The sequence below is a fragment of the Toxorhynchites rutilus genome, chromosome 3 (genome assembly GCF_029784135.1).
Source record: "Toxorhynchites rutilus septentrionalis strain SRP chromosome 3, ASM2978413v1, whole genome shotgun sequence".
Lineage (NCBI taxonomy): Eukaryota > Metazoa > Arthropoda > Insecta > Diptera > Culicidae > Toxorhynchites > Toxorhynchites rutilus.
In genome coordinates this window covers 241,116,957-241,189,045 of record NC_073746.1, presented here as the reverse complement: position 1 = coordinate 241,189,045, position 72,089 = coordinate 241,116,957, and the positions used below count along the sequence as shown (strand labels likewise).

The window sequence follows — 72,089 nt, the reverse complement described above, 5'->3', positions numbered from 1 at the left end:
CAGAGAATATTTCGCAATACCAAACTATTTTAATGGGATGATGAATCTACAGATCTGCTAAATGAAATGCCGTCACCGGAGCCGAAATACAATAGATAGCATTTTTATTGTTCGCACTGGCATTCAAATATTATTTGTATTGTTGTTGCCTTGTTGTGTGCAGTGGTTTGTCGTTTTTTAGTGCTACGAAAAACCGTATTGGGGGTTTGGGGTATTTAAGTATAAACGCCACCGGAGCGCAATGTTTATTATGAATTGGTTTTACTTAGTTAAATTTATTCTGAGGCCAACGTAATGGGGACGTAGTCCCCATTAATCGAGGATAAGGAACAGAGGCGGCCCTAAGCCGCTGAGGTGACGCAGTGTGCCAGTGTGTACAATAAAATTGCTATCTATTGTATTTCGGCTCCGGTGACGCTAAGGCGGCGGTGACACTGGATACAGAAAAGTGATCGTACAAATTGTATGCAATAGTGAGAGAAAACAATCACATTAAGTTGTATTGGTGTAGTTACATTGTTTCCCCCTTGCTTCGCTCGAATTCGCCAGCTTGTATCGAACAAAATTGTTTGTTTCTCTTCGTACAATCAAATTTTCGTGCGTACTCCGAGCCAGTGTAACCTTAGGGTGACTGACTGACATTCACTTGTCGCGTGTTCATCGCGCGAAAAAGCTGTGCATGTAGAGGTTGATTTTGTGTCGCGCAGAAACTCGCTTGTCGCGTCGCATCGCATCGCGTTTACTCTAGCATATGAAATAGTTTTTTGCCAGAATTGAATGAACGGAGCTTGGTCGCGCGACAACGCGCGGTTTGTCAAAAATCACGTAGTGTCGCATCGTATCGCATGTCGCTTTCACTCTGGCATCACCCTTATGAAAAAGAACTTTCAGTCATCTTGGATTTTGTATGTAAACACTCAGCAATATTTTGCAATATGTTTTTTTGCTTCTTGTGTGTGAAATTGTTTTGGTGGCAATAAGCGCATTGAAAAGTTGAAAGGTAAGTCTTTTACGGTTAGCTTCAATTTGTAATATACTCTATCTTATTTTATGTTTCAGCTCAAAAGAACAAAACGACTCTCGGTGTCGGTTGGTGATGGAAATTTTTTTCCCGTGTTTTGCAGTTAGAGACGTCGGTTAATCGTTCGATTCATTTAAATAATCGAATATCTGTAATTTTACTCGAGTATAAAAATAAAATATAATAAAAATTAAAAAAATATATGAAAACATCGAATAATTATCAAAGTAATCGCGATTAATGAAAAAGAGAACCATTTTTACAAAAAATACAGTGCAAAATTTGTTTAACCCTCCTGTACTCGCGTGCAAAATCATAACACATATACTCGCGCACGGTGTCACAGACCGAAAGTTGAACTTCTCTGTAATATTGCTATTGTATATTTTTTTTAGATTTATTGGTATTTAAAAATGTCCAGAAATTTTTTTTTTCATCTTCATTCAGTTTTAATAGTCATGTAATTCAGCATCTTCAAAACAAAGAAATTTTTGATACTCCAACACAAATAACGAAATTCAACTTTCCTGTTATGAATTGAAAGTAAGCAACTGAATATAATTCATGAAAGTATAAAGAGCTATGAAATAACATAGAAACGTATTTTTCGATTCAGATTTCATTAGTAAAAGAATCAGAACACACCATGATTGCATGCTCGAAACAAACATATTTTTTACATTTCATACAGCTGTAGCGAGTTTTTTGGGTCTTTTGAAGAGAATAATGTGTAACCTTCTAGATAGTTACCAGATGATAAGGGTTCTGGAATTTCAAGTTTTCCTATATCTAATATTCTTTGTTTCTGTGTTCTTGGTTAACAAAAACATGGGGCATAAAAATATTATATAAAAGGATTTCTAGGATTCCCTGCGTCTTGTTTTATCGTCGATGTTGTTCAGCTCATATATTATAGAAACAAAACCCGAAGCTGTAACTGTACAAATATCCATGAGCCACCGATTAATTTATAGTTTATTTATTTATTTACTATGACTCTACATCCCATTGAGATTAGATCTGATTCACTACTCTTCTCCAATAAAACCGGTCCATGGCTGCAGTTCTCCAACTCCCGGCTGCACCGATTCTTGCCAAGTCCTGCTCCACCTGGTCCAACCACCTCGCTCGCTGAGCTCCTCTCCTTCTTGTTCCTACCGGATTAGATGCGAACGCCATCTTTGCAGGGCTGCTGTCCGGCAATCTTGCAACATGCCCTGCCCATCGCACTCGTCCAGCCTTGGCGACTTTCTGGATGCTGGGTTCGCTGTAGAGTTGCGCCAGTTCGTGGTTCATTCTCCTTCTCCATACTCCGTTTTCCTGTACACCACCGTATATTGTTCTGAGCACTCGGCGTTCGCAAACTCCGAGCGCTAGTGAGTCCTCTTCAAACATCGTCCATGGGTCGAATTAGGGATCTGTACATAGTACACTTCGTACGGGGTCGGAGCTTGTTGGACCTCAAGGTTTGCGAAGCCCATAGTAGGCACGACATCCATTTTTTTATCCCAACAGTTGATTTTATTGGGCTCATTTATCAATTCAGCTGTAACAGAGCCGAATTCATTCGTGTACATTTGTTATCTTAAGATAACTTTTGTTGTATATTACACTGTTACCATTTTGAGGCGTAAGGTATTTTTTATCTATAACACAGTAGCCGTTTAGGCGTAAGAGAACACATGTCGCATTTTTTCGGTGTAAGAATATTGCTATTGTTCGATGGTTCACAGATGGGCTGTTCACAGCGGGACTGTTGATATGAGGCTTCCTTTGTTGCGTTATTAATAGTGCCAATTACCGATGCAGCAGACCGAAAATGTGAGCGGTAAGGGACTGGGATTACCCTCACATGATGATTGTTGCGTGGACATAGTAGCTAGAATAACACACAAAGATGGTCAGTTGAGGGGCCATGAGTTATGAGCTCATGATCGTTCGCTTAGTAGCGGTCACGCAACCAATTAGGCTACGAATACCCCCAACGACTTTCATTGACAATGCGTCTTCGAATTTCACGGCTGTTGTTGTCAGTTGTTATCAACGAGCCAAGGTAGACAAATTCCTCCACCACCTCGAGCTCGTCGCCGTCGATCACAACACTACTACAAAGAAGAACTCTGTTGCGTTCAGTCCCTCCAGCTAGCATGTATTTAGTCTTAGACGCATTGATCCCAAGTCCAATCAGCCCTGCTTCGTGTTTCAGTCGGGTATACAAGTCGGCTATCGTCGCATGTGTTCTTCCGATTATGTCCACGTCGTCGGCGAAGCAAATAAACTGACTAGACTTATTGAAAATCGCGCCCGCATGTTGAAGCCCGCTCTCCACATAACACCTTCCAACGCCACGTTGAAGAGCAGACAGGAGAGTCCATCGCCTTGTCGAAGTCCCCTGTGAGTCTCAAATGATTCCGACAGCTTACCTGAGATCTGCACACTGCACCGCACACCGTTCATCGTTGCCTGAATCAGTCTTGTCAGCTTTCGGGGAAAGCCGTGTTCGTCCATGATCCTCCATAGCTGTCGTCGGTCGATTGTATCATATGCGGCCTTGAAGTCGACGAAGATGTGGTGTGTAGGGACCTGATACTCGCGACACTTTTGGAGGATCTGCCGCAGTGTAAAAATCCTGATAACTTCCCACAAATCTACTTACTATTGGCGATAGACGGCGGAAGAGGATCTGAGACAAAATTTTGTAGGCACCATTCAGGATTGTGATGGCACGATAGTTCCCATAATCAAACTTGTCGCCTTTTTTATAGATGGGGCAGATTACCCCGTCCTTCCACTCCTCCGGTAGCTGTTCTGTGTCCCAGATCCTGACTATCAGCCGGTGCATACACTCTACAAGTTTTCTCGGACCTTCCTTGAAGAGCTCCGCTACGAGGCCATCCCTACCAGCTGCTTTGTGGTTCTTGAGCTGATTAATGGCCTCCTTAACGTCGACCATCGTCGGGGGTGGTACGTCGTCGTTGTTCATTGCACGGGTGTAGTCCTCCTCAACGCCGTCTTGGTCTCCTGCCTGCGCGCTGTTCAGGTGTTCATCGTAGTGCTGCCTCCACCTTTCGATCACCTCGCGTTCGTTCGTCAAGATGCCTCCTTCCTTGTTTCTGCACATTTTGGCCCGCTGCACAAAGCCTTTGTGCGAGGCGTTTAGTTTCTTGAAGAACTTCCGCGATTCTCGAGAACGATAAAACACCTCCATCTGTATATGTGTGACCATTATATTTATTGAACAACTATACGAATGTCAAACATTTGTACTTTTGCACGTATGAATCTAACGACGAATATATCGACGAATAATATATGAATCCGTTCAATCCGGTGACAAGAAGGACTAAAATCAAATAACAATAGTCCGAAAATGATATTATGCATTATATTTAATAAATATTCCACGCCACTGACATTAATTTATACATTTAGTTGACCAATATTCTAAAATAGGAAAAAAGTCACTTGACCAAAAAAGTTACTCCTATACTCGCGTCCGTGTCTCAGACCGAAAGTGGTGAAAAAGTTATACACGTCCCTTCCATTCCAACTGATACGATACGCTAAACAATGACGAATAACGAATGACGAAACTAGAGAGAATCGCAATGTCGTAGTGTTGATGTTTTTCTGAGAAATGAACGAATCATTGATTTTACGGTCTCTCAGGCATTATGGCATATTAACTAAGTGAAACAAACGATAGCCCCATGGAATAACAAAAATAAGATGTCGGTATAGTCGTTTTCATAATAAAACGCAATATCTAAGAATAAGATGGTTCTTAAATTGGATTGTTCGATTATTTATCAAATTATTATTTATTCAAATAAATTTATCAAATAAACTTTTAATTTCATATTTTTGAGTTGAGGGTAAATATTTCAGTAAGATATGCAAATCTACCTCACAGTTGGTAGCGAAACGTGTTGGAAAGCGAAACGATTCAAACAGTATTTTTCAGTAGTGAATGAATATTTGTGTCGCTGATATGAAATGTTTTGATATTATACGAGGGTCACTATTTATATTTCGGGAATAGGAACAAAAACAAATAGTTAAGCTGCGAATATATTTTTATTGTTTTTCAAAGTACTCGCCACGATGATCGATACACTTTTGCATGCGCTTGAACCAATTTTCAAAGCATTTATTCCAATCGACACGAGCCTTTTTTTGAGCGATTGTCAAATTATGTGGGATCCAACGTGAACATAATTTTCGCACAACTAAAGGTGGCCGTACACTGTTTGCCCGGAGGTCAAATATTTGATATTTTTTTGACAGATAAGGTTTGATTTGATATTTGTACAAACACTATTTTGTTTGCCACTCTTCAATTTTAAACAGTAGTAAACAATATCAAACACCGAACATGGAAAAAAAATCAACTGAAATATCCAAGGTAACCTAACCATGTACCGACAGGTTCGAAAAACAGACTGAAAAAATATTTTAGGCATCCAATAATTGAATATTTGCTTGTCGTGTTTTGTGTAGAATATATTTGATCAGTACACGTTGACCAAATTTTATCTGTCAAAAAGAGTCAAATATTTGGCTTCGGTCAAACAGTGTATGAGCACCCTAAGTGTTCATGTAAAATCGCATATATGCTGGTGGAACTAATGCTTAGGGATGCCTCAATCTCACAATAGGTTACATGACGATCTTGCTTAATCATTTCGTGCACAGCATCGATGTTTTCTGGCACTACAGTCGATTTTGGACGATCTTCACGAAACTCGTCCGACAGCGAACTACGACCACGATTGAATTCACTATACCAGCGATACACAGTGGTTTTTGATGGAGCTTCATCGCCAAAAGTCAAATTAAGTTGATTGACGCACTCTTGTTGTGAAAATCCACGTCGAAAGTCGTAAAAAATCATCGCACGAAAATGTTTACGATTCAGTTCCATTTTTTTTGCCGAGACCAAACTTTCAACTAAATATAAAATAAACAAATAGCGTCCGTATGACAAAATGTTCTGAGTACGTATATCGTCAAAAATGTCAAACTTTACGATGGAACCGTCAGATGGACTCACATGACATCAGTGTTGCCAATTCCCGAAATATAAATAGTGACCCTCGTACCATATCCTGCTCGATAATTTCGAGAAAGTCTTTCACGTTTTTGGTACAGTTTTGCTATAGCAGTTATTGCAAAATATTGAAAAAAGCAGCGCAACGCTAGTTTGTGCTGAAAAGAATGAATCACGGCTCAAACTAGATCAAAAATTTTAAAATAATAGTTTGATTTTCTTATGTGGAGGCAATCTGGCGTAGTGGTAACACCCATACCTCTCACGCAGAGATCACGAGTTCAATTCTCACTCCCGATATTCTTCCAAAAATGGAAGTAAAAGTGACGAACCAGCCGAAATGTGTTGAAAATCACTATAATAGAGAAAAAATAAGTTTGATTTTCTATTCTGCTAGGATATTTTTAACAAAATTTGGACTTCTAATTATTGCTAACAAACAGCATTTTATGAATGAAAAGAACAGTCCTACATAACATCTCACATTTTTTTATACTTGCTCTGGCATATCCCTCTAATGTACGAAAGAGTGAGTGAACTGATCAAAAGAACTAGTTCACTTAAGTGAACGGTTGGTCACTGAACGGTTCATATAAGTGAACCGTTTTGCCCATCTCTAGAAAATATACCATACTAATGGTCAATGATTCTATAAATATACCTCTTTTGAACTAGTAGCTATAGGGACCAAGCAGAAATATCCAGACAAATCAGCTATTTCAACACCATTCAAAGAACAGGTGATTTTGAACAGAAAAAAAAATATGTTGGTACAATAATAATATTGTGCATCATTTTCATGGTGTGCTTTTTTCAATCGTCCTCAAAAAATCATGAAATGGTAGATTTATCAATATACTGAACATTTCATTCAAAAACAATTATTCTGCACCATGTTTATTTCAAAATTATATTTAATGTAACTTTTAAAATTATGACATCATACTTTTTTATTATAAATATGTCTGTTCTATTTGATTACAAGAAATAAATATTCGCTCGATTAATCGAATACTGAAAGACAATTATTCAAATGAATCGAATATTTAAAAATGACCCCACGATTAATCGACAATTGAATAAACGAAAAATTTATGCATCTCTATTTGTAGTCAAATCCCTTTCCACAGTCCTCTGTATCACGGGTCTATGGTACTAGGTGAGGCCGTTTCGTCATTAAGTTGGTTAGGGGAGCGGTATATGAAAACAGTACAGAAGAAAGCAGAAGGGGAATTATTTGCTTGAAGCGTGAAAGAGACAGACTGATCACGAGCGAGCTTTGGCACAAGCGTATTATGTTTTGTTTACAAACAAAACACAGTAGATTTCCAAGATGGCTGAAGAGTGGTTTTAGCAAGTTGGCCCACCTTAGGATATACTTCTACGCGCCTTGCTCTGTATATTTATACCGTTTCCCCTCGCGCACTTGTTGACGACACGGTCACACCTTTAGTCCACACATATTGGTAGCTAGCGAGATGAAGAATAGAAGGTGCGAGGATTCACGGGGTTTGGTTATGTTGAACTTTGATTGTGAGCCAGAAAGATAGGAAGTTCACATACCAGGCATACCAGTCAGTTATTCAAATGATACAAAATTGAATGTGTCAACGAATAACGTTTTTTCACAATTAGGGTGCAGAAAACTTCAGTCGTCTAAAACTAAGACTCAAGCGGAAAACTTTTCGTTTCAATCTAAGTCATACGGAGTCAATAAAATTTATTTTCAAGTTTATTTTACATGAAAAAAACTTGCAACCTTTTTTCCCATGCACTGTCAAATGTTTATCCGTCAAAGGAACAAAAGATTGTGTGACTCTGTCTTTGTTCGTTTACGTTTTTTGGTCAACGTAACGAGAAGTAAAATTGAATTGAAACTAAGTTTAGAACACTTCAAAAATACTGAAATTTCAGTTTCTGTTAAAATGTCGGGTCCTTATGATTTTGAACGCTAGCATTGATTTAGGAAAACAAACTAGTTCGTTCATTTCATTTGCTTATTTTCACGTTTAATAACAACACTTTTCCTATGTAGTCGATTATTATAAGAAAAGTAACAAACATAAACAAAATCTGTGACGTCACAGATTTAAAAAATCTTCCCACCTTCCATTTTCCATCTCGGGTAGCTGATTTAGACGATGCCAGTTAGCGCTCTAGTTGAGGTATCCAGTGAACGTAGAACAGACACTCTGTTCAAATTACTTGTACCAGTATCGAACAAGTAATTGGCCTCTAACTTGAACAGAGTGTCTATTCTCTATTCACTGGATACTTCAACTGGAGCGCTGACTGGCATCGTCTAAATCAGCCTTAACACACAAAGATGGTCAGTTGAGAGTCCTGAGTTATGAGCTCATGATTGTTCGTTTAGTAGTGGACATGCAATTGATTAGGCTACGAAGACCCACCATTGCCCATTTTCATCGATGACATTTGAAAACAAAACATGTGGCGATGATATTTCTTCGTGCCATATAAAGATATTCGTAAAACTCGCCTGGCATCCCTGCCCTTTGAAAACATCGCCTAAACAGCGCGGTTTGAGGTTGCACATTCGGTCCGTCATTCATTATTCCAGAAACAAAATCAACAACACGCGATTCAACCAACATAGCACCCTCTTTGTCACTTTTCTGGATGTCATCATTCGCTTCGTGTTCGATCGTAACGGGAACTAGAGTCACAGAAGGCTTGTTTTTCCGTCCAGCTTTAACCCACCGTCTCTGCTCTTCCTGAAACAGCGTCTCATTTCCACCATCAAAAGCATTCACTCACTCTTCGCAAGCACACGGGGAAACAAAGAAACGCAATTTTCTTGCTCGCTGCAATCCTGCTGCACCAAAATTATTGAAAATATCATTTTTCGTTCCAAACAAGCAATTATCCTGAAGTACAAAATTCTAGTTAAATTATACTAAGTTAAGGTGTTTTTAAAATTGGCACACTAGACATAAACTGGTACCGAAAGGGTAAAAATAACATTTACGATCGGGACGCGTGTTAGTTAAAAATCGAAAACAAGCGAAACTATGGAGGTTATCAACGAAGACCAGAAGAATGGTGAAAACACTTCGGCTAAGAAACTCGAGGACGGCAAAGTCACCACGGAAATAACAGAGCTGTTGTGCTTCGACGTGCCGAAGAAAGATGAGAGTAAGTACAACTAATCCAGTATCGTCGATTCCGTCGTTTCTTATTGCGTGGTAGAGTAAATTGACTGACCTAGAAAATCTGCTCGTACACAGGTGGTTCTGATTGTATGGTTGAATTGAGGCATTTTTGCGTATCGTCTCGTAGAATACTGTGTTGAAACGGGATGATTAGTAAACTATAGACTTACAGAAGTTATTTATAAAATTAAAAAAATACATCAATTGACTGTAAAAATTTTGTTACGCAATTTGAGCTGTTATTTATTCTCATATTATTTCATTGCAGAATTGGTGGCGAATCTGCGTCAGCAGATCCCGGATATCGATAACATCTTTACCATTCATCGGAAGATCGGCCATGGCACGTTCAGTTCGGTATTTCTGGGCTCGCTGAAACTGCACGAGCGAGTTCCTGCGGAACGGAAGAAGCTGTTTGCCATCAAACATGTTGTTCCCACTAGTCATCCGAGCCGCATCGAACGGGAACTGCGATGCATGATGCAGATTGGGGGTACCAGCAATGTGGTTGGCGTCGACTTGTGTCTTCGGCGTCAGGAATCGGTGGCATTCGTGATGCCTTACATTGCGCACGATCCATTCCATCAATATTACGACAAAATGAGCCCAGCGGAGACGCAGATGTACATGCGTAATCTATTGATAGCCTTGAAGCGTGTGCATGAATTCCACGTAATCCATCGAGATGTGAAGCCAAGCAATTTCCTATACAACCGTAAGCAACAGAAATTCCTGCTGGTGGACTTTGGCTTGGCGCAGGATATCAGCAACAGAAAGGCAATCGAGGAAGTAGGAACGATCTCCGCTCAAACGGTTTCTAAGGAGGACAAGACTGCTAAAAGAAGGCTTTCGAGTGCTACTGGAGGCGAGGGAGTTGATGGAAGTGATGATCTGGTACAGACGCAGAAGAAATTTAAACCTGCTGATGACAACCTGGAAAATAGTACAACGCCAGCCTCTGCTGATCAAGAGGAACAGAGCACACAACATCCTCATCCGATTTTCAAAACACCTTTAAAGCAATCTAATCAAATTATCTCGCCATTGAAACTCTCGAATATCACTAAGGATCTGTACGGCTCACCGCTCGTACGACAAATCAAATCGACTGTGCTCGATATGAGCACTAACATGAAAGCTGCCCAACGTCAACAGCAGCAATCACGTGGAATGGTAAATAGTCCATCCACTGTTACGCCAATCCCTCCGAAAACGGCAACTGGTAGTACAAAAACGCGCCAATATAATAATACATCATCAACGGCTGGTTCCGTAACTAGATCAGAAACCATTTGTGAGTGTTTTGCCAAAAGTCAAGTATGTAATATTTGTCTGGTGAAGAAAGAGATGCAAGCGTCCCGTGCTGGCACCCCGGGCTATCGGCCACCAGAGGTACTGCTTAAGTATGCTGACCAAACCACTGTCGTCGACATCTGGGCCAGTGGAGTGATGTTTTTAAGCATTCTTTCACGATGTTACCCATTTTTCAAAAATTCGGATGATTTCCACTCGCTGGCCGAGATTATCACCGTTTTCGGCGATCAGCGCATAAAAAAGACTGCGATTCAACTCGGACGGCATGTCAAGACTGCCCAGCGGAAGCAACCGCTGGATTTGCGTAAGTTGTGCTTGCGTTTGCGGTTCCGCTTCCGACGCCTCCGAGCACGCCAGCAGCAGGAAGAGGAATCAGCGAATACGTTCGCTAACAGCTGCGACAATTGTCAACAACGCCTAGAAGAATGTCTCTGCGAGCACTCTGAAGCCAACAGAGATTTTTCCGAGGATGAATACTCGGACAGCGCGTATGATTTACTCTACAAGCTGCTGGAGATAAACCCACACAACCGCATCTCGGCAGAGGAAGCTCTCAATCATCCCTACTTCCAAGAATGTTTCTAAGATACTCTATTCACACAAAATAAGTATTAGAACCAGCGATCTCCAGAGTAAATGGAAAATGCCAACATTCTTAACGAGAGCGAAAGTATAATATAGTTCAAGTAACAAATGGAATGCGTTTTTTTTCGATGCTAGAAAAACGAGTATATCTTGTAGATTAAATTAGTCGAAATCATAATTCTCCTAGAGATTATTTGAACAAATCAGACAAACTCTTCCTTGCAAAGAGGTAAATTCAGTTGTGGGTGTGTAATTTGATTAATTTATTGAAATCGAACCGAAATTATTTATTTGAGATAAAATATGTCTAACCTGAATATGTACTATGTGCAAAAGAATGTCAGTGAGTAGTGTGAATTAGAATACTACTCAATAAAACAAACCGTTAGCCTCTAAGAGATCTAGGCTTTAAACCAAACGAGAAAATAAACGTGGCAAACGTGAAATTGCTGTCTGCAAGATTTGACGAATAATCATTGAACCATGATGACCACCACAAAAGTCTCAGAAAATAAGCATCACTGTAGATTCCATGAGATTTAATCGATCATTAAAACATTGGCCACCGATCGCGGTTTCATCTTTTCGGATGGTCTCAGCTCAATAGAGACAATCCACCCAATGAAGCTTGAGAAGCAATCATCCTCTTTTCTAACAGGAAAAACTGGAAGTGGGTTATATCTGTGATAGAACCGCAGGGTGGACGTAGGACTATCGTGGGCTCAGAAATCAATAAGTAATAAGCATATAACTCTTAGACATTTCATCTTTCGAATAAGGCGATTGTCGTACCACTTCTTTTAGCCGGTATATAATTATTAACGCTCAAAGGAGGAATCGGAAAGCATTCGATAATAAAACTGTTGTTTTCATCAAACAATGCAGCTCCGTTCGATACGACTGCAGAAAAGACATGGAATTGGGAGAGAAGAGCATAATGCATAGGAGTGTGAGCCTGACCATCCCCATCTCAAATAGCAATAACAACTACAGCGCGGACTCGATTATATACAGTTTCTGATTTCTTTTCACTATATATAATATAATCAAAAAAAAATTTATTTGTTTTTTTTGCATGTATTTTTCTTTTTTTTAATATAAAAGAGGAATTTGATTTTTGATTCATCCCCTTAAAGTCAGAAAATACCTTTCTCACATGAAAAAAAAATTATCCAGATTCTCTCAGAGGGTGATAGACGATCATATTTGATGGAAAAAATCCTTCTACGCATATGTTCGAATTTCAACAATGACAGAGTTATAGAACTTTTTTTTTTTGTTTCGGACTCTGTTGCCTCGAACTGGCTCTACATTACAAAGTACGCTACGGAAGACGATTCTGTTGCTTTCATTTGAAAGATGAGAAAATTTGATACAGGATATAGTAGTGTAACATCTAAATTAATGGATGTTAATAACATTTTGGAAGTGAAAAACTTAAAAGTTAGTAATTGTTAATGTATTATTATTAAGGTCGTCCTGATTTCTTTAATAAACTGGATTGTTTCTATCAATCAAATTGAAGCTTCCTAACCGCTCTACAATTTGTTCTTTGACACCCAACTTCTATCTATCTTAATTTGGCAGCAATATCGATATAATTAATTCTTGGTGAAAATTCAAGCAAAATCTTCAAAAATCACGATTTTTACCCTACTGTATATGAATTAGTCACTTTAATTACACCTTAACGTTGAAAGGTTACATTTCTTTTGAAATAAGTCATATTTGAAACATGAAAAAATATTTTTTTTAAACTGTATATAATCCAGTCCAAAATTGTATATAATCGAGTCCGACCTGTATATGGATTTCATATATACGGATATGTGTGATTGCAATAGCCTGTTTTCAAAGCTTTTTTTAAGATATAGAACATTTTTTCGAGTCAATAAGTAGCAATCATATAACTTTTGGAAATTTTGTCGTTTGTATAAAATGATTATCATATCATTTCATTGATCCGGAGCAGAATTATTAACACATGAAGAAGGAATGGATTCCCCTCGGATTACATAGTAAACATAATATTCCTTTCCCGACAATTGGAAACGACGATCGATTGCGACATTCGTATACAAATATTTTTTAACGCTGCCTTCATCAATGTGATTTCTTCGATATGGTGAAATATTCACTCCACCATATCAAACATTTCGTATTCTTCACTATCAAATCCATAGTCAATGGCACCCATCGGTATCGAATTATTATCGATGCCACGCTTCTCGCTGAATGCTCCGTTTAGTTTGGCTGCAGAAACGAAACGGAATTGGGAGAGAAAATAATGCATAGGCGTGCTTGTATACGGAATAGTCTGTTTTCGAAGCTATTTTTAAGCTATTGAAACAAGTTTCCGGATCTATAGTTAACAACCACATAACTCTTGAACATTTTGTCGTTCGAAAGGAGTGATTATCATACATACACTCCGTTACAATCGGCAAAGAGGTATTAATGTTCAAAACCTTGCACTCCACGCGTAACTCTCGTTTCCGAAACATTGAACTTACACCCCGGTACAGAAATGAAATACGTAGTCCTACATCAAAAGATAACCACCTATTGTGTGTTCGGTCGGAAAATAAGGTAAGCCCTTCGAAGGACGCATTTTTTGAAAGGCATATTGCAAGTAGGGGTTTATACGTCCCTCGTTTACACGCTTTCGTTAGTGTCGGGTTACATAACCGTTTTACACGGATGAAAATTCGACCCTGACGATTTACCCCATTTCTACAGCTCATTTCCATTATCCTACGATAGTTATTGGACAGCGAATGTTGAGCGAACATGTCGGAGAAGGGAACCAAAACTGCTGAGAAACCCTCCAGCAAGAAGTGATCCCTGTCTTGAAAGTACTAGAACTAAACCGATCTGCACGATCTACGAAAGGTGTCTCGTCCCATCGATTCGGCGAAGTCATCAACGTAACGAAGCACGTAAACGAAGAACCCCAAAACTACTCCGAAGCGATCAACAGTCCGGAAGCAGCTGCCTGGAAAGCCCCAATGAAAGAGGAGATCGATTCGGCCAAGAATACGACGAATACAACGTCGAACGACTCTTTGAACAAACATGGAGTCGCTTTTTATGCGGGGAATAAAAAAGCGTAAATCTCAAAATCCGCGTAAAAATAAACTGCGCAAATTTCTTAATACATGTAAAAGTCTAACAAACAGTGAATTATTAGTTTTAAATGCAACCCATATTCTAATGGCTGGTTTACATTAGGAAGATCTATAGCTATAGATGGATTTATTCACCCGAAAATAGATAAACGTGTGAATAAATCGGGTAAACGGGTGAGAATATATATGATACATTTCTTCGAGGTATATATGTATAGAGTGTTAGAAGTTAGTAATCACTAAAGTTGGATGCAGTTCTACTTCAGGTGAATAAATTCACCGAAAATATGAATAAATTCATTATTTAAGTTCGCGCTAGTGTAAACGGTTGATGCGATTTCTATAAATCTCATCATATTTCTTCACACGAATGAATCAATAGTTTAAACCCACCCTCACAATTGATCAACTCCATTTTTTTTCATTGTTAAATCATGATTTCTATTTCTCCTTTTATTTCTCAGCTACTAATCTGTGATACATGTTATACAAACTTATTTCGTGAAAATTCACATCAATTAGCACATTAAATTTTTACGCGGTTGCTACGTAGAAAAAAATTGCGTAAATTTCGAAATCCGCGTAAATTCCAAAATCCGCATTAATTCCGAAATCCGCGTAAAATTCAATAACAGCGTAAAAAAGCCGCGTAAAAAATAACTGCGTAAAAAGCGACATCAGTGTACAGCCATTCCATGCCAAACCGATATAACGGTTCTCAGATTTTCGTCAAAATTTGTGGTTTTGATCTTTATTGCAAAATATTAGATCCATATTTGTTTATTTTTTCGCGGTAACCATTTCGATTTTAGGGTGGTCCGAAAAATCTTTTTTTCCATCTTTTCCAAATTCATAACTTTTAAACTACTCGACCGATTTAGATGATCGATATATCAAATCAAATCAAAGCTGGCCTTTTTTTTAAAAAAAATACCAAAGTTGAGAAAAATTGGACTTTGCTTTCGTAATTATTGATTGTATTTGTTTTTTATAGTTTACATGGTCTCGGGACCAAGAGCACCATATTTTTTATATTTTTTCTTGGGAGCTGAGGTTTTTTATCACATATCCAAAGATCAGAGAGATGTTTTCTTTCGTTTTTAAGTTATGATTTTTCAAAGTTGATCGATGGACCTCAGCTTTCAAAAAAATATATGGCGCCATTGGTCCCGAAACTAACTTATGTATGTAAACTATAAAAAACAAATACAACCAATAATTATGAAATTAAAATCGATTTTTTTTCAGTACTTCTTCAAAGAAGACTAGACATTGCCTTCGATTTGATATGTCGATCTTAAAAATCGCTTCAATATTTCAAAAGTTATGAATTTTTAATTTCTGGGAAAAGTCATTTCTCGCGTAACTTTTGAAAAGGACCTATCTGCATTGATCGATTCTCTTCATCGACATTCTCTTTCCTTAATAACTCAGCGGTAAAAGCATTTCCTGATGTGTTCGATTGTCCGGGACCGTGTCGCAAAAATGGCGTAAAATCTGTCTGCAAAGCTGTGGTAATCGAAAAAAAAAGTCAATGAAGAGAATCGATCAATACAGTGCCACATTTTGGCGTATCAAATGCACAAGGGGGTCTTCGTATCCTAATTGGTTGCGTGTCCGCTACTAAGCGAACAATCACGAGCTAATAACTCAGGGCCCTCAACTAACTATCTTTGTGTGTTATTCTAGCTGCTACGTCCGCGCAACAATCATCATGTGATGGTAACGCCAGTCCCTTACCGCTCACATTACGGTCTGCTGCATCGGTAATGCTATTTATAACACAACAATGGAAGCCTCATATCAACAGTCTCGCTGTGTATATAGCCCAACTGTGAACATTCGAACAATAGGAATATTCTTACGACTAAAATGGCTACTGTGTCATATACAACATGAGAAAAAATGTACACGATAAATTCGGCTCTGTTGTGGCGGGTTTACATTAGGGAGATCTATAGTATAGATGGATTTATTCACGTGAAAATAGGTGTAAACGGGTGAGAATAAATATGATACACTTATTCGAGGTATATATAACTTGAATAAATTCAGCATATGTAAACGCTTGTGAATTTCTCACTGGTGAGAAATCACTAAAGTTGGATGCAGTTCTACTTCAGGTGAATAAATTCACCGAAGATATGAATACATTCATTATAGAAGTTTACGCTAGTGTAAACGGTTGATGCGATTTCTATAAATCTCATCATATTTCTTCACATGAATATATCCCTAGTCTAAACCCACCCTTACAGCTGGTTTGCTAAATGATCTAAATAAAATAAATAAACAGATGGGATAAAAATAACGCAGATAAGTCCTTTTCTAAAGTTATTAGATTTGTGGAAAAAAGGGGAAAACATGATATTTCGCCCCACCCTAAAATGGAAATAATCGTCCCAATGAAAAACTAAAAAATACGGGTCTAATGTTTTGTAATAAAGAAAAAAATTACCTATTTTCACTAAAATCTGAGATCCACTATATCGGTTCGGCATGGAATGACTGTAGAAAGACATAAAGAACGCCTATCTATACGCGGAACTGCAACAAGACATGTACTCCAGCAACTCCGAGGATGATTTTGAGGAGATTCGTCAACAGTTCCAGCAACACTTCAAGGTTTCTTGTTTAGGTGAACTCAAACACTTCTTGCGATTCACGTGACGAGGGACGGTGACTACTACACTCTCGATCAAGCAAGATATATAAAGCTGATTCGAAAACGATCAAGCCAAACCATCGAAAAGGCCGATTGGCCCGGATACCTCAAGCAAAAGCAGGAGCTTGCATCGACTGGACATCCTGGGTATCCGTTTCAATGCTAGGCAGAAAAGTCACAAACCCAACAAACCGCGCCTGGACCGAAATCAAGAGAGTCCTTCGATACCTAAAGACCACAAAGAACCATCATCTGCACCTGGGATCGGGATGCGGCGAGACGGTGTGTTTCGTGAACGCCGATTGGACCGGCGACGAAGAAAAAAAACGCATTTCGGATTTCTGCTGAAGTTCGGCGACGATCTCGTGGACTGAGGATCAAGGAAGCAAACATGTGTCGACTTTCCTCGATGGGGCCGAAATCGTAGCGTTGGTGAATGGATGTTTCTTCTTTCTTTGTTTGTATTAGAGGCTTTCAATTTTTCAGTTCATTCGCCTCCAAGATGGATGTTAGGAGTTGATGTGGTTCCGGAAACTATTCAACGACTTACAGCAAGCTCGAGGAAAACCCACTATCGTATGTCAAATCCTTGTAAATCTTTCACGAAAGTGGAAAGACACTTTCGTGAAAGATTTACACCAGCAACAAATGATTGATCTACATTACATGCCACCCGATGCATGGAGGCCAACGTACAGAAAATTGGGAAATTGTCCATTGCAAATGAATTGTAAAATTGTGAACAATCAATTAATTCATGGTTAACCAAGCCGAAAGTAATCGTTTAGGTACTACATATATAGATTCTTATTTTATCTATTGAATCATTGAACTTTCGGCCTCGCGAAGGTAACACAAAAAGAGCATAAATGAAAATATATTTAAAAAAAAAATCTGTAATGGAAATTTCGAAGATTTTACCTGAATAATTTTATCGAAATTATGAAATATTTTTATTAATCAATTCAATAAAAAAAAAGTTTGTAAAATTACCTTTTTCGAAATACTATGATGGAATCACATCACTGTCCGGGTCCTGACAATGACTTATCCATAAACTTCTTCTTTGCAAAGCAAAGCCACCACTTGCTTGGTTTTCCGTCCTCTCCGGAGAAAACCTTTTCACACACACGGATGCCAATCTCCTGGCGAAGCTGCTGCAAATACTGCTTCATCAAATCGGACTCCGCTGTTGTAGCCGGTTTTGCGTACACGGCATTCAACGGGAACCCTGGTTCGCCCGGAATGTCGAACTTAGAAATAGCTAATGTGTACATTTCCTGCAATCCTTGGTTCTTGTTGGAACAACGTTGCAATCGCTTCAGGCATTCGGTTATGTACAACGTGATGTAGATCAGCACTCGGTCCACCTCCGACTTGATCTCATAGGTGCGGAAGAACACATTCGCCTTAAAGTAGTACAATGACTCATCAATGATATCCTGCTCGATTCCAGTGTTCGATGGAGCAGGTCCTCTGGATTGGGTCCGTAATGGGAGGATGGCCATATTACCCACCGACTGGGAGTAGTCTTTAATCTGGGAATGGTAAGCCTTGTGCAAAAAAAAAAAGATTATAAAACAAGGACACTCCCAATAATGCATAATGACTAATTATTGATAAAGAACATATGGTTTATGACTAATACATAGTATACGATTCGAATTTACCGGCATTGTATGCGATGCGGATGTGTCGCAAAATTAAATTATTTGCAACAATATTTATCTTACTAAAAACACGGCTCAAATATATATTTTGTTATATTCGATATTTGGGATAAACCTTTTGACAGCTCAAGTTGAAAAATAAATAGTTGACATAGGTAAATCCAAGACGGGTCTATGGTACTAGGTGAGGCCGTTTCGTCACTAAGTTGGTAGAGGAGCGGTATATGAAAACAGTACGGAAGAAAGCAGAAGGGGAATTATTTGCTTGAAGCGTGAAAGAGACAGACTGATCAGGAACGAGCTTCGGCACTAGCGTATTGTATTGTGTTTTGTTTACAAACAAAACACAGTTAACTTCCAAGATGGCTGAAGAGTGGTTTTAGCAAGTTGGCCCACCTTATCAGTCTGTCTCTTTCATGCTTCAAGCAAATAATTCCCCTTCTGCTTTCTTCCGTACTGTTTTCATATACCACTCCCCTAACCAATTTAGTGACGAAACGGCCTCACCTAGTACCATAGACACGTCTTGGGTAAATCTTGAGTTCGTTTGCGCTAGTGTTTGTTTATTCATAAAAATATGTTCACAGTTTTTATTTCAGATCAGAGAATTGCGAAACATTCTTCACTTCACTGAGAGAAATAATTAGAAAATATGCTCAGTTACTTTTTAGTAAATAATATTAAGCAGAGTGTTGACAGTGGACCGTTATTTCCCAAGCGACTCGTGGGATGCGAATGATGGACTGAATAATAATCAAACGAAAAACTGAAGAAGCCAGCGAAAACAGAACGTTCATCGTTCTAGTCGAAAAATTGAAGGCAAGTCAGATGCCTCTTTAGTTACTGACAACAGCTCAAGTAACTTTAAGCACGATGGATAGGACGTAGTGGAGGCAAATTGTCTTAATCACTGAGCCACGCGTTCTGTTTGAACTGCCAGAAGCAAGTCAGCTACTGTTAACACCTCAGGTATCTTTAAGCCCACTGGATATGACATATTATTTCAATCACTGAGCCACGAGTTCTTACTGAACCACTAGAACCAATGCAGCTACTACCAACACATCAGGTAGCTTTAAACACACTAGTTATGATTTAGTGGAGGCATATCATCTCCATCACTGAACCACGCGTTCTGATTGAATCACAGAAGGTCATTTAGGTTCTCTCGTTGTCTGAACCAAGGGTTATACTGAAACCGTTGGTAATGTGGGTGATAATCAAGGGTGATATCGATGCCACGCTTTTCGCTAAATGCTCCGTTTAGTTTGGCTGCAGAAACGAAACGGAATTGGGAGAGAAAATAATGCATAGGCGTGCTTGTATACGGAATAGTCTGTTTTCGAAGCTATTTTTAAGCTATTGAAACAAGTTTCCGGATCTATAGTTAACAACCACATAACTCTTGAACATTTTGTCGTTCGAAAGGAGTGATTATCATACATACACTCCGTTACAATCGGCAAAGAGGTATTAATGTTCAAAACCTTGCACTCCAAGCGTAATACTTATGACAGACATACAGCTGTACTTGCGTTGTACTTCGAAAATTGTATGTCTGTCACCATGTACAGCGCTAGAACCATGCAAGCAACTCGGTACAATCGCTGTACCTGTACCGACCTATTTTACCGCTGTACATGGCTACAGTTGTACTGTGCGCAGCGCCATAGACGGTTAGTGGTGGGTAGTATGAACAAAACGAATCAAAACATTTGGTATACATTCTTTTCAATGACTTTCTCTTGAGTTAATAACTCAGATTGGATACATATTTGTTGTGTTCGATAGTTTAGACGCTAAATAAAAACCTTTTTCATTGAAATATTGATGAAAATACAATGCAATAAATTCAAACTTCTGTTAGCACTCAGTTAGCGCTCAACTTCTAAGAGGAGCAGTCGTGTCGTCTCCCTAGAAGCCACACGCAAGCTATATTCTTTTGTTTCGGATCGATTTTTAAAAAACATTCTTCTGTTTCGCGTATTTTTTTCGTCGCGAGTTTCTCCGCGATGAGTATTCGACGCGAAAACACGTTTCGCATTGATTATGCGATCGTGCCGAAGAAGCCTTCCTTTGAAGAGCTTCACGATTTTGTTGCTACCAAGTTGGGACTGTCATACGAACAGGTTCTCCGTCTCCAACCAAGTAGAGTACTTGGATGTGCTTTTGTGAAAGTCATTGACCTAGCGCTGTCACAGAGAATTGTAGCAGAACACGACAACAAGCACGAGATCCAAGTGGACGGTAAAATCTACAAACTTCGGATCACATTGGAGGATGGAGCGGTGGAGGTGAAGCTGACGGACCTTTCCGAAGATATCAAAAACGAACAAATCGCTGATTTTCTCGGTGCCTACGGTGAAGTACTCTCGGTCGCCGATCAACTATGGGACAGTAAATATCGCTTCGCTGGGCGTCCGACTGGTGCTCGCATTGCGCGTATGATAGTAAAGCGCAACATCGAAAGCTACATCACCATCGACGGTCAATCAACAAATGTAACGTATCCCGGTCAGCTGCAAACATGCCGTCACTGTAGCGAATTTGTACACAATGGCATCTCTTGTGTACAAAATAAGAAACTGCTTGTGCAGAAATCCTATGCCAATGTGGCAAAGCTGAAGGAACCAAAACCAGCCGCTCCGAAACCTTCCACATCAAAGCAGAAAACACAGTTTGTCGCACCGTCGGCAACGAAGCTCGCAGAGAGAGGAAAAGAACAGACACAGCCATCTACACAACAACAAAATAAGATCCAACCTGCGCTCGCGACTTCGAAAATGTCCACAAAAACAAACCTTCCCGAACAAAGTGCCTCTCTTATAGAACCGCCGATACTGCTAAATACGGTTAGTCGAATGATTACACGCCAAACAAGCGATGGAAACGAAACCGATGCCTCATCAGCTTCGGTAGGCGCTCGGAAAAAAATTGTTCGTCCTCCATGCAAGAAGCAGCGAGAAAACCACGGTGACGATACGGGTGAGGAGTTAGATAACGAAATATAATGTCACTCACCAGCTATAACATCACAACGATAAACATAAACACCATCACCAACTCGACAAAACTTAATGCATTACGAACTTTTTTGCGGACTTTGAACATTGACATCGCACTCTTGCAAGAGGTAGAGAACGAGCAACTTATCTTGCCTGGTTACAATGTGGTATGCAATGTGGATCACTCTCGTAGGGGAACGGCAATAGCGCTGAAAGAGCACTTGCGATTCTCACAAGTGGAGAAAAGCTTAGACGGGCGACTAATAGCACTCAGAGTGCAAAACACAACAATCTGTTGTGTCTACGCTCAATCTGGTACAAACCTCCGATCGGAAAGAGAGAATTTCTTCAACAACACTCTCGCTTACTATCTTCGTCTCAACGCAGAACACACATTGATAGCAGGTGACTTCAACTGTGTTGTACGGCAGTGCGATGCGACAGGAAACAACCACAGCCCCGCTCTTCTCGCATCCATACATCAACTGCAGCTTCTCGATGTTTGGGAACAACTAAATCCGCATGTACCCGGTCACACGTACATTACATACAACTCATCATCTCGCCTGGACCGTATGTACGTCAGCCGTGGCTTACGTAGTATGCTGAGAACGTCCGATACACACGTGTGCTCTTTTTCTGACCATAAAGCGGTCACGGCGCGAATTTGCCTTCCCCAATCAGGCCGCAAGCCTGGTCGTGGCTTTTGGTCTCTTCATACCCACTTACTGACATCGAACAACATACACGAGTTCCAGGTGCAATGGCAATACTGGACCCGTCGGCGCCGAGAGTATACATCATGGATGCAGTGGTGGCTGTCGTATGCTAAACCCAAAATAAAATCTTTTTTCCGTGGAAAATCGAAGGCCGCCTTCGATGATTTCCATCAACAACATCAACGGATGTACGCTGAATTAAGGCGCGCGTACGATGGCTATTACCGTAATCCTGTAATGTTAGCGACTATAAACAGGATGAAAGCGAAAATGTTAACCCTCCAGCGCAACTTTACGCAAGCATTCGTTCGCATAAATGAACCGTTTATCTGTGGAGAGCCTATCTCAATGTTCCAGCTAGGCGAAAGGCATAGGAAAAAAACAATCATCACACAACTACGTGACGAAGACGACCAGCTGATCGAAGATGCTGATGCGATAGAGCGGTACATGTTCGATTTCTACAAATCACTATATGTTACGGGTCAGACGGAAAGAGATGAAGAAAACACATTCGAGTGCCCGAGAGTGATTCCAGAGAACGATCCCGTAAGTGAATCTTGTATGGATGAAATAACTCCGTCCGATATTATCACTGCCATCAAGACAAGCAGCCCGAACAAGTCTCCCGGCAAAGACTCTCTGCCACGAGAGTTTTACCTCAAAACGTTTGATGTCATCTGGAGAGAACTTACTCTCGTTATAAATGAAGCACTGTCAGGGAACTTTCCGGCAGAATTTGTTGACGGTGTGATCGTCCTCGTGAAAAAGAAGGGGAATGATCAAACGGTACATGCATACAGACCGATCTCGTTACTCAACTTTGATTATAAAATACTCTCCCGCATTCTTAAGAAGCGTCTGGATAGGACGATGAGTGCCCATCATGTGCTTACCGACAGCCAAAAATGCTCGAATTCCGGCCGAAACATTTTTCAGGCCACTCTCGCTCTCAAGGATCGCATCGCTCGTCTGATTAAATGTAAACAACGTGGTTTACTGGCAGCTTTCGATCTCCGTCACGCTTTCGATCTTGTTGATCGGGATTTTCTTTTTCGGAACATGTGCTCGCTCGGGTTCAATCCGAATCTCGTACATTTACTCGTCAAAATCGGAGATTTGTCTTTCTCACGCATATTGATAAACGGGCGTCTTTCGGTAGCATTCCCCATCGAAAGGTCGGTTCGTCAGGGAGATCCACTCTCCATGCACCTCTTCGTAATTTATTTGCACCCATTGCTCAAACGACTCGTGGAGATATGTGGTTCTGACCTCGTTGTTGCGTACGCCGATGATGTTTCGGTAATAAGCACGTGTAGTACAAAAATGGGTAGTATACGAGATGCATTCCAACGCTTCGAGAGAGTCTCTAGAGCAATTTTAAGTTTAGAGAAATCTGTTTCGATCTCGGTGGGCTACACTGACGACATGCCACTCACCATGCCGTGGCTGCCAAACGCCAATACTGTTCGCATTTTGGGAGTAACCTTCGCTAACTCCATACGGATGATGAATAAGCTAAATTGGGATGCGCTTGTATGTACATTCTCTCGGCAAGTTTATCTCCAATCGTATCGTACGCTAACTTTGCATCAAAAAGTGACACTACTCAATACATTCATAACGTCGAAGTTATGGTATCTCGCATCCATTCTTACACCGACTGCCGCGCATACGGCAAAGCTGACATCGACTATGAGAACGTTTCTGTGGCGAGGAATCGTGGCACGAGTGCCAATGCAACAGCTGGCGCGTAGCAGCGAAGCAGGCGGTTTGAAATTGCAGTTGCCTGCTTTTAAATGCAAGGCGTTACTGTTGAATAGACACTTGAATGATATAGCGTCACTTCCCTTTTATATGTCCTTCCTTTCCCAGCGAAATCCTACCCCTCCTGCAGATTGTCCTTGCTTAAAAGTTATCCTTTCATTTTTCCCAAATCTCCCTCCACATATCCAACAAAATCCTTCCGCCGATACTATACAAAACCATTACATCGAACAAACTGAAATACCGAAAGTTACTCGTGAGTATCCAGCAGTGAACTGGAGACACATTTGGAAGAACATTACTCTTCGAAAGCTGACCTCGAGTGAACGGAGTACTCTTTTCTTGTTGACCCATAGAAAGCTTGAGCATAGAAAATTGATGTACCGAATGAATAGAACCGATGGTGAGAGCTGTTTGTTCTGTAACATTGGATGCGAAACATTAGAACACAAACTGAGTGAGTGCGTACGGGTGGAGCCAGCTTGGAGACTATTGCAGCGAAAATTAATTACTCTGCTCAATGGATGGCGCAGACTCTCAATAGGGGAGCTTTTGAGACCTCAATTGAGGAGCATACAAAAATCAAAAAAAATTGTAATTCTCAAAATGTTTGTAAAATATGTAACTATTATTATGCAATGTAGTAACGTAATTGATATAGCTAGTTTAGAATTTGAACTCGAAACGACATTCGAGTAATTATTTTGTAATTATTCTTTAGAACTTTTTGAAATAAACTGTTTGAACATTGACAAAAAAAAAAAAAAAAAAAAAAGAAAATTGTCAGTCTGACATGCGGTACAATGTACAAGTATGTGTGTCATGCTATCGTGGTACCTGTACAACGCTGTACACGTACAGCGCTAGTGCAGTTGTATGTCTGTCCATGGTATAACTCTCGTTTCCGAAACATTGAACTTACACCCCGGTACAGAAATGAAATACGTAGTCCTACATCAAAAGATAACCACCTATTGTGTGTTCGGTCGGAATATAAGGTAAGCCCTTCGAAGGACGCATTTTTTGAAAGGCATATTGCAAGTATGGGGTTTCTACGTCCCTCGTTTACACGCTTTCGTTAGTGTTGGGTTACATAACCGTTTTACACGGATGAAAATTCGACCCTGACGATTTACCCCATTTCTACAGCTCATTTCCATTATCCTACGATAGTTATTGGACAGCGCATGTTGAGCGAACATGTCGGAGAAGGGAACCAAAACTGCTGAGAAACCCTCCAGCAAGAAGTGATCCCTGTCTTGAAAGCACTAGAACTAAACCGATCTGCACGGTCTACGAAAGGTGTCTCGTCCCATCGATTCGGCGAAGTCATCAACGTAACGAAGCACGTAAACGAAGAACCCCAAAACTACTCCGAAGCGATCAACAGTCCGGAAGCAGCTGCCTGGAAAGTCACAATGAAAGAGGAGATCGATTCGGCCAAGAATACGACGAATACAACGTCGAACGACTTTTTGAACAAATATGGAGTCGCTTTTTATGCGGGGAATAAAAAGCGTAAATCTCAAAATCCGCGTAAAAATAAACTGCGCAAATTTCTTAATACATGTAAAAGTCTAACAAACAGTGAATTATTAGTTTTAAATGCAACCCATATTCTAATGGCTGGTTTACATTAGGAAGATCTATAGCTATAGATGGATTTATTCACCCGAAAATAGATAAACGTGTGAATAAATCGGGTAAACGGGTGAGAATATATATGATACATTTCTTCGAGGTATATATGTATAGAGTGTTAGAAGTTAGTAATCACTAAAGTTGGATGCAGTTCTACTTCAGGTGAATAAATTCACCGAAAATATGAATAAATTCATTATTTAAGTTCGCGCTAGTGTAAACGGTTGATGCGATTTCTATAAATCTCATCATATTTCTTCACACGAATGAATCACTAGTTTAAACCCACCCTCACAATTGATCAACTCCATTTTTTTTCATGATTAAATCATGATTTCTATTTCTCCTTTTATTTCTCAGCTACTAATCTGTGATACACGCGGTTGCTACGTAGAAAAAAATTGCGTAAATTCCAAAATCCGCATTAATTCCGAAATCCGCGTAAACTCCAATAACAGCGTAAAAAAGCCGCGTAAAAACAGGAAGTGGGTTATATCTATGGTATAACCGCAAGGGTGACGTAGGACTATCGTTGATTTAGAGATCATTTGTTTGAAGTTGAATCTAAATCCATTCTGAATGAATGAATAAATGAATATTTGGGGGAATTCGAAAACGAGAGCGTTACGTTGGAGGCACAAGGTTTTATGCATCCAATATAGGATACGAAAAACCTTGTTCTGAACAATAATCTTCAGAAGCTAACCTGCTAACTGTACTTGATTGACAAATCACAAACCCAAATGTATTATATGGATATTTTATGGATAGAAAACATTAAAATAAACTCTTTCACATGAATGTATTTTTAAATTCCCAGAGGAACTGGCAGATTATTTTCAGTAACGATTAGATATTTCCACATTTTCCTCGATACTGGAAGCCCACCAGTGGTTAATACTAACTCGATAACCACCTGTTAATAGTACTTGATTGAAAAATATTTGGTCACAGTGTTACATGGATAGAAAACATTCAAATAAACTCTTTCACATGAATGTATTTTTAAATTCCCAAAGGAACTGGCAGATTATTTTCTAGCAATGATTAGATCTTTCCGGAACTTTCTCGATGCTGAATGGCATCCAAACGGAAAGAATTCTGCGCGTGTATGTGTCGATCCTTCGCCGTCCACCTCCTCCAGCACGTTAGGCAACGATGTTGTCTTGTCGATGTCCTCACGAAAAATGAATGTGTCTCACCACCAGAATATCGCTTAAGTATGCTTTTTGTGTGTGATTGAATCGAGAGAAGGTGTGGTTTACGATGGCAATTTGGAAGGCAAACTAGAGGGGAATGAACTCCCTGAGCTGAGAAATTTCGGCGACTGAGCACTAATCGATTGCGGGCGCATACAATATTGGATACGGAAATATCCTACTGATGGGGAAGAATAATCTTCTGAATCTATTAACAAATTGCGATTGACTGAAAAACCACAAAACCAAATGTATTTGGTCACAGTGTTACATGGATAGAAAACATTAAAATAAACTCTTTCACATGGATGTATTTTTAAATTCCCAGAGGAACTGGCAGATTATTTTCAGTAACGATTAGATATTTCCACATTTTCCTCGATACTGGAAGCCCACCAGTGGTTAATACTAACTCGATAACCACCTGTTAATAGTACTTGATTGAAAAATATTTGGTCACAGTGTTACATGGATAGAAAACATTCAAATAAACTCTTTCACATGAATGTATTTTTAAATTCCCAAAGGAACTGGCAGATTATTTTCTAGCAATGATTAGATCTTTCCGGAACTTTCTCGATGCTGAATGGCATCCAAACGGAAAGAATTCTGCGCGTGTATGTGTCGATCCTTCGCCGTCCACCTCCTCCAGCACGTTAGGCAACGATGTTGTCTTGTCGATGTCCTCACGAAAAATGAATGTGTCTCACCACCAGAATATCGCTTAAGTATGCTTTTTGTGTGTGATTGAATCGAGAGAAGGTGTGGTTTACGATGGCAATTTGGAAGGCAAACTAGAGGGGAATGAACTCCCTGAGCTGAGAAATTTCGGCGACTGAGCACTAATCGATTGCGGGCGCATACAATATTGGATACGGAAATATCCTACTGATGGGGAAGAATAATCTTCTGAATCTATTAACAAATTGCGATTGACTGAAAAACCACAAAACCAAATGTATTTGGTCACAGTGTTACATGGATAGAAAACATTAAAATAAACTCTTTCACATGGATGTATTTTTAAATTCCCAGAGGAACTGGCAGATTATTTTCAGTAACGATTAGATATTTCCACATTTTCCTCGATACTGGAAGCCCACCAGTGGTTAATACTAACTCGATAACCACCTGTTAATAGTACTTGATTGAAAAATATTTGGTCACAGTGTTACATGGATAGAAAACATTCAAATAAACTCTTTCACATGAATGTATTTTTAAATTCCCAAAGGAACTGGCAGTTTATTTTCTAGCAATGATTAGATCTTTCCGGAACATTCTCGATGCTGAATGGCATCCAAACGGAAAGAATTCTGCGCGTGTATGTGTCGATCCTTCGCCGTCCACCTCCTCCAGCACGTTAGGCAACGATGTTGTCTTGTCGATGTCCTCACGAAAAATGAATGTGTCTCACCACCAGAATATCGCTTAAGTATGCTTTTTGTGTGTGCTTTAATCGAGAGAAGGTGTGGTTTACGATGGCAATTTGGAAGGCAAACTAGAGGGGAATGAACTCCCTGAGCTCGGAAATTTCGGCGACTGAGCAATAATCGATTGCGGGCGCATACAATATTGGATACGGAAATATCCTACTGATGGGGAAGAATAATCTTCTGAATCTATTAACAAATTGCGATTGATTGAAAAACCACAAAACCAAATGTATTTGGTCACAGTGTTACATGGATAGAAAACATTAAAATAAACTCTTTCACATGGATGTATTTTTAAATTCCCAGAGGAACTGGCAGATTATTTTCAGTAACGATTAGATATTTTCACATTTTCCTCGATACTGGAAGCCCACCAGTGGTTAATACTAATTCGATAACCACCTGTTAATAGTACTTGATTGAAAAATATTTGGTCACAGTGTTACATGGATAGAAAACATTCAAATAAACTCTTTCACATGAATGTATTTTTAAATTCCCAGATTATTTTCCAGAAATGATTAGATCTTTCCGAAACTTTCTCGATGCTGAATGGCATCCAAACGGAAAGAATTCCGCGCGTGTATGTGTGTGTAGCGATGTCTTCCCGGGGAACCGTTTGTGGCATCACTCTCCTCTTGATGGATTCCCTTCTGGCCTAGGGTGCACAAACAGGCTCTTGGTGACACCGTTCATCCACGGTTTCATGATAAACGAAGAGATTCACCACAACAGCGACAACATGCTCCAATCGCTGTTCAATTAGAATTGAGTGGATTTCCGAGCGGCGCTCGCTTATATACCGATTGGTGATTTCAATAGCCTGTTTTGAAAACAATTTTAAGACTATTGAAACAAGTTTTTGGATCAAAAAGTAACAAGTATAGAACGCGTAGATATTTTATCTTTCGAATGAAGTATTTATCATACCATTTCGTTCAGTTATTTAGGAGCTATTAACGCTCAAAATCTCGGTCTCCGGCGTAACGCTTTCGTTTTCGAAACTTTGATTTTACACCCCGGTATAGAAATGAAAGACGTAGTCCTACGTCAAAAATAACTGCGTAAAAAGCGACATCAGTGTACAGCCATTCCATGGCAAACCGATATAAGGGTTCTCAGATTTTCGTCAAAATTTGTGGTTTTGATTGCAAAATATTAAATCCATATTTGTTTATTTTTTCGCGGTGACCATTTCGATTTTAGGGTGGTCCGAAAAATCTTTTTTTCCATCTTTTCCAAATTTCATAACTTTTAAACTACTCGACCGATTTAGATGATCGATATATCAAATCAAATCAAAGCTGGCCTTTTTTGAAAAAAATACCAAAGCTGAGAAAAATTGGACTTTGCTTTCGTAATTATTGATTGTATTTGTTTTTTATAGTTTACATGGTCTCGGGACCAAGAGCACCATATTTTTTATATTTTTTCTTGGGAGCTGAGGTTTTTTATCACATATCCAAAGATCAGAGGGATGTTTTCTTTCGTTTTTAAGTTATGATTTTTCAAAGTTGATCGATGGACATCAGCTTTCAAAAAAATATATGGCGCCATTGGTCCCGAAACTAACTTATATATGTAAACTATAAAAAACAAATACAACCAATAATTATGAAATTAAAATCGATTTTTTTTCCAGTACTTCTTCAAAAAAGACTAGACATTGCCTTCGATTTGATATGTCGATCATCAAAATCGCTTCAATATTTCAAAAGTTATGAATTTTTAATTTCTGGGAAGTCATTTCGTAACTTTTGAAAAGGACCTATCTGCATTGATCGATTCTCTTCATCGACATTCTCTTTCCTTAATAACTCAGCGGTAAAAGCATTTCCTGATGTGTTCGATTGTCAGGAGAGTAGAAGGGGACCGTGTCGCAAAAATGGCGTAAAATCTGTCTGCAAAGCTGTGGTAATCGAAAAAAAAAGTCAATGAAGAGAATCGATCAATACAGTGCCACATTTTGGCGTATCAAATGCACAAGGGGGTCTTCGTATCCTAATTGGTTGCGTGTCCGCTACTAAGCGAACAATCACGAGCTAATAACTCAGGGCCCTCAACTAACTATCTTTGTGTGTTATTCTAGCTGCTACGTCCGCGCAACAATCATCATGTGATGGTAACGCCAGTCCCTTACCGCTCACATTACGGTCTGCTGCATCGGTAATGGGTGCTATTTATAACACAACAATGGAAGCCTCATATCAACAGTCTCGCTGTGTATATAGCCCAACTGTGAACATTCGAACAATAGGAATATTCTTACGACTAAAATGGCTACTGTGTCATATACAACATGAGAAAAAATGTACACGATAAATTCGGCTCTGTTATGGCGGTTTTACATTAGGGAGATCTATAGCTATAGATGGATTTATTCACGTGAAAATAGGTGTAAACGGGTGAGAATAAATATGATACACTTATTCGAGGTATATATAACTTGAGGGTAGCTTTAAACACACTAGTTATGATTTAGTGGAGGCATATCATCTCCATCACTGAACCACGCGTTCTGATTGAATCACAGAAAGTCATTTAGGTTCTCTCGTTGTCTGAACCAAGGGTTATACTGAAACCGTTGGTAATGTGGGTGATAATCAAGCCCATATAGTAAGGTTGTTGTCTACGCAGCCACTAACAGAACATCAGTGTACGGCATATTTTTACAATGATGATGGTTATTTTGATGGTAAAATTATCGTTAAACAACTAGATATGAGAATTTTTCAACCGCAAGCCCAGATTGGACGACACCCTGCGACCTAGGGGACTATCCACATACCCGTGGATAGAAAAAATTACGATTACGAAATGTTTGATTTATGCATAGAAGTGGTTTGTTCTTAATTCGTTCATTTTACCAATTGTACCCGAAAAATTATTTATGCCATGCTTTAGTTTCTATCTAGTTTTTAGATTTAAAAGAGGAAAAACTAAATCTCGAAACAAGACAGCAGTAGTATAAAATACTCAAAATAAATATCATCATCGTTTTATTTCATTAAAAGGGATTGTCCCGGACTGTGTTCGAAAAAAGTGGTTAATAAAATAGGCACATGAAGACAGATCAGTCACATTTACCACCAAATTACCGGTTGGGTTAAAATGAGTCAGTCGAAAACGACCCTGGCTGAAATGAATGCAGGAAACGAAAAATAATCACCCTCCGTGTGAAGAGTGAAACGAATGAAAAAAACTACTTCCAAAATTTTGCGGATAAAAATGTAAAACTAGACCGTTCAGGTTGGGTGTTAGAAGACTAATGAAAATTTTATTCAAATCAACAAACTACGTTGCTACGTTATATATAACAGAAGTACATTTCGTTGGTTACAGTTTAGGCAATGTCTACTGCGATCACAACACTCCTCCTTAAGCAACGAATCCAATTAACCTTTTATTTTCTTCCAGCTTCCGGATTGCCAGGGCCTTTGTGAACCCATCAGCGGGCTGCTGCTTCGTGTTCACATATCCCAGCTCCACTACTCCTTGATCCAGGACATCTCGGACGAAATGATACCTGATGTCTAGATGCTTTGTTCGTGGATTGTACCCTTGGTTCTGAGCGATACAGATGGCTGATTGGTTGTCACATCGGATGGGAATTTGATGCATGCCGAAAATCTGCAACTGGAACTGGTGCCACCAAAGTGCTTCCTGGACTGTGCGGGAAAGCGCGATATATTCCGCTTCGCACGAGGACAATGCGACTGTTGGTTGACGTTTGACGTTCCACGACACAGCTCCTCCCATGAACGTGAAGACGTATCCGGTGGTGGATTTTCTGGAGTCCGGTTCTCCTCCCCAATCGGCATCTGTGAAGCCAACCAAGCCTGTGCTATTCTGCTTCGAATACGTTAGACGGTTCGAACGCGTGCCTCGCAAGTACCTCATGATACGCTTAACAGCGTTCCAGTGGCTACGTCTGGGATTCGCATTGAATTGGCCGACTTGGTTTACTGCCAAACTGATGTCCGGCCGCGTTGCCTGCGCCAGATAGGTGAGACACCCCACTGCCTCCTGGTAAGGAATCTCTTTCATTTCGCGCATCTTCTCCTGTGTCGCCGGAGACATGGACTTGTCCAGTTTGACGCTCGCCTCTGCTGGTGTCGAAACTGGGTTACAATTCACCATGTTGAACCGTTGCAAAATACTGTCGATGTAGTGCTCCTGATCTATCCACAGTTTGCCGTTCTTTCTGTCACGCGTGATCCTCAGTCCCAGGCAGAAAGAAGCTTCACCAAGATCCTTCATTCTGAAGCGGTTGTGAAGGAACGATTTCAACATTTGCTTCAGCTTGGCATCATTGGTAAAGATCATGAAATCGTCCACGTAAATAGTGACGAAAATCATTTTCTCACCGCTGATCCGGAAATACAGGCACGGATCAACCTTTGATTGGTTCAGTCCGAACTCCTTCAGCGCGTGATCCAGCTGGTTGTTCCACAGACGGCTTGACTGTTTCAGCCCATAGAGTGCCTTCCGTAACCGACAGACTTGCTTCGAGGTGCCAGCAAATCCCTTCGGCGCCTCCATGTAGATGACCTCGTCCGATAGCTTGCCTTGAAGGAACGCAGTGACCGCATCCATCTGCTCCACATCGAGGTCATGCTTCACCGCCAGCGCCAGCAGATAACGAATGGTGGAATACCGTACTACGGGGGAATACACCTCGTCGTAATCGATGCCTGGCCGCTGTGAGCACCCTTTAACAACCAGCCGTGCCTTGTATCGTTCGATGTCACCAGTTGGTCCCCGCTTCGTCTTGAAGACCCATTTGTTTCGGATTGCCTTCCTATCGCTTGGAAGGCTGGTTAGCTCCCACGTTTCGTTCTTCTCCAGAGCGGCGATTTCCTCACGCATGGCCGCGATCCACTTCTCGCGATCCGGTCCATTCAGCGCCTCTTCGTAGGTTTGAGGGTCATCGATCGATGTCTTGGAGCACACCGGTGTGGGCTGGGGGGAAATAACTTCGCCAGAAAACGAACTATAGGTAACGTAATCGGAATACTTGCCTGGAATTCGGCGCTCCCGGTCGCTGCGCCTAAACCCTTGCTGCTCAACAGCTGGTCTACCAAGTTGCGACGGGAGCGCAGGTTCATTATCGGCGTCAAGGAACTCGGGATCACTTGAATCGCTGTCGGATGTTGCAGTTTCTTCAACTTCATCATCGAAATCATCATCGTCGACATCCGGTTCCACACGGACGTTGAACTCGTCGATTGAATACAGCTCCGTGAACTGTATCTGCTGCTGATTCTCGCTTATCTCGACCAATTGTTGCGGTTCTCCCTCTTGAACAATGACGACGTCGCGGCTGATCCGGATGTCACGCTTGACCGGATCGTACAATCGATACCCCTTGGTACCGTCAGCATATCCCACGAAAACTGCTTTTTGGGATTTCACGTCGAACTTCTTCCTTCTTTCCTTCGGAACGTGGACAAGCGCAAGCGATCCGAAAACCCTCAAGTGTCGCAAATCGGGTTTCTTACCGGTCCAAGCTTCTTCTGGTGTTGTTTCGATGGACCTCGTCGGGCTTCTATTAACGAGGTACGCTGCTGTCGAAACCGCCTCGGCCCAAAATTCCTTCGGCAGGCGCGAATCACTCAGCTTGCTTCTGGCCTTCTCGATGAGTGTCCGGTTCATTCTTTCCGCTACACCGTTTTGCTCAGGGGTGTACGGACAAGTTTTCTCGTGGCGCACTCCATCTTTCACCATGCTGCTTCTGAAGGATGCATTTACGTATTCGGTCCCGTTATCCGTTCTCAGAACCTTGAGTTTCCTTCCGGTTTGGCGCTCACTCATGACCTTGAAACTTTCATAAGCTCCAAATGCTTCTTTCTTCTGTTCCAGGAAATAGAGGAAAACCTTCCGGCTCGCATCGTCGATAAACGTCATCACGTAACGACTGCCACCGAGAGAAGGAACTTCGATGGGTCCAACCAGGTCCGAGTGGACTAAATCCAGTAGCCTTTCGGCTCGCGACTCACTGGAAGGAAATGGATTACGTGCATGCTTACCCTCGATACAAGCGATGCACTCTGGCATGACGTCATTTGCCAAGTCGATGCCGTCTGCCATCGTCGTAGACTTCGACGATTGAGGTGTCCCAGACGTCTGTGCCAAATTCCGTTACTCGGTACCAGCAAGGCTTCCTCGTGCTTCTGGTTCAGCATATACAAGCCGCCTACCTGTGTACCAGATGCGATCACGTTGCCATTGCTCTCGCGAACTTCACACCTTTCGGCATCGAAGACCACCGTCATTCCCTTCTGGCAAATCTTGCTAATCGAAAGGAGATTCGTGGCCAATTCCGGAATCTGCAGCACTTCCTTCACTTCGATGGGTCCTTCATTGAGCTCCAGCTTGACCAGACCCTTCGCGACAGACATCATGCTACCGTTGTTCGCCGTTCCCACTGGATGCGCCATTGGCTGTTGCTTCACAAATCCAGTTTCATTCCGAGACATGTGACACGTGGCCCCGGAATCAAAGTACCACTCCTTCTGGCTTACATCGCCCATCGCAAAAACGCTGCACAAAGCTTTGCCAGACGTTTTCGATGTATTTTGCTTCTGTGGACACTTCGCTGCAAAATGCCCACGCTTCTTGCAATTGTGGCACGTGTCGTCCTTCTTGGCCGCACCATTTTTGCTTCCACGCCGTCTTGAACTTGAATACAACGCTCCGTCCCCACCGGCGATTTTGGGTCCGTTCTGCAGCTTCACATCTTGCAAAATTTTTGCTTTCACCGCGTCCGACGTCAACGCAGTGCCGGATGCCTCGAGCCCCATAATAATGGGTTCGTAATGGTCCGGAAGCCCCATCAGCAACAACGCAGCCAGCCATGAGTCGTCGACCTTGAATCCGATTCCCGCAAGTTTGTGTGCCGTGGACATCAATTCATCGACGTACGAATCCACGCTGCCGCATTCGTCCAACCGAATCGACGTTAGCTTTCTCAGCAACCCGATTTTCCGTGTCAGACCATTGTCCTGGAAAGCATTCCGCAGCTTCTCCCAAGCTTCCTTGGCGTCCTTCGCGTCCTGGATCTGGACTGTAGTTGGTCGTCTCCAGACTCAAACAGATCGTGTCAGACTCAAACAGATCGCTCGTAAACTCGTTTCCGCGTCGACTTGCTGTCCTTCCGGCGGCGACACAGCGTTCCATGATCCCTCGCGGATGAGCGTCATCTTCATAGCGAACGCCCACGTGGTGTAATTTTCTCGTCCCTTGAGCCTCTCGATAAACGGTAACGAAACTCCGCTGATTCGTCCGCTCCCAGCAGCTTGTACTCCAGCAGCAGGAACTCCAGCACCGTTTCCATTGCCGTCTCCTCCGTGGCTCATCTTGGGTTGACTAATTACTTTAAAAAAATCTTCTTTCTTCCGGCTATGACCTGTCCTGGGCCCATAACCTTTTGCGGATAAAAATGTAAAACTAGACCGTTCAGGTTGGGTGTTAGAAGACTAATGAAAATTTTATTCAAATCAACAAACTACGTTGCTACGTTATATATAACAGAAGTACATTTCATTGGTTACAGTTTAGGCAATGTCTACTGCGATCACAACACAAAAACTACCACATTTCAAAGAAGAGAATCACTGCTAGGAACACTTCTCCAGAGATACGTCTTTCATTTTCGCAAAACTTTGGAACCTCTCGGAAGATATAACGAAGAGTTCCACATCAAGAGCGGAATTTATTTTAATATTTCACGCGTAACTTTAAAGGTCCAATGAAACATTTTCGTAAACTCGAGAAAATCGGAGCTGAAGACTGGAACTTTATTCCGCGAATTGTCTTAAAAGGTATCGATCTTTATCTCTACTCTCACCACTAGTAGTCAATAATAACTCTGAAAAACCAATCGTAACTGTTGTTCCGTGATTTTAGGTTAAAATTGAAGCCTCGGAGCGAAAAATTTTACATTAGACGTTTTAGCTGCCCGCGTTTGTACATTGAACATATTAGGTTGCACGATAAGAACTTGAAACTAACTACTAAACAACAATCCAAATATCAGCATTTCATTCTAAAGACTATTATTAGTGTTATCACTCGTAGCCGAAGTACGGCTTGGTGTTGTTTTGACTGCTTTGTTACATCGGACTTTTAGAGCGTCGGTGGAGAGTGTGATTAGTGATTATTTTTGTAATGCATTCAAAGATTTGAAACTAATAGCGTGCATCCGTTAACTCGATTTGTTTACATTTGGTACATTGGACCTTTTCATAAGTTATGCGAGATTTCAACATTCTAATATTCTCTGGCGATGTTTTCAGTCTGGTGGAACGCATGATGTTCTGCTTCCAATAAAATAAATCGACCCCTCTCAGTTCATGTGCGTTACTTTTAGAACACAAATTTCAGCCGCTCAAGAATATGAAAAAGTATAAATAATCTACTGGGCAACTCATTTTTTTAGTAATAAATGCGAAGTTCTTAAAAATTAAAAGCAGATTTCATCCATATTTGCGAAAAAATGTTAATGTATTTGTTGAAACTCGTTAACTAAAGTCCACGTGGACATTATTTACACTCCCTCCCCCCTCATCATGGACAAGCATGGACATTTTTGTACCCCCTATCATCTTAAAGTTGTTCAAATGGTATGTGTACAGTCAAATATTGCATCAAATACCTTTTTGGGGGTCTTCGTAGCCTAATTGTTTGCGTGCCCGCTACTAAACGAACCATCATGAGCTCATAATTCAGGGCCCTCAATTGCCATCTTTGAGTGTTATTCTAGCTACTACGTCCACACAACAATCATCATGTGATGGTGATCCTAGCCTCTCACTTCACATTCGGTCTGCAGTATCGGTAATTGGTACTATTAATAACACAACAATCATATCACCCATATCACTCATATCACCCAGTCCCGCTGTGTCCACTGTGAACATTCGAATAATAGAAATATTCTTACGCCGAAAAAAGCGACATTGTGTAATTTACAACATGTATATGGATAAGATATGAATACTCTTCGATATAAATGGCTACTGTGTAACATACAACAAAATTATAGTAAAATAAAAATTGTGTATCGATAAGATAGGAATACTCTTATGCCGAGGACATAGTGAATGCGACGCAATGCGGGCGCGGGCTCGTTTGCGGGAAAGCACTTTCGTTCACGAATGCGGAAATCAAATGCAAACCGCCCGGACCTGACATAGTAAACGCGATGCGAACACAATTTCAATGCGGTGAAACTGTGTGTGGAGTATTTTGCCACGAGTGAACGCAACTGGTGGTTGTAGACGATTTTCATAAATATGTTCACAATCGAACTCATCGAACGAAAATAAAGATTGAGTTGTTAAATTATTAGTTTCGTTTTGGTTGATGAATTATATAACTTTATTCTAATTCACATAATGCATACAATGTAAACATTACGTTAAGGGCTTTCCAATTACCATGTTCACAGATAAAAACCATCTCACAATTCAACTGTTTACAAAATGAAGATATGTTATCATATCTGGCATCCTTGTGCTGAGTTGTTCACATGTAGAATGGAGTGGAATGAAACATCAAAAAACGTGCGATCTAAAGCGATCAGTATGTCATAGCACGCGATGAGCTCCAATTAAGGAGGGACCCCGGTCTGGAAAATCGAAAAAAATGAATTTTTGTTTTTTGCATTTTTGGGAAGCTTTTGCCCTCAAAAATGTTGTCCTAAAAGGTTTTTTCGATATTTGATTTCGTTGGAAAGTTACATAGTATTGCTGCACGAATTTTAAAACGCGTTTTTCTCGAAATCATTTTATTTCAACTGGTGGTATCGATATCTCAGGATACTTGGCTGAAATTTTTTATCAGCATGTAAAAATGAATTATCTAAGGCGTTACCCAGCAAACAATAAATCGTATAATTTTGCACGTGCCAAGTCTTACAAGAAATCCGAATAAATCATAATCGCATATAATATCAATCAAAGTGTGTATCGTGTATATATAATACTCATATAAAAAAATGGCGATTCGTGAGGCTATAATAAACATTTCACGAAAATATTTTGTGCTCCCGTGGCCGAGTGGTTAGCGTCATAACTAACATGCCGGGTGTTCGGGTTCGATTCCCGTTCTGGTCGGGGGAATTTTTCGTCAAAGAAATTTCCTCCGACTTGCACTGTGATCACGCGTATTCTAGAGCTTGCCACTCAGAATGCATTCAAGGCGTGTTATTTGGCATAGAAATCTCAACTAAGTACTAATAAAAATGACGCAAGTAATACTACGTTGAGACGGCGAAGTTCCTCTAGGAACGTTAGTGCCATTGAAGAAGAAGAAGACGAAAATATTTTGCGCCATTTGTTCTTGTCCTATGTCTGTAATAAATCGTATATGAGTATGGCAAAAGTCGCTATTATAGCCGGTCAAAGTTGCATATTCATCCAAACAAATTCGGTAAGCATTTGCCATGTACGTTTATGGCCTCCACATTTGCATGCATATGCCAGTTAGGCGCATTATATGCCAACCAAATTTTAGGGCATATGATGTTATATATACGCTTGTTATGCGATTTAATGTTTGCTGGGTACATAGCCGTTTTTTGATATCTCATTTTTTAATTTTTTTAAAAATCGCTATTTAGAGTTTTTTCATGAAAAACATATAATTTTAAACAAAAATGGCTGCCGTTTTAGTAATTTTTCGAATTTTTTAAAACCCCTATGTAACGCTTTAGGTATTGTTCTAAAGTTGCAAAATATTCATTGGAATTCATTCTGTGACACCCCGTTGCTTCAGAACCCATACCACCAGCAATGTACCGATTTTCAGACAGCAACTACGCATCCAGCTGTCAACAGCGTCATAATCATTATTCGTGCACTCAAAAAATGGAAAATACATCTTCAAATATACCTTAAACAATAACCAAAATACACGAACACTTCACTTTATTCGTAACATCTATAATCCACGAAAATTCATTATTTTCCGACCAGACAGGGGTCCCCCCTTTATCGCTCCGCATCGCATCGCACCGCACCGCGTTTACTATGCCCTCGACCTTAGGGTGATGCCAGAGTGAATGCGACATGTGATGCGACACTACGTGATTTTTGACCAGCCACGCGTTGTCGCGCGACCAAGCTCCGTTCATTCAATTCTGGCAAAAAACTATTTCATATGCCAGAGTAAACGCGATGCGATGCGACGCGACAAGCGAATTTCTGCGCGACACAAAATCAACCTCGACATGCACAGCTTTTTCGCGCGATGTACACGCGACAAGTGAATGTCAGTTTTATATTTTGTTTACATCATGATGGAAGAAGATGTGTCTGTGGATGTGGAAGCACTATTCGGAGCTATATTTCAAAGAAGTGCACTTTGGAATCAGCAAACTCGATACTACAGGAACCGGGTTCTTGTTAGTAAGTGCTGGAAAGAAGTGAATGAATTAGGAATCACTAGTAAGTGAGACAAATGAAATTGTTTGAATATATATTGAAAGGATTTTTCGAATTTCAGAGTATGCTGCTAAAAAAATGGAAAAATTTACGGGATACTTTTGGCCGTGAACTGCGAAAGCTGCCGCAGTCGAGATCTAGGGATCCCGGTGATGACAGCATTTCCACTAACTGGCCATACTTCAGTAGTCTGCTATTTCCGCAGCAAAAAATGAAGCCCAGACTCCCGTTGCAAGAAGCCTAGAAAGCACAAAAAAAGGATTGTGAAATAATGCCGAAAAACTACGTGAAGGGGAAAGAGATTCAAAATCGATCATAAAGATTATTTATGAATATTTTCTTACCTCAGAGTGATCAAAAGTTTTTCGCCAGGCTCAATTGGAGTTTTAATAAAGTTGGTCCACTTTTTCATGAGAACAACTTCAATATGTCCTAAAATATATTCGAAAGTTTCGATGCTCATACGGGTATAGTTGCGAAATTTGTTCGGATCTTTAACCAGGTCTTGATGTAGATGGTGGTATTCTCCGTATTCTCCTCTTTTCCTATTGATTGAATGGATTCCGAAGTCTTTATTGTTTCCGAAAAAAAAATTACGTACGCTTTCGGACATTAAATATTCTTTGTCAGAATCCATTTCGAAACTTGAACACAAAATGAAAATAAAACCTCTTGTTTACATCTGTCGCGTATGTCTGTCGTATTCAATCGCGTCCACTCTGGCCACTTTTCGCTTTAAAAATAATAAAAATCGCGTTCTTTTCGCGTCGCATCGCACCGCATCGCGTGTTGCGTTCACTCTGGCCTCACCCTTACGCTTAAATGGCTACTGTGTAATATACAACAAAATTATCTTGAGATAAAAATTTACAAGAATAAATTCGGGTCTGTTACAGCTGAATTGCTAAATGAGCCTACTAAAATCAACAGATGGGATAAAAATAATCAAATTTATTTTAAAAATCCTATTCAGTTTGAACGAGAAAAATGTCACCCAAATTTGGGTGACGAACGTGCTGAATAGAACACTTATTAATTTCTTGTTTGTATCACAGCGACTTTAGAGAATAGTTACTTTAGTGGTAACATCCATACTTCTCACGCAGAGATCACGAGTTCAATTCTCACTCCCGACATTCTTCCAAAAATGCAAGTAAAAGTGACGAACCAGCCCAAATGTGTTGAAAGTCACTATAATAAAGAAAAAAAAAAGAATAATTATTTCATACGGATTAGTTAATTTGAAAATATTGAGTTTAATTATTTTTTTTCCATTCTATGGGTGGGTTTAGACTAGTGATATATTCATGTGAAGAAATATGATGAGATTTATAGAAATCGCATCAACCGTTTACACTGGCGTGAACTTCTATAATGAATATATTCATATTTTCGGTGAATTTATTCACCTGAAGTAGAACTGCATACAACTTTAGTGATTTCTCACCAGTGAGAAATTCACAAGCGTTTACATATGCTGAATTTATTCAAGTTATATATACCTCGAATAAGTGTATCATATTTATTCTCACCCGTTTACATCTATTTTCACGTGAATAAATCCATCTATAGCTATAGATCTCCCTAATGTAAACCCGCCATAAAATATGTTTATTTCACCTGAGAATCCATTACAATTCTCACACAATACCATAATTTGATGCCTGTTTCGGAACAAACCTTGCTTTCCGATCAATGTTGCACTAAAGTTTTTATAAAGTGTAAAGAAATCTATGCTACTTTTTAATCCGGGCAAACAAAAATATACATATATACAGATCGTACAGGAGAAAGCAGGACAGAGATAGCGGTGAAGCAGAATTCATCTACTGGAATCATTGTGTGTGTACGGTCTTAACATCATATCTTCTCTTTTCTGCTACTGTATGTGTTTACGCTCCTACGTGGTCAACTTACGTGTGCGAAGAAAAGTGTAATTTTGTCACTCGCTGTTCGATCATTGCATCCGTTCCCGACGTTTTTGTGTGTTCATTGGTGGTCGCCTCTGCGGTGGAATAGAAGTTGTATTCCCGCATAGCCGGTGGTTTTTTTTCTGTGGACGTGGAAGAGTTTCTTCCAACTCAGTAGGATTCAGCAAAACCTCGAGATAGCTTTGTCCAGCTTTACTCATCATCATCGTCATCCGCGGTGCCGAAAGACGGCGTGAACGAGACTATTGGAAAATGTAAGTGTCTGTTTCTTCTGAACCTGTGTTTTTTTTAATTACTACTAATTCAATGTTAGGTGTGATGCAGGAAAGAAAACGATTAGAAGAGTGAATTAGTTAAGTTAGTTTATGTTTAGTTATCGTGTCTTGTAATTTCTCATGACGACAGATCTCAGAAACTTCTGTCCTGGAGAGACAGCGAGTTGGAAATTGTGAAGCATGATGGCGGCCGTACATGAATTTTTGCCTTTCTCTGTTACCCGTTGTATGAGTAAGCACGATAAATTGCTCGAAAAACTGGACGTATTTAATTTGAGGTTGATTATTACACGATTTGTCCTGCGCTATTTAAGCTAATCAGTGGAACGGATACGGAAAAGCAGTTTTTTGGTCGCAGAGCGACTAAACTAGTAAGCGGCCGGGTTGTAGCTAATTAGGATGTGGGTATGCCGGCGGAAGAAGCGGGGAGAAGCGAATGAACTCTCATACACTCGACTCATAGCCGCACATCGCTAAAGCTAGTCAGCTAGCTAGCTAGGGAATTAGAATGAGTGTGAATGGTGGAATGAGAAAAGCAGAGAAGAGAACCGTCGTCGTCATCATCGGTTTTTTCTTTGTACACGCGATCCCGTCCGGTTATGGGCTATAGCGGTGATCACGATTCGCGTTGAAAAATGTTTTGAAAAAGTGGTCGATTTCCGTGATTCATGGTAATTTAAAATCACTTCAAAATGGTTTTGCTAGATGTGGATGCTGGAATTTTCTTCATATCCATCATGCCTTCGGATCTTCCTTTTTGCTGAAATGTGCTGATAAAATCGTTGAAGATGTCTATATTGCTTTTCAATAGGATAATTACATCTCGTATTATCAATATATGGTTTGGAAAAATATTGATTTCGTTGGTTTTTGTGCATTTCTATATTGTTTAGTAATAAATCATATTTCAACAGTACCCTAACTTGCTTACATTCTGTAGAACAAAAATGCAGAAAAAAATGGATGCCCACTACCATTTGGTTGGGCCAACAACTTAGTGCAAAAATTTTGAACAATCCTGTAATCAGGTGAATGGTTTTAAACATTAGGCATCGGCAAATGAATTTTGCAATTGAAATAATAGACCTCATCTGAGATGTTGAGATGTTGAGAGATAGGTAAATTATAGATAACGGTTGTTTATTACTTCCAAACCTGATGTTGCTTTCAATAGTTGAGGAATGATACAGTTTCGATTTCGCAGATGGTACATTTTGAAAAAATATCACCCAATGATCCACAACTGTTGTGATCCGCGGTTTAATTATTATCTCTTCAAGTGTGGTGAAAATGGGATGAGTTTCCTCATTCCATTATTATTTATTAATTATTATTCATATGTGAGCCATCTTGCTTATAGTCTACATAAAAAATTCTAAAACTATTTTGTGCAAGAGACCTATTTTCCAGAATGAAATGTTATCGCAGATTTTTATAGCCGAACTTGATTAAAAGTTCTACCTATCTATCTATCTTTTTTTTCTTATGCATACAAAAATTCAGTAAATATTAAGTGTTATCAATAATTATTGATACAAATTACTTACAAATGCTTAAGAAGGTGATTAATTAAGATAACAAAAACATTGAAATCACAAGTAAAAGATAAAAAATTCAAAAATTCGGTGTGATGACTGAACCTGGTGACCTTCAACCAACCCATTGTGGTACCTTGAATCAAATTAGCGGATGATTTCTCAAGTTTCAACGAAAATGCAGTAACTATTATTGCAGTAATCAGGAAGTTAACATTTATACTATTAGTATTGTCAATTTCTATACTATTACTATTGTTAATTTTTAAACTATCACTATTGTTAATTTTTATACTATTACTTTTGTTAATTTTTATACTTTTAATGTCGTACTATATATGTCGTTGGTTTCCACTAGGATTGGGCGATCTTGGATCGATTTTCAGAAGATCGATCTCTTCCATTTCGATTTCCGGTTTTTTTTATCGATTCATTGTACCCTAAAAAATCATTAAGATCGATCTTTTTCCTTCGATTATTTCGATCTTAGAGTTTTTTGTTCAATGTACATCGATTTTAATCTCACTACCTGACAAATTTTAAAAACAATTTAAACATTTGGATAGCTTTTGAGGATGTCAAATTAGTGACAGTGAATAGGATTGGGCGAACTTGGATCGATATTTTGCGATCGATCTTTTCCTCCCCGATTTCCAATTTTTTGGATCGAAAAACGTCGCGAAAATCGATCTTTTCTATGCCATCTTTCCTATCTTTTTGATTGTAGGAAACAATTTCACATCTTTCAAGGTTGTCAAATCACTGGTCGTAAATTTAGGAGAAGCACTTTTGAAAGTTTGGTCATTAGAATACAAGTGTTCACAAGTTATATTTACACCATTAAATTCACAATGCTGACAGTGAAAATTGTGACCAGATAGAATGGTTGACATCAGATCCAGCAGAAGCGCTCTTTTCTAGAATTGAGACGGTGCAAGATTACTTTCGACTAAATGCTAAATGGATTATTGTCTGCGGAGATGAATATCAGTTGTTGAATTTCTTATAATAATTTTCAAGTAATTCATTTAATTAAATGATTCCATGACGGTTCAGAATGAATGCATGGAAAATAATTTTTTTTGGGCTTTCAAGTTTTTTTTTGTGACCTTCATTCTGAGAATCAAACTGAAATGCCTCTGGTGTTTGAATAGAAATGTGAATTGTTCATTTCACGTTTAAAGAAAATATAATACTTATATAAAACAAGTAAATAATTTCAGAATCCTTGCTCGGTATATATTGCTGAATTGGCAGCGATATACTGGGCGCTGGACAGCGTCGCCTCACGACCTGTTGAACACTATTACATTGTAACGGACAGTCTTAGCTCTGTCGAAGCTATCCGTTCAATGAGGCCGGAAAAGCACTCGCCGTACTTCCTTGAGAGAATACGAGAAATTTTGAGTGCTTTATCCAGACGCTGTTATGTCATTACCTTTGTCTGGGTCCCCTCACATTGCTCAATTCCGGGTAATGAGAGGGCTGACTCATTGGCAAAGGTAGGTGCAATTGAAGGCGACATTTATCAGCGTCAAATCGCCTTCAATGAATTTTATTCTTTAGTCCGCAAAAATACCATCGCTAACTGGCAACGCAAGTGGAATGAAGATGAATTGGGCCGGTGGTTTCACTCGATTATCCCTAAGGTTAGCCTCAAACCGTGGTTCAAAAGTCTGGACTTGAGTCGGGACTTTATTCGCACCTTCTCCCGACTCATGTCCAATCACTGTTCGTTAGATGCACTACTCTTCCGTTTCAATCTTGCCAGCAGCAATCTCTGCGTTTGTGGCCAAGGTTATCACGACATCGAGCACATTGTTTGGTCGTGCGAGGTGTATCTGGCCGCCAGATCGAATTTAGAAAACTCACTTCGGGCCCGAGGAAGACAGCCCAATGTGCCGGTGAGAGATGTGTTGGCTCGGTTAGACCTTGATTACATGTCCCATATATATGTTTTCCTTAAAGCTATAAATCTTCGTGTGTGATTGTCCCTACATCCTTATACACTCCTTTCCCTCCCTCGCGGGTAATTCGTCCCCTTGCTATAAATATTAGAATAAGTTGAAATGTAAATACACTATAGATATACGAATAGATTTAAGAAATGAGTGTTCATCAACATTGTTACAATTTCCTTATATCTCATCCTTCTCCTAAAAATATGTCACCCTCCTAAACTCGAGTACACCGCGAGTAATCGGTTTTCCACCTTACTAACCATAGATGTAAGAAAAATTGTTTATATATATAGTTTTAAATTATATTTAAGAATTCGGCTCCTTTAAACTTAAGTAACTGAGCCTGTAAAAATAAACGAATTAATAAAAAAAAAAGTAAATAATTTGGAAAAAAGCATTCGATTTTTCAAAAAATCGATTCAGCAAAGATCGATTCTTTGGTACCGATTTAATCAGTGAATCGATCCCTGCGTCGTTGAGAAAATCGATTCATCAAGATCGATCTTTTTCTAAAGATCGCCCAATCCTAGTTTCGACGAGTCTTTGAACAAGTCTACAAAGAGGATGCAGATAGATTTCAATGTAAGATTTTGGGATGAAACAGAAGGAGATGGTAAATCGTTACACGACGTCAATGGTCTTGGGACGTTTTCAAGCACCAAAGATCAACTTGCAGCTTTTGGAGAAGTCCAGGGAATTACTTAGCTTTGGAAGGATAGCATCAATAAAAACGTTGAGCTAATTAATTCGACTAATTAGAAATTTTCATTCTCTTTGTCTAGAAAACAAGTAAAATAATAAAAAAGAAGATTTTGCGTCACATGAATCAAAGTTAATGAAAAGGCTAAGGGAAGTAGAGGCGAAATCTCTGAAGGGGTGGAACGAAGAAATAGATTGCAAGATGAAGCATTTCGTTAAAATCATAACAGTTTCAATAAATTGAGCCGCATCAAAATAAAAATGACTCATTCTGTACAAACCTATGAGACTCTTTCAAGATTATTTCCATATCTCTAACTGATTCTTTTAAATCATTTACGACACTTTTCAGTCGTCGTTTAACTCAATTAAAAATCCTAAACAATTCGTATCGACAGACGTTCTTAAATTTCACTGTTTAAGTTAACTAAATGTTTAGTAACTACAGCTAAAGTACTAGTAGAGAATTCATCTGGAATTTTTCTGAAATATTAGTGGAAAATCAGGGAATATCGGGTTTTTTTTTGGATTTTGAGTCGACACCCAGAAAATATTAGTCTTTCTTATAACAAATTGGTTCACGTAAAATATCTTGAAAGTTTCAAATATGAATTTGGGGAAATTAATAGGGGTCGATTTTAATACCTCGTTGGCATAGAGTTTGCATTTTTAGTTCTTTATAGCGTTATCCGCAATTTTCATTATGCCCGGTAACTTTGCCAGGCTATTTCGCGGATAATCTGGGTTCTACTGTAAAACACAAAAAAAAATTTAGACTTTTCTACAGTATTATTTTGATAAAAGAACATGCAATGTGATGTAGACAAAAACACCGTTCGATTGAATTTCCTACAGGACAACGAAAAAAATGCAGTTTTTACCAATGTTCAATTTTTCCTTTTTTTCGCGGAAAATTGAAGATTGTGAAAAATATTTCTTGAAATATTTATTCGTTCGGTTTTATTCGTCTTTATTTCAATAGTCGACCCTATTTCGACGAAAATTTTATAAATTTAAATGTCTCCAAGAAGCCTAAGTGTTTGTTAACAATCAATCAAATGAACACAAAGTATCGATAGCATGTATGACACAGTAATAATGCGTGATATTCTTTTTCAAACAAACTGAGTTCCTAAATGCGGGTGATATCGTCGACTTATTATTTTATTGAATCTTATAGCTTTACCTCGTATTAGTTTGGGGGTTTCAGTCGATTTAACATTCCGGTCATTTTTGCAGGAAATGATCCAGCTGCACACACTTAACGCGACTTCTAATTCAATAGATGCCGGTCAATTTACCTATACTGATAGAATTCCGCCATCTCTAATCAATTTGATCTTTCGAAGGCTATAAACGCTGTTGACTCTGGTGCAACTGTCCAAATATTTTCGAGCTCATATCACTTGAGAATTGGGAAATATTAGTGATCCTATCGGTAGTATCAATACTGCATAGTTTTCAAAACACCCGTTCCCGATGTGTCATAAAATGCCCACGACGATGATCTCAACCGAACGCGTTCGAAATTCAAGTGTATGACAAAATACACCATACTGAAACAACACAAGAAAGGTCACCAACAAGAACGCGGAAGCAGAAGTAAAAAGATTGCTCCTAGTGCATTGCGTTCGGTTAACAATCCATTGAATGTTTTTGGCCAATTGCATCATTCTCACGCACACGTTCACCCCTGAGCTCCGACACTACTGTTGGCACTGCAATGAAGTATGTATAGAAATTCAATTATTAAACACTGAGCAACGTTATTGTCGTCGAACGTGCGAAAAATTTCGGTAGCGCTCAATTGATTAATTTTGGATATTGCAGTCGTTATTTTCTTATCTGTCTTATATAATTATACCCTGGTAAAGATTCATCAATTCACTTTTCTTTTTCTTCTGTTCCATTCCAGTGACAATTAGCTGAGAGGGATATCCTTTCGTGCGCGTGTGTTGCATTGTAACTAGAAATCGTCACCTGTTCCTGTCCGTGTCGTAAACAAACCATGCAAATATGGATCTGTCCATCTTCGTTGTAATCCTTGTTGGTACATTGGTGTCGCTGTTGGGACTCCATTTCTTCCTGCTAAAACCACTGTCGGGAAAGTCGTTCGAGGAGATGGTGAAGGAGAAGCAAGAAATGCGCGAGAAGATCTTGGGTGCCGCCGGTAGCACAAAGGCGGCTTCCAAGGATAATACAAACAAGAAGGTTAAGAAGGTCAACAAAAAACCGCAGCACCCCAAGCAGAAAGCGTCCGCGGTTGTGAAAGACTCAGACCAGGATTCGGCCGAAGTGGAGAGCGATTCAAATTCATCCGAAAGTCAGATGGAAGAAGAAATTAATCCGCTGACATACGCCTTGAAGAAGACTACTGCTGTATCCGATTTTGTCGAAACCGAAGCGTTTTCATTGAATGACGGCCAGGGAAAGGTAACCTTCGTCAAACCAATAATATTTTGTCACGCCATTATGTTATTATTGCAGAAAAAAGAGAACAAAACCAACCAAGGAAAAAAGAACAAGCAGAAGGGTGGAATTTTACTCAACAAGGCTGAGCCTGTTCTGGTGAAGCAAGATGTGGCCGTCGAGATGAATCATTTCGAGGAGATTCAACCGAAAGATGCTCTTGAGATAGCCCGTCAGCAAGTATGTATAAAGATTTGTTTTCTCTATATTGTGGGTTTGGAAAATAGACATTGGCTTATTTTCGTTTCAGAAAGAGGAGGATACGAAAGTCAAATCTCAACCTAAGGAGCAACGTAAGCACAAGAATAAGGAACACCACAAAACATCACCAAAGAACAGTGGCGTGGAAGAGATTGCTATCACCCCAACGGCTGCTCCTGCTGTCGTGACTGCTGCTACTATCGCTGTACCAACTGAAGCGAAAATTACCGCGAGTGTTGTCAATAAGGAAAAGTCTAGCAAGAAGAAGAAAAATGAGCTCCTCACCCAGCAGCTAGCTGCCGAAGTACAAGACGCGGCTAACGTCCAATCGTTCGTTAACATCCTCGGAAAAGCTGATCTTCCTCGTAACGATATTCAGATTTTGATTGATTTCTTGCTGAACAAACAACAGGACACACTGACTAAGGACCCCTCCGAGTGGAATGATCCGTCAGATCCACTCCAGAAGCTGAAGAAACAGCTGCAGGAGAAGGAAAATCAACTGCAAGAAGAACAGACCGGTGCTGCTGGGTTGCATGCTAAGCTAAAGGAGTTACGCCAGGAGTTGAACAATGAAAAATCTCACAACAGTTCCGCTGCCAAGAACTTCAACGAAGAGATGAATGCTAAAAGGCTGGAAATTCAAAATCTAACCCAACAAATACAACATGTTTCGGACAAGCTCACTGCCGAAAAGCAGACGGTTTCTCATCAATACCAACAACTGCAGGCGAAATATGTTCAGTTGTCCGAGAAACATGCTGCTGCCCAGGAGAGTGCTGCCACAGTGGCTCAATTGAATGACAACTTACAGTTGCTCCAGCACGAGCTGTTGAACAAGAATCAACTACTAAATGAAAAAATACAAATTGAAGAGGTTCGTATTGTTGCATAATGAAGAAAGTGATTGTGAAAGAACTCGCAAAAGGCTGATAAGATAAGACTAACTTTAATTTTGTATGTTTTTTCCCCTCTAGGAAATGCTCAAGAAAAAGACTGAATACGAAATATTGCTACACAATAAGGATGAAATTATCCAACAGCGTACGCATGGTAAGCTTTTCCCACTGATAGTAACTATTTTGGGCTGTTTCGAATCGATTGTGTTTGGCATTGCAGATGTAGCAGCCTACGAAAATGAACTCCAGCAGTTGCGTGTTGTGACTGGCCAGAAGGATGAGCTCGCTAAAACCTGCCAACAGCAGGATTACGAGTTGGAACAGCTCAAAGCCCAACTTGTTGAGCTGCAGGCTAAGCAGAAGCAAGCCGTTGCCGCAGTGGCCGCTGCTGCCGCCGTAAGCAATCAGAACGAGGAGAGCAGTAAGGTCGAAATCCGCAATCTCCAAAATGCCTTAGACTCGAGCAAAACGGAACTCTCCGTGTGCCGCGGTGAACTGTCGGACTGCAAAACGAAGCTAGCCGAGCACGACCAGCAGATGAATGAAGCACGTTTGCGTGAAGAGAACCTCCAGAAGCAGATCGAAGAGCAGAGGACTAAAAACAATGTAAGAGTTAATGATGTTTATATTTTCTATATCATTCCGTCTTGACACTTACAACTTTAAAGCGTTTGGTTTTGAATGAGTCGAGTTAGTGTTCGGATTCACCAGGGTGTTCCTAAGCGGGCATTTTTTTTTTGTAGCCAGCATAGAAAATCATGAGCATTGAAATCATAACCTGGAATTAAAAATGAAGTGCTCCGCGCGATCCTGCAGCAGTGATTTTAATTGCAAATCGCCAAGAAAGCTTCCGGATGGGTATCCAAATATCGCTTGCCAAAGGAAACTATCCAACGATATCAAATGCCCTGAGCGTGAGCCCTGCTTTATGCTGCTCACGCTCAATTTGTGTTGGTTGGGATAGGGTTGTCAGAGCCCCGGGATCCACTGACCGTACCCAGCGGGCGTTAACTTGAAATGTGCAATGGAATTTATTTCGTCGGTTACAGGTTTTCTTGGAGATTTTTAATAGCTAGTTCTATGCCATTTGTTTCCATCCGATCCTTGTTGGTAACAGTAACGTCTTTCTTTGGTATAACAATTTCCTTATTCTTCTTGATCAGCCTGTTGCCGTTGGGTTATGACTTGTTGATTTGTTACTGTTTTCACCGTTTTGTCAGCCTGATTCTAACTCTCTACCCGATGCGGCATAGGATTTAGCCACATTTCCTTCGGCTCTTCATCTCCGTTTTTGACGTATTTTTGCGTCCTTCAGCACGCCCAGCCCAGCCTTCCTTTGAATCGATTTACTATGTTCCTGAAGAGGAATAATCTGATGAATGTTTGACCGGCTGTAATCAATTGCGACAAATTGTTTCCATCAGAGATTGATGACAGTATGCAAGCAGCTTTTCTTGTCTCCAGATACTACTCGGCCCAATTCGCGATCAGGCTCTTCACACCATCTGTTGACTAATGGCAAGGATCGCCAAACACAAAAATTACTCGATCAATTTCACTCCACCCGTCACCAGCCAGAACTTAACTGATCAGTAGTGATAGTGATATTTGAGCCCCCCCGGCATCACTCATCGTGATCTGACGTCAACCGAATGCCCTGCTTGCCGGGACCCGTTAGTGCGGACGATACATTCCCACCCTTACTGGCGGATAATCCTCGGGTGTCGGGGAAGATTAGCTTCCGTTGCACGAGAGTTTTGGAAAACCGGAAGCGCAATGACATCTACGTCGTATTCGTATAAGATCCGATCATCTTGCCGCTAAAGTCACTCCTGATCACATCACTATAACGCATGAAGACGCAGACTAGGAGATTTTGCACCAGCTATGGCTGGACATTCCGAGTTCCAAGCCAATTCCAACATGTCTCCTCTGCTGCCTCTGGATGGCCAACCCTCTCTCATCCTGTGGTCGTCGGCGGAGTTCCACCGAAAATCTTCGTAGCCGGTAGCGCAACATTTCTAACCAACTGGCCTAACGAGGTCAGCCCATCAACAAAACCAGAAAATTTGTCATGTAGTGGAACATCAATGGACCAGGTATGATAACCGAGATCTGTGTCCGTTGATCATTGCGATCCAAGAAGTAAATCGAGTAATACCAACGAAAAATCCTGGAATGTAAATTTCTCTGGCCCCGTTCTTTAACACTCCGTTGCTTTGGGTGTCAAGAGGAACATTTCACTTTTGTGGAAACAGATTGGTTCCGACCTACCGATAATAGCAGTTGAAATCGAGGCCCCTATTCTGGTAACCATCATCTGTATCTACTCGTCGTATGGCAGAATCCTAGAATTAAGACAGAAACTACTTGAGGCGCTAGAAGGCTTGAAAAGCCCCAAAATCATTCTGGGGGTCTTCAACGCTCACCAACGCAACTGGGGAATGCAAACGCCAGACCTTAGGGGGAATATCATCGCCGATCTCTTGGAGGTGCTGGAGCTCTCGGTCCTTAACGACGACACGGATACCTTGTTCGCAGCAAGACAGCCAACGATGTTCCGGCAGCCAGTTTAAAATTGGTGGGTAGACTGAGGCCGACGAGCTACATGGCCGTGATCGTTATCCGATCTCCATGGCACTCAACGCTCCGCCGCCGCAAATCACTCACAGACCGAAATGGACGAAGCTGACTGGGCAGCCTACAAAATATTCTCCGACTTCTTGATTGCCAGAGTCATCTCGACTACCATTGCAAAATTTGACGAGATGATCATGGAAGCGGAAGAATCTACGATTCAAAAAACCAAAATCATCCAGGTAAGAGACTGCACTAGTGATCCGAGGGCATCAAAAGAGAGATTCGGAAGCGGAGGAAGTTCCTGCGCGCGGCTGAGCGAATACCGATCGATGGCTTGGGGAAGGAAACTGCCATGAACAAATGTCGAGCGTTGCACATAAGTATGAGACGGAATGATCATGAAGGCGAAGGTGGACAATTGGATTGGTTTCCTGGAATCCATAATCCTATCCTGCAAGCGAATGACACGACCTACAACGATCCCGTCGACACAGAATTTCTGAATACAATTCTGAGTTCATCCGTCGAGAAAAAGCGGACACGAACGCAGTCAATCGATTCGTGGTTCCGAACGACCGGGTTGGAAAATCGTTAAACAAAACTTCTCTATCGAAGAACTCACCGTCGCGCTGCTATCCACCAAAGGGGAATCAGCTAGTTCTGATTGCATCGATTATCAGATGATCAAACAGTTACTCCTGTCAGGTCATATCACTCTTCTCGGCATCTTTAATGACCTCTTGTAGAAGCAGGACTTCCAGCAGAATGGAAACATAGTATTGTGATACCCATCTCCAAAATCGGACAGAACAGCTGCTCCGTTAAAAGGTACCGTCCAACATCGTAGACCTCCTGTACATCAAAGGCCCTGAAGAGAATGGCGAACCGACGGCTCACAACTTGCTTGACTGAAAATAAGTTGAGAGCTCTGGGAGTGGTGGTTAACTTTAATCTGATTTTTCAGCACCATTTCGGGGAAGGTGAAGAAGAGCTGTTGCATTCGATTAAACTTTTTAAAACCATCGTCAAAGCCATCGTCAAAAGCCGCTTCACCTATGGTCTCGAATTGTCGTGCCTGGCCAGAGATAATTTTCTTAAAAACTCTATCACCGATTTATAATAATGCACTGTGGATTATCACTGGCCTGCTACCATCAACTGTTCCAAATATATGCAAGAAGTTGGTTTCGGGATAAGTGACCACAATGGTTGTATGATCTCCAGCAAAAAAATTCGCCGACATCTGTCGGGTGTTCTCAGCCAAATCAGCCGGAATGTTTCAAGCTACACGATTTCGTCGACCAAGACTTGGCTATCGATGTAATCAGTGCAACCGGATCCAAGATGGGTACATGGGTACAAGTCACTAGAAAATATTTGTTGCCGGATACCGTTCTCATGTGGGTCGTCGGACTTAATGGCATAGCCGGCAATGAAGCGGCCGATCGCTTCGCCGGAATCGGTCCCTTTGGACAGCTTCTAACGTGTGAAGTGTCGCTTGACGACCTCAAATTATGGATTACGAACACGTTCCACACTTTTTGGGCGGGAAAATGGATCGCCGAGGCGAGGCTGTTCCTCCGAACAATTAAATGCTCTACAACTAGGTTCGATGTCATGAAGGCAATGAGGGAGCAGCGAATCCTGTCCCGACTTAGAACCGACCACTGCAATACGCATGCTTCGGTCGCAATAGATCACCTTTAGCGACGGTCAGTTCACAATTCACTTCATCCTACCAGTGGGGAAGCTACATTCTATCGATCGGGTACAGGATCACCAGCAGCTGGATTGATGTTCCGGATTTATAGGATTTAGCCACATTTCCTATATTTTCTATATCATTCCATGGGATGTTTCTATTATAGAGGCTTCATTGGGCTTTTATTTATAGATGCTTTAATCTACGAAGTTTTTTCGCCTCTAGACCGGCTTCTAATTTTAAACTAATCAGCTGTATGAACTTTCAATCAAAGCAGTCGCGTGAAATTGTCCTATATTTTATGTACTACTAGCTGACCCGGCAAACGTTGTTCTGCCATATAATGTATATCTAGAGAATATTCTGGTTGGTAAAAACAACGAATATACTTCAAGAGAGTTTGTATGTTATCGCACGAAAAATATATGGACGACGTAGATCTGATCAGCCGTTCTCCCGTGATGATGAGTTATACGTACGTGGGAAAAACTCTCTTTTCTATATATAAATCTGCATAGTAATTTTTTCCAATCATCTCAAATATTTTCCAAAGTACTCTATCATTCTAATTTGGGTCAAGACAAACTCACAAAATATATGGACGACGTGGATCTGATCAGCCGTTCTTCCGTGATGATGAATTATACGTACGTGGGAAAAACTCTCTTTTATATATAAAGATACTGGCCAGCTTCCACGGAATATGCGCAATTCGTCTTGATAGATATATTTCATCATATTCATCTATATCTTGGATGTACGATTTCTTAGCAACAGCCCAAATAATCTATTCAAACATTATTGAACATATGTTTATTAGATAATTTTTACATTTTTCTTTATTTCCGCTTCACCTTCCAACCTTCAACAATCCATCATCATTTCCGCTTCCCTAAAACACAACAAAAATATACTGCCGCTGCTCTTTGGAACCGAAACTATTCGTGTTCCAATTAACCCGTTTTTCTGCTGGTTGGGCCGAGTTAGGATTTACGCGTGAAGAACTGGAAGTTGATAGACGCGTTGCGAGATGCCGAAAATAACACCAACGGTAGCACTAACCCAAACCATAGTAGTAAAGTTGTAAGTTTCAAGTGCACTTGTAATTTATGTTCATGCGATCAAGGATCTAAATGGTGTTTTTTTTCTCCGTTCGATTGCTCGTAGGAGTTGGAGGCTGCCAGCAAAGTCGCCAACCATATCATCGAACCAGCACCACCCACTGTAGACATCGACAAAGTGATCCTGGAGGAACAGACCCGGACCAAGGATCTACTGATCAAACTGCTTCCAGCGGAGATTGTCTCTGCACTGCCACTAGACGCAACCAACTTCCACAGTTGGCTCGAGTCCACTGTCATCTGCATTCGGGAGCAGCAGGAAAGTGTTCGAATTTCCAATAGCAACAGCAGTAAAAGCGCCGAGGTGACACACCTCAACAACAGCAGCATTAGCAGTACCAGTAAGAGTAGTAATAGTGCTAACAGTAATAGCAATTCGCATCCAAACAATGACGAGGGCAGCAACAGCAGTAGTAAGAATGGTGCCCCCGAACTAGATTCCTACGAGGATCAGCAGGTGTTGGTGCTGAGGAACGAGCAGCTGCAGAAGACTGTCGATCAATATAAGACAATTATAGCCGACACCGTAAGTAAAACATCGTAATTCAAAGTATGCAGGGGCAAGCGTTTTCTGATGCATGTGTATGTTTATTTTCACTAGGAAATTATGCTGAAAAATCTTGAATCGAAAGTGATTGAACAGGATGTTCACTGGCGTTCGGTGGTGCAAGCGAAAGACAAAGAACTAAATCTGCTCAAATCCGCCGGTGCGCTCCAGTAGTACACGCAGCAATAACAACCTAACGCTAGTAATAACAACAACTGGTCTATCTTGCGGACCGGAACGAGAGAAGAACAAAGGACGATCGAGAGATGATAGCACATAGTGTATGAGAAATATCGTCAGTCATCGGTGTCTGGAGGTAAGCTTCTGATATATTTTTTTGTTTCATTGGAGTTTTATTTTTACAAACTATACTAAAAACTGTATTTGACGTTTTTGACGCGAAACAAAATTACTAATGTGTCAAAGCGGTTCTGTTTTCCCGTGCCCCGGTTTGATTCACTTACCGCTGGAGCCATCTTTTGAAGAAGAGCGGAAACTTAACTTTATATAAAAATGTCGAAGATATAATATATATTTAGTATTGAAAAAATATATTTAATATTGAAAAAAATCGCACGACACTACTGTTGGAAATGGTGTTGGAAATAACAGTTACGGATCTACCGTTTATTGGGAGACTTATCCCACTTCTTGACAAGGCGGACTTGGCTTCGGGATAGTTACTGTCAGGGCCTTACAATTTCACTGCAATTGACACATCGTTACTCTATTTTGAGCCTATCGCCTTTCAAATTCAGGCAGCAAAATCCTGTAGGTTTAAAATAGCGCTACTCTCTCTCTCCATGCTCAATAGAGAAAATATCATTTCACCATCATACACTCTCGTTTCATTTCACATTCATTTCCTTCATTTTTCACACTGAAGCGAAGTTATCGAATCGTCAAATGAAACTGAAAGGTTCTTATATCAAATTAAAGTGTCTTATTTCGAAGGAAAATTTCGTTGGAGCTCGAACCGTACCACTGAAACTGATGAAAATGACGACGTGAAAGAATGTGCAGTATGCTAGCAGGCGTAATCAGTTGTCGGCGCTGATTGTAAGACTAATATGCCCTCATATGCTTATTTTTTTTTTTTTTTGAAAAACGGTCCGGGAAAATTCAGTTAGGAGAAATGAAATCGAACGAAACTTACAATTGAAGGCAGTGATCGTCCTTTCTTATGTGAAACTGAAAATGACATAAAGCCCATTCAAATGACAATGAATAGGGCAGTTTCAATCGTAAAGTGAAAACGTTTTCATATTTTAGTTTCAAAACTGTTCAAGCCCTGGTTCCAGTTCCAGAGAGAACGACTGGAATAATTCTTGTGATCTCCCTTATCCCCAGTGTTTGCCAAATGATCCACTCATTGAAAAAATCGCTTTCGTTCGTTCAAATATGATCTTTCAGGAAACATTTCCCCCAGCGGTATTCTTTTGTTGTTATGTGTTGCAAATCACAACACAAAAGAGAACGAGACAACTCTGCATCGGTTCGCACTTTATTGCACACCAGCATGCAAGCAAAGCTATCATATACGCTTTTGGTCAGAAAGCTTATTTTCTTCTTTGCCTCTAACATATGCATATCGACCTCTCCATGCATCATGAAACAGCAGGATCATACGGACCACGCAAAGCGAAAGATTCATATTCAGCTAATGTAGCAGATCCTGATTTTTAAGTCTCAGAGAGTGCAAACTATATGATTATTTAGCTAGATAGAGGCTAAGGGAAGGGTAGTCAGATTATATTTTCCATTTTTAACGCCGCTATCCCTTGAAATATGTATATTCATATAGACCGCATAGTTTTACTAGCAACACCGCTCCAGTGAGAAGCAAAAACTCTCGCGTTTTATCTCTTTTCCCATTAGCTGCTCTCCGCAAATGGTGACTGAATGATGACGTAATTTTTCTTGTATCATTTATTGCTTTGCACTTTTCTGTGCAGTGGGTTTCGCTATAGTAAAATGGGTCGATATATGCTGTTCAAACTTGTATGCAGGCTTCGAAAATGGTATGCGATGTTTGATACAGATCGGATATGCAATCAACAGTCTTCGTTCCTCTCTTAGTTTAATCACTAAATATTACACAAGTGATTACTGACATTCATACAAGTATCTGAATGATCCTCTCATATTTGGTTATATGTTCGTGAGAGTTTACTTGCATGACACATTGTGTATCATTCGATTTTGATCGAAATCCAAACACTGCTTAGCCCTCACAATTCTTTGAGTTCTACGGCCAATGGTTGGTTATCGAAAATTTTGCGACCGTGGGTCTCTTCCAGATTTTGGTTCAGTGGTATAGTGACATCGATGATAGTGACTTGTCGGTCGCCCTTGTCATACTCCATAATATCTGGACGGTTGTGATGGATCGAGAGGTCCGTCAGAACAGTGCGATCCCAGTACAGCTTAAAAACGGTCGTTTTCCAGGGCAAGTGCAGGCGAGTACCGGTAGTGGGGTACGTTGTTTTCCAATAGACCACATTGGAACGCCAGTTGTCTATGGGCAATGCAGGCCCCTTTGTTGAGGTGCTCGGTGTAGACTGCATTGGTCAAAGCGAGACAGCCTCCCATAATGTATTCTATATTATTCCTGTTTGATGGCACATCCGTCAAATGCCAGACATACCGCTCACAGTCTCTTGTCGACATTATCCTGTCCTAGATGGCTATCATGTACACCGCTTTCGCCTAGTGCAGAGCGCTGTATCCTCTGTCAGCGGCGTAGACAGATCGATATAACGCGTTTTGAATGGCGCGTAGTATTCGCGCAGTTGTTGTACTTGAGCAACACACAGTGCAGAAAATATCGACAATTCCAAGTCCCCCTTCTTTGCGTGGTAGAGTCAATCACTCCAGTGCCGGTTGAGGATGGTGCATTCCGGCCTCTTTGAATGCTTCTCTCATCTTCCTCTCAAGGTCTTCTAGGTCAGTTTTGTTCCACTTGATCACTCTAAAATTGGAGGTTAGCGGGGGAACCGCGAATGTGTTGATCGCGCATATTTTCGACAAAGACAGACAAACCCATAGCGGGCTGAAAGAGTCGCCCTGGAATATACCCCTCTTTATCTGCAGCGTTCTAGACTGCAACACATTTTCCCCATCACTGAGGTGCAGAGCTCCATTCGAGGGAGATCGCTCATGTCCGCGCGGATCGCGGCGCGTTTCATGAATCTATTCATGGCTGATGTCCACATGATCCTTCACCCACAACCGTGGACGATTGTCGTCTGGCAGTCGCAATACGCCTCATAGGCGTAGCGTTTCGTGGGTGATGTTGGCTGCTGCTTCCGTGTGGCGGTAACCCTTCGGGTTGAGCCCGGCTGGTGGCTCGCTCTTGCACCTCGCCCTCCATAGTTATAGCGCTCTCTGACTCGCTCGCACCCACTCACTTAGTCACTCTCGACACCCGATCTCGGAGCCACAACCAGGTGTTCGTTTCCAGTGCACGCCCGATCAAATAAAATATCATCATATGATCTACGTGGAGGCGTGAGGTAGTGGCATTCGGGACCAACGGGCAGGCTCGTACCCTTGGTGATCCCCATTTGAGAACCTTTAAACTTTTTTTGTTTTTTGTTTTTATATTTATTTTATTATTTCGCTAATTAATTTCCTGCTATTCATAGACAACAATAGAGTAGAAGCACATCATTGGTTTATTTCCCCCTTGCGTTCAGACTGGTCAAACAAAGGTACTGAATCAATGAAAGCGAACATTTTGTCGCAATTAAAAAAAATTGCTTGAGCATTCTTCTTTCCATGCTTCCCTGAAATGAAGACCACTCGTGTTATTGTTTTCCTAATCTGGTTGTGTTACATCTCTACCATTTTTTCTTTTCTATCTATATTTATATAATATGCAAGCTATTGTGAAGAGCACTAACAGTCGTCCTCGATGCGATAGAGAAAGTTTCTCAGACATCTGATTTGGTATTTTGTTGTTTTCTGAACGCAGATTTTTTTCATTGACGACACACACTCCACTCACGTTTGTTTCAAACGCAAAGCAAACCACGGGCGAACGGATGAAAGAGAGGCATCCATCGAGCAATGCGTACTCTGGAAGGGCGACACTTCCTGGTTAGGATATAGCTACTAAACGAATGATGAGAACAAAAAAGAAAAACAATTGTGTAAAAATGTGTTAGGATCAGATAAGAGTACCAGAATGAATAATCCAGTAATCATTTGTAGAATATTATATCAAATTGCATTTTGTTTTGCTGTTGCCAACAACTATTATATGTTTCTTGAGTAACTATTATCATTATTATTATTTAAAATACGATATCTGCAATCAGAGAAAGGCGTTTTTATTTGATTTATTTCCATCGGAGCAGGATATGTAACTGGTAGACTAAGTCGAATGTAGACGAATATACTCCCCCTCCTCAGATGGCGATGATAGCAATCTGTGTATAGATTGATAATTGGGCTCAGAAGTTAGACAACCTCTATTAGAACACTGCTCGAATGAATCAATTGTGAGATAAAAAAATGTGTATTCCAATCTGCAGCAATTTTTGTTTTAATCGTATTCCTCAGACTGTCATTTTGGTATATACTCCTGCTTCGTCGTCCAACCCTTAGAAACCCGGAAGTGAATGATGAGATGGGCTGTCGCTATCGTCCATACGTCGATGTATCTTCTGAGTTAGAACAACAAACAGTGAATTTAAGCAAATATCCTAAACTAAGATGGAAGCATAAATCTCAAGCAAGCAATCAATGCTATTCCTTTCGGTTATACAATTGTAATATAAAAAAAGAACAGATTAATTAAATATCTATAATACCACAAAACTGTACTCCATTATACAATAATCCTAAGTTGTAAGTCACCGTTAACCTTAGTTGTGCGTTGTACGACTATACTATCAGAGAACCGTGTTCCGCCTAAGGGTGCCTGTTCACAGTTCTTATTTATTTTCCAGAAATATTTTATCTGACAGATTGAATTAACCCCAGCTATCGAATGTCGAGCTGAAGAATTTAAAAAAAAATGCGTCACTAAAAAGACATGTGAAATATTATTTTTATAAATAAAAGAAAAATAGAAGTATAAAATTTAAATACTAGATATACACATATATAATACTTCTAGGAGAAAGATTACTGAAAATTACATTGAGAGGAACCGAAATGCGCGCAAACGAATGCTAGTGCGAGAATGAATAAATCTAAAAAAGGCTCAGTAAGAAAAGAACTCCGTTTTTGGAATATAAATTGATGAGCATTATGGTTGATAAAAACCTAAATCGTATGAAGAATACAAAATATTGTTATTTTCTTCCAACACAAGGGGGTATTATGACACGAATACATGAGTTCTAACGCAAAGTCGTATTTGTGTTTTAATTAATCCGAAACAATCAAATGTTATAGCGGCTTCGTTTTTGAAACTGAGTTAGTCCCAAACTGACTGTAATAAAAAAACGTTTTCGGATTCCCGAATGAGGCGGTTTGTTGGTGTGCGTTATATAGTCTGATTTGTTTATATTTGCAATGACCAAGTGCAGTGTAGAATTCAGGGCTTGGAAATATTGAGCTTGTTAAGTAATATTGAAAATATACTTTCATCAGTGTAACGCGTTTATTTTGCTTGTCGATGCTGCTGTCATTCATTCGACGGCAAACAAATTTACAACTGTGTTCATTCAAATTCATTCTGTGCTATCTGAGCTTTCCTTAAAGCTCGAGTCATGACAATTCATTCACATTTATTCATTGCTATTGAATTGTCAGGAATGTTGTGACTGTTCATTTTCAATATCCCGATATATGTGTGATTTTCTCATAGAGTCAGTGCCTTGCTTATTCAGTTATTTTTTAAGTTACTCCGAAAAGGCAAAGCAAATCGGTGGCGCAAGCGGAAATGCAACAAAAGAGCAAGATCTGCATGCACACTCACAGTTAAGGATTACATAGGCTTGGACGGCGAGGAGGCATTCTGCAGACTAGATCCGAGTAGCGAATGCAAACTTCGTCAGCCAAAGCTGAATGTTGGCAATTTCATCCGCTAGTTCTATAGCACAGTTTGATCCGTTTGCAAAAGAAAGCTCGGAATATTCCCATTGCGGTCGTGTCTTAGATACCACCATTTTATGTTCGTGTGTTCAGAATTTGAGTCAAAAATCAAATGTTTGAAATTTGAGTCAAGACGGTATTTTTTTACGTCGGAATTGGAGTCTTTTGAAGCATTTCTGACAAGTGGAATTGGAATTGCATATTCACTGTGTAAAATGGAAGCATTTTAACTGAGACGCAAACCTTGCATGCTTGAACAATTTAATTTCTTGCCACTATTATGAGCCTTCTGTACTTCGTTATCTTCCTCAACGAATTTCTCCGTTTCATCAGTGTCCGAGAACGATGCTGATAGTGAATGAACTGGTATATTAATATCATTGAATGGCAAAACTAGGGATATTTTATTTTGCTCACATTCCGTGAACGCAGAACAGAACGAAAAAGAGAATGAGAACAACTGGATGAATCAACTGTGAGTAGCTTGCTGTGATTGTGAGGTTTGGCGTTGGTTCATTTTCGGTATCCCGAATGCAATGGTATAATGATCGAATGTGGTCGGAAATTCAGCTGAAAAGATTGATGTGATACAGATATTTGTAAGCACTGGTAGAATTACAAAAGTGAAATGAATGAAATTTTCTACTTCATGTTGTTTGATTACCTAACACGTGTAGTCTTGACACTCACTTAACCGTTTGTCGATGCATTTCCTGTCTGTTCCCCAAATAATTACCATTATAATATAATCTATATATAAAAATAAAAATGGAGTGATGTCTGTCTGTCTGATTCTTATGGACTCGGAAACTACTGAACCGATCGACATGAACATTGATATGTAGGGGTTTTTGGAGTCGGGGAAGGTTTTCGTAATAGTTTGAGACCCCTCTCCCCTCTCTAAGGGGGTACTGCAATACAAAAGAAACACAAATTTCTAAATTTCTCGAGAATTCATCAAGCAAATGAAACGAAATTTGCCGTGTGGAGGTTTTAGGATGCAATAAATGATTCTACGGTGGTTAGATACCCCTCCCCCTCTCTTAGGGGGGGCTGCCATACAAATGAAACTAAATTAGACATATGGAGGTTTTTATTTGTATGGCAGTTAGAGTGGCTATCATAGAAATGAAACACGGATTTCTGCATAACTCGAGAACTAATCAAGTAAATTGAACCAAATTTGGCAAAGGGAGGTTTTAGGGGGCAAGAAATGTTTTTATGGTGGTTTGACACTCCTTTCCCTTCTCTGAAGAGGAGGAGAGGGAGGGTGTTGAACAACTCGAGAACTAATCAAACAAATGGAATCAAACTTAGCGAATAGAGGTTTTAGGGATCGATAAACGTTTCTATGGTAGTTCGACACTTCTCCCCCTCCCTAATGGGGGGCTCCCATACAAATGAAACACAAACTTCTGCATAACTCGAGAACTAATCAAGCAAATGGAGCCAAATTTGGGATATGAGGGTTTTTGGGTACGTGAAATGTTTCTATGATGGTATGACACCCCTTCCTCCTCTGGAAAGGAGAGGGGGTTCCATAAAAATAATGCACATATTTCAACCAAACATATTCCAACCATACATGACAATTTTCAGAAAACTCTGAAGGAAAATGGGAAAATTCGAAAAAAATAAATTCGCATGTTTTCTACAATTACAAATTGGCAAACGTTGTTAGTCCATTTGATGTTTGCGGTAACGAAATTGATCTTCGTTCGAAAGTGGAAATGGATTTTAATTTGATATAACGCACTCCTATATCGTCTTCTATCTATATAAATAAAAATGGATCGCCGAATGTGTTGATAAGAGCAAAACTCGTGAAAGGAATTGTCCGATTTAGGGCTGTCTTCATTCTGACGAGCGCTCGTCTCGTTTGTTTTCATATTCCAGAAGCTCGACTAAAAACACACGAGTAGCTCGTCTATCCCGACGACCGTTTGCCGGCGCTCGCCGATAATGTGCGGTTCACATAGAACGTTACGGAAAAGAACGTCCACGTTCCGTCACCGTCTCGGCCAATTCACACATGCAGTCTATGCTTGCAGCAGCACCGTCGCGTCAAATGTCAAAACGAATGATTTATTTAATGTTATTCATGGTGTCGCCACCTACAACAGATTTGAATTGCAATGCCCTCTTTCGAATCAACGTGCCTAGAACCAGTAATAAATTTAGAAAAAATCAATGAATTTTTCAATTATATTATTTAAATGGTTAAACCCCGTAGTCCCGACCCTTATTCAATAATAATAATATATAGACTATTTTTCTCAGCTAGTCGCGAATGATTTTGACTCCGAAATGTGGAACTAAGAGATATGTTGGCATGAAGAATACAACCAAAATTAAAACAAAAGCCGAGACACAAAGCCCAGACAAAACCCCAACGAACCGTCCGTCTCCGTCAAATATTCTTTTCTACAAATCCTGCCGGTCGTATTCGATGAACGGTCGCTGACGGGTTGTTATGCTGCCGGTGTATGTGAATGTGTTCATAAGAATTGCATGGTAGAATAACTGACGTAACGTGACGTGGATGTTGTATGTGAATCGCACTTAAATCAGTCGAGTCGTCTAGTTTGTTTGATGTGTTTGTTCACCTTGTTGATTTATAGCATCGGTATTCTTCTGTTCCGCCTTTATCTCCAAAAATTGTTTCACACCTAAACTAGTATTGTATAAGCAATGTATGTTTTCAACTGCAATCATTAAATTAAATACAGTAATTGCAAAATTTTACAGATCTTCAAATGGGCCTCAACACAATCAAATGTGAACATTTAACTCATATCCAGGGATGCCAGATGAATGTTTTGAATATATTAACACGGCACGAAAAGTCTTTTAACATCAAATGGAACAAAAATGAATTATTCAAATAATGTGCATTTTTGATAAGCCAATGTTTTTTCTATTGATTCACATTTATAATGACGCGTTTCATTCGTCGTACCTAATGGTTTCGAAGTTTATTGCTATGAATGTGAAAAAAACTAGTCTACTTTATTGTATAACTGTAAAAGGAAATACAAGCATATAGATTTGAAACTTTTCTTGATAATTCGTTGATTAGGTGAACAAGCATTGGTTTTAATAAATCCATAATAACAAAACGTCTGAGTGTTGAACCCATATGCTGGTAGAAAAAATATCAATGAAACCAAAAGATATATGAATCTAATTCCTTTTTGTTATGATTTTAGTATTTTGGCACTGAGAGAAGAGTATCCGATTGATCAATTTTAAAAATGTGTGTTGTTTTTCTTAAAATAAAAACATGTCTTTACATCTGACATCACTGATCATACCGAGAAAAAGTCTAGATTACCATGTCAAAAGGGTCTATCTTCTTTGATCGATTCTCTTCATCGTCTTTCTCTTCCGATAACCACGGCCTTTCAGACAGATTTTGGTCCAGTTTTGCCATGTAGTTTGATAAACGAGGTCCCCTTTCACACTCCTTGTCGTCGAACACATCAGGAATTCCTGTTATTGCTGAGTTATTAATGAAAGAGAATGTAGATGAAGAGAATCGATCAAAGAAGATAGACCCTTTTGACATGTAGATCTAGAAGTGTCAGAAGTCTCTCCAGTCTACCAAATAAAACATTTCAATGAAACTCGCGTACTGGAATAGGATATTTTGCTCGTCTCGACAGTGACTGAAGCCGAGACGAGACGAATTACTCGTCTCGTTTTCTGGAATAGGGCCCTATTTTCGACTCCCAAACTTGACAGTTCAGTATAGTTGTATTGGTGAACCCGAGTGCAAACCCGTGAAACATCTCAATGCGAACCCAACAGCTTTCGATTTGAACCTAGTGCGAAACTGTGTTGAAACTGAGTGTATAAAAAAACGTTTTGACAGCAGTTAGGTTGGAACTGGGGTTGAAACTGAACAAAAACGAATTGAGACTCCTCCTATGAGACTCCTTTGGCGTGCTATAAAATGTTACATAAAGGTGACGAAAGGGGAGAGAAGACTTTTTCAACCTCTGCAACACATACAAAACGCTTTTTCTTGAGTTCCCACCTGTGTATGTGAACGTCCAATAAGTGACCAAACGTACCAGAGGTAAATCAATCAGTCACGATCGGCGGATGTGAAGCAGCGATATAGTCGAGTCGATAAGAATTTTGCTATTATAGATACCGAGGAAGTCGGTAGCATCAACCGAGTGAATGCTATCGGTGCAACCCTCATACTCTTTCGAGTTTTTTGTGTTCCTTTTCGCATATCTTTATAGCGAATTCGTTTTTGTTAAGTTTCAATCCAGCTTCGCACTAGTTCCAACCTAACTGCTGTCAAAACGTTTTTTATGCACTCAGTTTCAACCAAGTTTCACACTAGGTTCAACCCCAAAGTTCGCACTCGGGTTCACCAATACAGCCATACTAAACCGTCAAGTTGTGAGTATTCGCGTTGACGGCATTGAGCAAAGTAATGATGATGATGGCCCACCTCATACCCCTACAAAGGTTTGAGCAGGACGATTTATCTTATAGATAATATTTATTTTCAAACATATCAAGAAGCCAGTATTTTAAAAACAAAAACAAAGCGAACTGGCTCTGTTGCAGGCATAAATATCTATCAATAGAACATTAAAAAAATAGGCATAAACTGCGAGAAAACAAACAATGTTCCTATCCATATTGAAATTGACATAGTCATAGTCTCAACTTCAGGCCCAAAGTTTTTTCCAAGGCATGTCAAGAAAATTTCCAACCCGGGAAGATCCTTGACTGATTGGGAATTGAACCCAATATCCAAAAGTTTCAACTTAGAACATAAAAGTGATCTGCTACAATCAGAAATAATCGATACCACCATCTGATGAAAGATAGTTTACAACAATTCTGAATGAGCTATCCTAATTCCAGTTTCCATAAAATAAACAAAATGGGCCCTAAGACACTTCCCTGTGGCACCCCGAGTGAGTTGCCGATGGGATCGGAAAAAGAATTATTAAAACGAGTCTTTTGAGTCCTGTCGCACAAATAAAGGGTGTGTCACATCAAATTGCATCACGGAAAAAACGCTGTAGAAATTTAATTTTTAGGAATCATATCTTCAGCTTTCGCTTATAATCAGATAAGAGTGTATAGATCACGTTGGCCATGCTTCACTGTCAATTTTTCGTAAATTTGGAAAAATGTCGTCGAACGAAAAAGAGCATCGTGAAATAATCCTGTGCACTCATTTCGAGAATCCGAAGTTGTCATATCGGGACATCGGTAAGATGCTGGGAATCGTCCAATCCACGGTCAGCAGAGTACTAAAACGATACTTCGAGAACCTAACCATCGACCGGAAAGTGAAGAACGGCAAAAATGGATGCTCCGTCAGTGAAAAAGATCACAAGCGCGTAGTTAAGCAGTTTAGACGTGATCCGAGAAGTTCGGTCCGGGATGTCGCCAATAAGCTGAATTTGTGAAGTTCATTCGTCCAGCGGACCAAGCAGCGGGAGGGCCTGCGTACATACAAGGTTCAGAAGGCTCCTAACCGCGACGAAAGGCAAAACATGGTGGGGAAGACGCGAGCCCGGAAGCTGTACACCGAAATGCTGACGAAGCCGCATTGCCTGGTAATGGACGACGAAACCTACGTCAAAGCGGACTTTCGTCAGCTGCCGGGCCTGTTGTTCTTCTCCGCAGAGGACAAATTCAGCGTTCCGGAGGAAATTCGCAAGCAGAAACTATCCAAGTTTGCCAAAAAGTACATGGTGCGGCAAGCGATCTACTCTTGCGGAAAGCGGAGCGCCCCCTTCGTGATGACCGGTACGGTAAACGGGCAGGTTTACCTTAAGGAGTGCCTACAGAAGCGCTTACTACCACTATTGAAGCAGCACGAGGGCCCGACCATCTTCTGGCCGGATCTCGCTTCGTGCCACTATTCAAAGGACGTGTTGGATTGGTACGAAGCCAACGGGGTCACCTTCGTGCCAAAGGAAATGAACCCGCCCAACGCGCCGGAGCTTCGCCCAATAGAGAAATATTGGGCGATTATGAAGCAGGCCCTCCGGAAGAACCCAAAAGTTGTCAAATCGGAGGCGGACTTCAAGAGAAAATGGATTTCTGTTCAAAAAAACTACAACCTGACGTTGTACAGAACCTTATGGACGGGGTAAAGAGGAAGGTGCGAGCATACGGGCTTGGGCTCGAAGTATGAATAAAAAGAAAATGCCAAAAGTTGTTTAATAGTTTTTATTTTACTGTCTAAAATTTTCAAAAGGATCGGTCTACTGGGCGAATTTCTACAGCGTTTTTTCCGTGATGCAATTTGATGTGACACACCCTTTAGCGTTCGAACCATTTGTACGACATTCCTACAATTCCATTGCGCTCTAATGTTTGTAACAATAAGGGCCTAGAAATTGTTTCAAAAGCGCGTTTAAGATCCAGAAATACCGCAAATATAGTCTCTTTCGCCTCGATATTCTCTTTCCATTTTGCTAATACCAGATTCAGCGCGGTTTCACAAGAGTGTCCCTCTCGATATCCCGACTGTTCCGGTATTAGCAAATTGTTGTTATTTGCAAAATGCATCAGCTGGACTTTCACAACAAGTTCTAACATTTTTTCTAATATGTGCAACTTGTTAATAGGGCGGTACTCTTCGGCTTTATCCGTCCCATTAACTTTGGGGATCGGAATCACAAGGGATTCCTTCCAAACCGTTGGCACGTGCCCAGTTCGTAGAGATTTGTTTTTCATCGTGCAATGAAAAACAAATATCTCTTAACTCAGCAAAAGTGATGGGTGAAAAACAATCTAGTCTACAATTGATTGTACACTACAGAACACTATTGACGAAATAACTGTTGAATTTATCGGCAATAGTTTGGTCTGACTGCTCTTCTGACCCTTCGAAAGCTATGGATCGCGGTACACTATTTTTAGAATTTAATAACTTTTTCAATAACTTCCATAGTTCTTTGCTATTATTTTGATGTTCATCGATTTTCCTCTGTATATATTCACTTCTAGTCCTTTTCAAGACCTGTGAATATATATTCCGCGCGAAGGTGTACCTATTCCAATCATTTTCTAAATTAGTCCTTATAAACTTTATATACTTTTTATCTCTTTTGCGTTTGAGACGCAGCAGATTAAAAGAGTACCAGCTGCTCGAATTGTTTAATTCAATATATTGACGTAGGACTACGTCTAACCGGAAGATATAGGGGGTGAAATGGAAATCTAGGCACTGAACAAGTAGGAAAAAATGCAAGATTTGGAACGCTTATAACTCGAGCATTTCTCAATAGATCGCAAAGGTTTTTGCATCAATTGATAGGAAATATATCTACGCATCTATCATAACGAATAACATTTCATTTTTCTTGAGATAAATAATTGAATAATTGTGAAATATCAAGCATTGTCAAAATGCACTATGTGCCCATTTTTGATTGGTCCATTTTGTGCTCCTCAAATCGTACCGAACAGAACGGGCAACCAGAGCAGCAGCGAAATAGAATGAAGCACGATTGGAAAGGAAAAAGAAAAAAAATGAGCGAAACATTGGTCGCAGTCTCACACATGCGTAATTCTCGAGCCAGCCAGTCAGCTTAAAAATCTCCGCTCCGCTGCCGTAACGATCATTCTCATTCAAACTAGAGGTGTGCAAATCAGCTCATCATGATGAACAGCTCTGATCATATCAGCTCATCTAAATGAGCTGTTCTTTATGAAGCTCAGTTGTCAGTGCCGACTTTCAATTTGGGTCCCAAACTCGATAGCCACGAAGCCAGTTTGAAAATGTTAAAATTCAAATGAAATTTTTCACACCATATTATTAATTACTTGAAACACGTATTCCAGACTATTATTTACAACAGACTCGGCGAGTACAACATTTCCGACATTTTTACTGAGGCTTTACATTACAATAGAAAGTTTTCTTCAAAAAAAAAATCTTATGAGATTTTTGCACCGCCTGCAAAGTGTTTTTCATTGAAATAGAATACTCATTTGATACACAGAATTTAATTTTCATTAATAATTTGAATTTTAAAAACGTGTTCATTCTGCCTGAGAGCCAATTATTATTTTTGGCGCCCCCTAAACTGGTAAACAAAGCTCAATGCCGTCAACGCGAATATAACAGTTGAAAAGACGAGGGACAAATGAAACTAAACTGATGTCTTAACACGAAGAGCGAGAGACGGTCAGTTCATTTGAATCTTACAGCTCACACACTCTCTTCAATTCTACAGCTCTTTTCTCTCCTTCATCATCATCAAAGTGAGCTGAAGAGCTGTTTGATTTTTTTTTGCGAGCTGTTCCGCGTCAACTCACTTCAAAGAGTCGATTCTTCGGAACAGCTCATGAGCGGATGGCACATCTCTAATTCAAACCGTACACCACATCGGTTCGTATCACAACACATCAACAAACCAACCCAAGCAGCCATGTCTGGACATGGTAAAGGAGGAAAAGTGAAGGGAAAGGCAAAATCCCGCTCGAACCGTGTTGATCTGAAGTTCCCCGCAAGGGTAGCTAGGCCGAGCGCGTTAGTACCAGTGCACCAGTCCACCTAGCCGGCGTTATATAGTTTCGGCCACCGAAGTGATCGAGTTAGCTGGCAAAGCTGCTCGTGACGATAAGAAAACCCGCATTCGGAACAGAACACATTCGGTTCGGTGGACATCAAGACAACAGGCAGTTTCAGCGAGTGGCGAGTGGCAAACGCAATCGCAAAACGGCATCAGGTAGCAGAAGAAAAAAGTTTGTTCTTTATACAAACTGCTTTGGTGGCAAATCCAGAACAAGGCGACATCAAGGGCGTTCGAAATGGTTTTTTTTTCAAAACCACGAGTACTAAGTTTTCTAAATTGGAACCATTCCATAAAACAAGGCGCTTTTCAGGGCCATTAAACCTTCCAAAAAAAAGTTTAGGAAATAAAGTTCAATGCTTTCTAAAACATTATCCAAAATAATGATAAAACACAAATTGATTTTTTCATAATTTGTTTGCCAGGATCTGATGAGTATGTGAATTTGGCAGTTGTTCTGAGCTTATTGATAGTTGGGGACTTTCCTGATTATTGAAAGTACAGTAATTTACTATTAGTTCGACATTTAGCTAATTGGACGGACATGTAATGCGACTTATTTAGTTGGACAGTTTTGTAAACATAGAGATCCAAATTATGACCCCACATTGAAAGTCGACACTGTACCACTGTCATCGCAAATGTCCAATTACAGGTTAAAATCGCCTCCAAAGATGGGGATATCGAGTGATAACAAAACAATAAACTCTTTAGATTGAAGATAGATTTGTGATCCTGAAAAGCACTTAGCTTGCATCTGAATCCAACGAGCGAACAAATCGTAATGAATGTATTTTTCTTCTTCTTTCTTTGTTTTTAAGAGGCTTTAAACTTTGCAGTTCATTCGCCTCTAGCCCAGTGAAGAGCCACAATAAAACCAGTCCAGAGGGGACTGGCGAAAGGGAAACCAAAAAAATCACTCATCAGATCTGTCCGCTCGACTCTCGGTTAAAGAAGAAGGTAGGAAGGGATCCTATGCTTCATAAGATATTTAATATATGCTGTAAAGAAAAGTAAATATTTACTGATCCGAGGACCAAAGCAGTAACGAAGCACAAGTGACCCAGCGAAAGGCGTGTTCCAAAAACAAAAAAACAAAAAGGCCCTTCTCAGGAGGATAGGAAGGAAAGGAGTGGAAAGGATTTGGGTGGGATTAGTGGAGTGGAAGGGGGTGGGAGTGGTATGGGAAGGAAAGAGGGGAGGAGTGGGTGTGGGGTGGGGTGAAATGAAATGAAATACAGAGAGGTTTATTTAATGAATTTATCCTCCTTGGTGAGTGTGACTGTAGGAATAGGAAGTTGATTAAAGTATAATGTAATGGATAGAAGATAGATGTGGGTATGAAAGTATATATTATATTATTTGTTATTTATTATTATTGAATGCGTGTATATACATGTATGAATTCCTTCCTTCCGACCCGTACATACATGTGTATACACACATAAACACGCATACATGACTGTGAAGTGGCGAACTTTAATAAGCAATTTCCAAGGTATTTAGTATTTCGATTTAGATTTTACCAAAGAAGTCGGTTTCTTTCAGAAACGCAATTAAATTGGTTTCTTGGGTCTCAATCGTGTACATGTCAAATGTTTATCATATCTCTAATTAGCACATTACACAATTGCCATGTTTTCGGCGTTAGAGTATTCCCTTCTATACCATTGCATATGGTACACATTTAAACAGTCTTGGGTCTCGTCTCTACTGAGGATATCTCGGAGACTC

General features: G+C 40.2%; 3 protein-coding genes across 4 annotated transcripts; 2 read left to right on the top strand and 1 right to left on the bottom strand.

The window, feature by feature from the left end:
- The first annotated feature begins 8,604 nt into the window (after positions 1-8,604).
- LOC129775819 (uncharacterized) lies at positions 8,605-11,602 on the top strand. The gene is made up of 2 exons (XM_055780955.1): positions 8,605-9,227; positions 9,513-11,602. Exons 1-2 carry the CDS (start codon positions 9,104-9,106, stop codon positions 11,141-11,143), a joined length of 1,755 nt encoding a protein of 584 aa, XP_055636930.1. The 5' UTR covers positions 8,605-9,103; the 3' UTR covers positions 11,144-11,602.
- Positions 11,603-17,865: 6,263 nt separating this feature from the next.
- LOC129777987 (actin-related protein 2/3 complex subunit 3) lies at positions 17,866-18,770 on the bottom strand. Its single transcript, XM_055784604.1, has 2 exons — positions 18,607-18,770; positions 17,866-18,489 (listed from the first exon to the last, which is right to left on the bottom strand). The coding sequence occupies exons 1-2, from the start codon at positions 18,610-18,612 to the stop codon at positions 17,959-17,961; spliced, it is 537 nt and encodes a 178-aa protein (XP_055640579.1). The 5' UTR covers positions 18,613-18,770; the 3' UTR covers positions 17,866-17,958.
- Positions 18,771-41,737: 22,967 nt separating this feature from the next.
- On the top strand, positions 41,738-61,104 carry LOC129776507 (ribosome-binding protein 1). Of its 2 annotated transcripts, XM_055782187.1 has the most exons (10): positions 41,738-42,005; positions 48,137-48,654; positions 48,709-48,870; positions 48,941-49,768; positions 49,869-49,944; positions 50,011-50,396; positions 55,060-55,155; positions 55,240-55,719; positions 55,795-56,056; positions 59,717-61,104. In XM_055782187.1, exons 2-9 carry the CDS (start codon positions 48,238-48,240, stop codon positions 55,912-55,914), a joined length of 2,565 nt encoding a protein of 854 aa, XP_055638162.1. In that variant the 5' UTR covers positions 41,738-42,005; positions 48,137-48,237; the 3' UTR covers positions 55,915-56,056; positions 59,717-61,104. The 2 variants fall into 2 exon arrangements, with proteins under 2 accessions (XP_055638162.1, XP_055638163.1); XM_055782188.1 differs by lacking the exon at positions 55,060-55,155 and having other exon boundaries at positions 41,740-42,005.
- The last annotated feature ends 10,985 nt before the right edge of the window (positions 61,105-72,089 follow it).

Excerpts from the sequence above, each read along its gene's own strand:
- LOC129775819 (XM_055780955.1), top strand. The coding sequence starts at position 9,104 with ATGGAGGTTATCAACGAAGACCAGAAGAATGGTGAAAACACTTCGGCT. Across the intron at positions 9,228-9,512 it reads CGTGCCGAAGAAAGATGAGA|AATTGGTGGCGAATCTGCGT; the intron begins GTAAGTACAACT and ends ATTTCATTGCAG.
- LOC129776507 (XM_055782187.1), top strand. The coding sequence starts at position 48,238 with ATGGATCTGTCCATCTTCGTTGTAATCCTTGTTGGTACATTGGTGTCG. Across the intron at positions 49,769-49,868 it reads AAAAAATACAAATTGAAGAG|GAAATGCTCAAGAAAAAGAC; the intron begins GTTCGTATTGTT and ends TTTCCCCTCTAG. Across the intron at positions 50,397-55,059 it reads AGCAGAGGACTAAAAACAAT|GATTTACGCGTGAAGAACTG; the intron begins GTAAGAGTTAAT and ends GGGCCGAGTTAG.